Consider the following 72,089-nt stretch of genomic DNA (forward strand, 5'->3'; position numbering starts at 1 on the left):
AGTAGCTGAGCTGGTGGTGATAGCTGGAGGTGCATTCTTGCAGCCAGATGTTCTGGGGCCAGTGTCAGCTCCCATCTTCCTGTTGGGATGATGGCTTAGATTTTTTTTTTTGCAAAGTGGCAGAGAAAGGGGAAAGGTGCATGGAGCAGCACTGAAAACTCAATGTTATTTTATTCTTTTAAGATTTTTTAAAATTTATTTATTCATGAGAGACACACACAGAGAGAAGCAGAGACACAGGCAGAGGGAGAAGCAGGCTCCATGCAGGGAGCCCAACGTGGGACTCGATCCCGATCCTGGGACTCCAGGATCACGCCCTGGGCCGAAGGCAGGTGCCAAACCGCTGAGCCACCCAGGGATCCCTCAGTGCTGTCTTAGTTTGGTCAATAGTGCCATCAAAGGAATTGAGTATTTCGGAAAAAAAGACAGAGTTTGTTCACAATACTAAGAAGACCCTGTCTATTTCTTGACACCAAGTGAGCAACACGAGGTCATAAAATATGGTCAGGTTTAATTTGTTTTAAGATTCAATAAGAGTGGTCTTATGTAAACCACAGTAAGCCCTGGAATGCTTCCTTCTCCGTGGCCTAGATGCAGCTCTGAACCACCTGCAAAAGTGTCGGGGAATTAGCAACGTAGCAGAGGAAGCAAAGTCAGACAACCTCTGTGATTGCTGCATTCCCAGAAACCAGAGGCGCGTCTTAGGACGTCCGCACCTCTGACTTGGCTGACTTGTCAGAGTTGCAGGAGTTGATGCAATGGGTGAGCATTCCAGCCCCAAACCTACCGCCTCCTCTTGCTCCCTGTAATTTCCATAATAGAAGACAACAACGGTTCATTTCACAATCAGTGATAGCAATCACAAAACTAATATCCGTGAGAAAGGTTACACTACCATTAACACAATCCCACACGCAGGTGCATAGATCCATTATTTCATCGAGGGCAGCAAAGTGGTGATAGGCTAACTCCTAATTCTTTATTTATGAACTGGAATTCTACTAAGAAAGAAGAAATTTACTTCCTCAACTATCTAGTTATCCCAAGGTACAACTCTATCCAGAAGGGGAAGTTAAATGCTTGATTATATTCCCTTACGTGCTCATTTCCAGAATAAGGGGTTGGGTCCCTAGCATCTTACAAAGGGAGCACATCAACTTTGTAAATATTATTATGAATGCATGGATTTTTAGCAGATCCTATGTGTTTCAATACATTGCAGACATTATTCTTTTTCTTTCCATCCTTGGATATGGCTTTTCCATCTTTGGCTGGCAGGAACCTTTGCATTTTGGCTGCTGTGTTTTGCCACAGCCCAACGGCCTTCGGTAACTTCCTTGCTTCTAGTGTGACAATACATTAGAAACTCTTCTCGAACATTTCCTGCCCCAATCTGAAATCAAGCAACTTTTCTGAGGCCCCCTGGTTTCAGTGAGAAATGTAGTTGGAGACTGGGGTATGGGTGCTAAGGAACTCTTTGCTTCTGTAAGGGTTATTGGTTCTAAGCCTTCCCAGTGTAAAGTCAGAAAATATTTGCAAGAAAAATACATCAGGAGTTTGTACTAATGTCTCCAATTCAAGCTTAGGGTTACAGGTTTTTATTTAATTTCTTTTTTTTTTTTTTCTGTTTGATTCTCTTTTTTTCTCTGGTCAACTAATTTGGTTCTTAACGACATTAATATAATATTATGTGCTTTATCTTAATTTACCATAAACAGTTTCAGAATAACCCTAGCAACATATTATGAACAATATGATTACTCAAAGCAACTTAAGATTCCTTCACGGTTCTATTTGTCCTTAGGATATATCCCACTGCAGTTATACAGCCAGATAAACGAAGCCAAGTAAAGATCATTTGAAACAATTTCTTCTTGTGGCATTAATACTCAGGTTGATTTATTTAATTTGGTTCTGTTTTTGAATGAAGGAATTGCTGTCTTTACCTGCTGTTTTATGATTTGGTAAAGAATTTTTGCGTGTGCTTCTATATGCATAAAACAAGTTGCATCTTTAATAATCTAGCTTCCAAACCTATTGCTTCCACTCTGTTTCCTACTTATTTTATAATTAACCATTTTTAGTAACTTTCATTTTTGTCCTATTTTTAATGTATTAAATATCAAATAAATACTCCCATTTCTTAGATAAAGGCTGTCATTCACACATTCTGATCTTCACCTCGCATTTTGCACTTAACAATATATCCCAGAGATTTCCCCATAACAGTATAAAAGTCTTTTATCTCTTTTAGCAGCTACGTAATAAATACTCCATTATGTGGATGTAGCATAGTTTATTCAACCCCTCGTGATGAACATTTGGGTTTTTGCCAGTCTTTTTCTACTGTAATTAATGCCACATGAATAGGCTGTTGTGTTCATATTTTGCTGGCTTCCCCTTATCCTAGAAGTGGAATCATTCAGCTACAAGGTATGGATACATAATATTACTGAATTCTCTCCATAGAGGCTGTGCCTTTATGCACTTCCACCAACAATCAGTAAGAAGGCCTATTTCCCCACACCTCTATAATAGCACACTTTCAAGCTTCCAAACCGATTAGGGTACCTGCTAAGAAAGGTCTTTATTAAGGAGCCAAAATTAAAGCCAGCAGTATTCAAGCCTCAACCAATATTGTTAAAGTCTCGGATAGAAACTTCTCAGGCTTATAGATCTGAGAATTGACTTGAAAATCATAGAGAAGTAGAAGAGCTGAAAAGACAGAAGTAGAAGAAGAGAGAGTCTGCTTAGCTTATTGAACACCAGAACCCACAATTACAATAGCTATGCCTGTTACTCATTTTGCTCTAACCTCAACAGTCTGTGGACGAGTATTGTCTCCACTGGATGTTAGGCCACAAACACCAGGATAAACAGTGGCTTGCTCCAGGCAGGGCCATCTAGCTCCTTGCACTCAGTAGAACGTCCTTTCTTTATACTTCCAGATGGCCAAATGGAAGAGTAGAGATAGGTAGAGAGCCATTGGCTTGAAGAGTTGAATAAATGGTCCTTATCTCAGTCCCACAGCTGAGCAGGTATGGAATCCACAGCGTGTCACTCGCCTTTCTGGGTATCAGTTCCCTGTGCTGCAAAATCAGGGGATTGAGAAAGAGATTTATCAGTTGCCTTCCAGGGCTCTGATCTACACTCATGAGACTAAAGAATTCTGCACTGGAGCTATGGCACTAGGATCAGAAAGGCTGAGGGAAGCCCTGCTTCCACATTAGGCCAAACTCAAATCAGAAGAACCCAAGACACTCCCATGGTGGATATTATTTCCAAAGGCATCAAAACTCGGGGGACCTGGTACCCAGGTTAGTTAGAAGGGAGGAGTAGGCAAAGGGAGTATGTATTTAGTATTCAATATATTTAAAAAAACAATTAGCCAAGGTCCTATGTATGCTGGGCATTTAGTAGGGGATTTCCATTTATCACGGTGCCTTATCATCACTGCAAACCTGGTTTTCAAAGGAAGAAAAAGGGTCTCAGAGAGGTTAAGTGACTTGTCCCAGATCACACAGCCAGAGCAGGGCTGGGCTTATAGTCTAACTATTTATTCTGTGTGTCTATGGGTTCAATATAGCTGGAGAAAATAACGTGTCGTAGAAGACAGAGAACCTCTATGACATGGGTCAAACACTATTGAGCTAAATCTTGCACAAAGCAAGAATTATGCGCTTGCTAGAGAATTTCCAGTTTTCTTTGAATTATCTCCTAGGAAAGCTGTATCTGACAAGGAATTCAAAAGCCATAACAACAATCTCATCAATCTATTCCCTAAAGCTAGAAGACGTTCATTTGTTATCAAGCTCCTGGTCAAGCAAAAGAGGTCCCGAAAAGAGAAATTGACACTGAACTGGCCAAGAATAGTGCTGTGAGCATGACACTAGGGGATTTACAGATACTACTTAATCTTCATAACAACCCTGTAAGATAAGATTAGTCTTCCCATTCTACAGGGAAAGCACCTGAGACTCAGAGATACAGATCAATTTCCCAAGTTCCCACATTTAGTAGTGGTAGGACCACAATTTTACCAAGGTTCTCTTATTGCAATGCCCACTCTCAATTCCCGAAGTTGTAGTAAGCCAGTGCTCCAGGACCAAAGGAACCCTGAGTAGGCACAGATGTTCCATCTTAAAGAAAAGATGACACCATCAACCCTGCAACTAGCACAGAGCGGCCAATTTCCTGCCCCTGACTTCCAGTCTTCCTCTACGTTCAAGTTGGGAGTGACTGCCAAGATCTCAACACCAGGATAAAGAAGAGAAACACACCCAGCACGATAATAAAGCGAAAGCTCAAAGCAAATGGGGACATGGATATATGGCAGTGATGCTCACACTTGAGCTGCATCAGAATCCCCTAGAGGGCTTGTGATACCCCAGGTTGTTAGCCCACCCCCAGAACCTCTGATTTCGAGCAAGTTCTCTGGCTACGCTGATGCTGCGGGTGCAGGGACCACACTTGAGGACCAGTGGCCCGTGCCATCTGGCCCGAATGTTTCCAACCCCTGCCTGTGGTACATGGGACACATCTACACTCATCTGCACCTGGCACATATGTCTGCACCTGGCACATATCTGCACCTGCACACCATATACCTGCATCACGCACATGAACTTCACACAGGCACCACGTGTGCACGCACACTCACACACACCCCAGGAACATATGAAACACCTGCACTATTCATAAGTAATACACACTGGCATCAGGTATGCAAACATCACATGTCCACACCACACGCTCAGCACGCACACATCCTCATGCAAACACAAGCCGCACCACAACTTGCACCACACAGCCGCACCATGAATCTCTAACCCATGAAACCCTTATAACTAACCATATGCAGAAAGCCACTCACCTACACACCATGCACCTGCACTGTCCATCCGCAACACACACACTTTGCACCTCTGCTACACATACATCACAGCTGCACCGCACACATTCATGCATGCACACACACATCCCACGTGCATGAATGCACTGTCCATTTGTACCACACCCACCGTTTTGCAGATTCCAAACTGCCTGCAGCTACCACCTTGCTCTTGAGACACCTCTCCTACCTCCTCCTCTTTTCCCATGCCTTGTGTCCTCATCCCACTTTCCTTCACGGCTCATTCAAATCCCAATCCCAAAGCGTCCATCCAAAAGGTCCCCAATGTCATAGATATCTCTCGATTTTCTTCCCCATCTCCCATCTGACTTACCTACCCTTCATGAAACAAGTTTTTATGAATCCTACTTTGAATTCGGGTGCAAATATTTTCCACTCAACCTAAATAAATGAAGCAAGCAGTTCCAGATCACTTCCTATGCAAGCATTGGGATGAGCATGTTGGGAGGAAAAGTGATGCTGAAGAGAACCTTGGCCTTCATTCATTCATTCATTTATTCAGTACATAATGCTGTGTGTTCGGCGGGAAACATGTGCAAGACAGACATGCCCCTGGAGTCTCACACTTTATAATCCAGTGATGTTGACCCTTCCTCAGGCCCCTGACAGGGAGTAAAGCAGGGCATCCTGTGCTAACCTAAAGGATGATGGAAAGGATTCTAGTGCCAGAAGCCAGTCTGGGCAGGACGTATTTAGAACTTCCTAACACGGGATCCCTGGGTGGTGCAGTGGTTTGGCGCCTGCCTTTGGCTCAGGGCGCGATCCTAGAGACCCGGGATCGAATCCCACGTCGGGCTCCCGGTGCATGGAGCCTGCTTCTCCCTTTGCCTGTGTCTCTGCCTCTCTCTCTCTCTCTCTCTGTGTGTGTGACTATCATAAATAAATAAAAAAGAAAAAAGAACTTCCTAACACTCTCCAAATGCCCCAAAGTGGGCAGCAGACTCCTCCTGCCTCCTCTAAGGTGAATTCTGGACCCCACTAAATCCAGATTGTTGTCCACAGATAGGGGAACCATCTAGACTAGCAGGTGAAAATTTAAATTATTGTGGTATTAGCAATAATAATAACAGAAAAAGTAAAAAAATAGTCCTCTTTTCATGAGGACCTATTAAATACTATACTTTTTTTAATTTTTAAAATTTTTTTTAAATTTTTTTATTGGTGGCGGCGGTGGGGGGGCGGGGAGGTGACCGAGGCAGAAAGAGAGAGAGAATCCCAAGCAGGCTCCATGCCCAGGTGGCACAGTCTCGGGACCCTGATATCATGACCGGAGCTGAAACCAAGGGTCAGATGCTTAACCAACTGAGTCACCCAGGTGCCCCTCTATACAATACATCCTAACTGCTAATTCTTACCCCAGGTTTTATCACCCCCAAAACATTAGCCTTGGGGTCTTGGAAATAAGAAGCAGAGTTTGCATCCTGGTGGCTGACTATAGCAGCTGCTTCTTTTGCACTCGCCCTGACGGTGGGATCTTTGGACAGCATTGATGCCAGTCTCGGAGATGGCAACCGTCGCTGTCCCCTCCCTGCTCTGGGTCCACCATCCGCACACCGCGAGCAGAATCATCCGGACAAAGGCCTTCAGGCAGACACATCTGAGAGGAGCAGATGAAATGACTGTTATTTTCTTTTTTTAATTTGAAACGAAACCATAACTTCGAGAAAACAAGTGTTGAAAAAGATGGACCTGATAAACCATGAATCACATGGTGATTTGTTTTGAACTTCCTGTTTTCACTGAGCCACACACATTGGTGAGGCTGGTTCTTCGGTGGGTAGCAAGGCTGTCAGGCCCGATTTAATGTCTCGGTGATGCACACTTGCCCGGACATGTGTCCTCGAGCTGAATTTGAGGGCAGGGAGGGCAAGTAGTCCCTGGGCCAGAAGCTGCTTCCCAGGTCACCCCCCACTTGCCCCGTCTGCTGACCTCCGAGGAAATTCAGCCCCGCAGCCAGCATCTGCGGTCTCATCAGCCAGGCTGCAGTAAGAGGTACTTAACGCGCACAGCTCGGTTTGCAAGGTTAGAAGGAATCAATAGGAGATGTGTTTAATGCGGTATCACTATCAGTCTCATCGTACTTTTAAAACTGGCATATCCACAGTGGTATAGAATCGTCATCTGGGTGCAGAGAATGGGCTTGGCGTGGCCTCAGATAGATATCACGGCCCCCGACAGACACACAAAACCTGCCGAGTGGCCTCTGGAGGTCCGCTCCTGCTATCAGCGTGTTTTTCTCTTTCTCCTTTTCTCCCTTTCACTCTCTTCTATTCTTTCTCTTCCTCGCTCCCCCCTTCCTTCCCTCACTTCCCCTCCCCTTGTTCCTTCTTGCATCCTCAACTTTTAGTTTCGGGTGTTTGATTGGCAGGACTTCAGCAAACTACCAAAGAAAGCCCGGGAGATGTCCCCTGTGGTCCCCCAGCACATATATCGACTGTGAAATCCAGGCCTGGAAAATCTTTTGTGGGGGGGGCATTGCTGGTTGGAATCCACCCACTCACCGCAAAGCAGGCTTTTCCATAAGATTCAGGGAAATTATTTTGAAAGAGAAACCTGTCTGGACAGAGCATAATTAAACACAGCACATTGTTCTTTTGTCAAGAAGACCACAAAGTAAAATTTTTGTCATACGTAATATATCATACTGTGGAAAAATTAGAGGTAGTAAAGTCAAAATGTGTGTCATGTGTTTATGGGGCCCTCGGGGCCCTGCTGGTTTCCATAATGAGGCATGTAGGGGGAAGTATAGTCTGTAAAGAACAAAGTGTCAGGAGAGAAGAAAGAAATCAGAACTCAGTTAACCGCGCTCTACCAGCAGTTGCCCAAGCAACCTGAGGGAGAGTCACCTCTACAAGAACTTCCCAATAAAATTCTTCTTATTTTGGTTCACGAGTAACTCAGCTGTGCGATATGGCCCTATCCCCCTGGTGCAGCCGGTGAGACAAGAGATCAGTGACTCCATTGGTTGGGGTGAAACTGGACTGAGAATTAACCATAGTTACAGTGTTCAAACCAAATGGATGAACTGGACAAGAAATGGCTGTATTAGTGCCTTGGAGCTGCTGTAACAAGTACCCAAAACTAGAGAGCTTAACGGGCCGAAATGTACTGTCTCACAGCATTGGAGGCTGGAGGTCTAAGACCAGAGCGTCAACAGGGTTGGGTCCTTCTGAGCAATGCAGGGAAGAACCTGTTTCAGGCCCCTCTCCCAGCTTCCGGTAGTCTCCAATGTTTCTTGACTCATAGATGGTGTTCTCCCTGTGTTTTTACATCATCTTCCCTTCATGTTTTCTGTCTCTGTGTCCAAATATCCTCCTTTTTTTATTTTTCTTTATAAGGATAGTAATCACAGTGGATTAGACCCACCCTAATGACCTAACTGGATCATCTGCAAGGACTCCACTGCCAAGTAAGGCCACAGTCACAGACACTGAGGACTAGGGCTTCAACGTTGTGAGGACACAATTCAATCCAGGACAAGAGCCATTTGTCTTCATACCCACATGCTCACCACCTGTTAGCCCACACTGAGATGGAAACGCATACTATGTGTCCATTTAGACATTCAAACCAAATTCACACCATAATTCATTCAATTCTTTTTTTAAATAAAGATTTTATTTATTTATTAATTTGAAAGAGAGAGAGAGCACAAAGGCAGAAGCAGAGTGAGAAGCAGACTCCCTGCTGAGCAGGGAGCCTGATGTGGGGTTGGATCCCACACGACCTTGAGATCATGACCTGAGCTGAAGACTGAGCCACCCACGCACTCCCATTCAATTCTCTTTAGTAGTGCCCTAATTACCTCTGAATTGAGAGACTTATGGGCCAAAATGGAAAACAAAATTTCCCATATTTGACCACCTCGAGAGTGAGCTTTTCCAAGGACACAGGACAAAAATGCGACCCAGGCCACTTGGAAAAGACTGAGGTCCCGACATGTTCAAAACAGCAGCATCATTTAACATTTTCTGGAGTCAACTGCTTTTCCAATGGTCATTATAAATCTGTAAAAAACATAAAACAGCATGATCTTTGTGTCTGGTGGAGCAGATGCTCTCACTATAATCGTGCACAGTATGAAAGAGTCCCGACTTCCTCTCCAGAAGCTCAATATACAGATATTGTTATGTCTGCTAGTTCTAAGTCACCAGGTGTTTCATATACAATGTTGAGGTCCTTTCGGAGAAAGCTCACATCCATGACCTGATGTCTCCAGGAATGAGTGCTCTCGTGTTCCTCAGGAAAGGTTTACTGTTTGCTCACCTTGTTGGTGCCTCTCCTGGGAACTCAGTATTCCTCTTTCTCTCAGACCCAGTGGGCCCCCAGCCTTCTCAATCCCGGGAGCCAACAGTCCCATTGGTTCTGCCAAAGTGACTCCAAGTCTGAGGAGCAAAGGAGGACTGTGGGTGCCAGAACCATCATCAAGCACCTCCACACACAATGTCTAAACTGAAAACCAACCTCCTAAGTGGGGTGCTATCCCCATTCTCAAACAGGGTTGGTGAAGCTGAGCAACAGTGAGCAGCCTGCTGAGGCCCAGCCACTGAGTCATCTGGCCTAGTGGATGCTCCGTGAATTCTGAAACCAACTTGCTCCATGTTGTAAGATTCCTCACTGTGCTTCTCTTTGATGTGGCTTGCACGAATGAAAGGGCCTCAGTGTTATCTCATTCTTGAGTACAATATTAGAGATAATCTTACCAATGTCATCTGACTTTCATGACAAAGTTCTAGGGCACTCTTCCTTTGATACACACACAAAATAATTGTTGCTGGGAATTGATGCATGATGGCAAAATGACGTTAAACTTAATCAGAAATTGAGATACCAAGCATTTGACTTTATTTAAATAGGATTTGAAAGACCCTTTGAGTGAATGTCCCACTCATTAAGTGGGTCTTTAAAAAAAAATTATATATTCAATTCTTAGAGAGAGAAAGAAAACACGCAAGTAGCGGGAAGCACAGAGGGAGAAAACCTCCAGCAGACTCTGCCCTGAGCATGGAGCTCAACACAGGGCTCAATCCCATGACCTATGAGATCATGACCTGATCCAAAACCAAGAATTAGATGCTCAAATGACTCAGCCACCCAGGTGCCCCTCATTAAATGGATCTTTTACTGAGCAACTATTGCATGCCAAGAAAGATACTGAACTCCAGGAACCCACCAGCAACCTGAAAGACCTTCTAACCTAATGGGGGATGGAAAGAGGAAAATGAGATTCTTTATGCTGGGCAAGAAGGGCTATATTTGGAAGGCATGAGTGACACCAGGCAAGGAGAGTGCATGAGTGAGGAAGCAAGTTAAAGCGTGGATGGGGAACTAATTAGATCTGTATTCCTGAGAGATCACTCTGGCTGCCATGTCAAAGACCCATGTCAGAGGCCAGTAGGCAGTGGTCATAGTTACTCTGGCCTGAGATGAGGGTGTCCTGAGCCTGAGAAGCAGAAGAGAGTGAAGACATCCCCAACTTAACTATTCCCTTCCAGTATCTGACACCAATGAATGGTCCTTATGTGAATGGCTAATAATGATGAGCTAATCTCATGCCTAAGGACCACCAGGGCATACACTCTGGATTAAGTATGCTGGAAAATAGACCTTTACAAGGAATCTATGAGGGCATGTTCTTACTAAATCCTTACCCCCAAAGAATTTCCTAGAAAATAATGTAGAAACACTGCAGTGGATTTTAAATTGGTTAATTCTGTGGTTAAATCCTGAGTAAATCCTGCTTTATTGGGAAATCTTTCAAAACTTTCCGATCCACCACTTTTACATCTGTAAAATGAGGCAACACCATCTACAGCAAAGGGTTGTGAGGATCACAGAAGTAATGCATGCATATTTGTTTCTGATGGCTGCTTACAAAATTTCCGTGCATTTAGTGGCTTAAAACAATGTAAATTTATTCTCTTATAATTCTGAAGGGTAGAAGTCTGTGGTGTCTTTAGGCCAAACCAGGGTTTGGCAGGGTGGTGTTCCTTTCTAAGAAGAGAATGTGTCCCCATGATTTTTCATCTTTCAGAAGCTTCCTTGGCTCATGGCCCCTTCCGCTGTCTTTAAAGCCAGTAATGGTAGGTCTAGTGCTTCTCCAGTGCATCGCTCTGGCCTCCTCTTCTGTCTCTTTCTCTCACTTTTAAGGAAACTTTTGATCACATTTTGACCCACAAGGGATAATCCAGAATAACCTCCCTGTCAAAGTCAGCTGATTAATTCCAACAGCAACCTTTATTCACCTTTGACATGTAAGGTGATATATGCAACAGGTTCTGGTGATTAGGATGTGGGACATTTTGGGGAAGCCATAATTCCACCCACCACAATATATAAACACCTTCTTAGTTCTATCTAGTATTTTCCCACCATAAAGCTTTTTTTTTTTTTCCCTTGGCTGAAAACATAAACAGGTTCATTTTTTAAAAAGTGATTCTAATGCTAATACAGCAAATGAATTTACCTCTTTATGTTGAATGTCTTCACTAATTCTGAGGATTGGAAGAGAAACTTCTCAAAAAAAAAAAAAAAAAGAAACTTCTCTGATACCCGTGTCACAGATGAGCACCTGGGACCTCACATGGCATTTACTGACAAACCCAAAATTGGAATGTGATATCTCACTCTCAGTGAAGTGGTCTCTACATCACATTCTAGCTTCATGAAGGACCTTGTAATTATTGCTGCAAAAAGTGTTGACTCTTCCTCAGTTCTATGGATTAGACTGACCTGCTACATAACACAAGCTGGCTGAAAAAAAAAAAAAATGTGGGTTCCAGGCAAAGTCAGTGGAAGAGAGAGACACTTTGCTGTTGTTGTTAATTTCAAAGATAGAAAAAGAATTTGATCAGCATTCAGAATATTAAAAAAAATTCTGATGGGCGCTTGGGTAGCTCAGTGGGTTAAGTATCCAACTCTTGATTTTGTCTCAGAACATGATCTCAGGGTCATGAGATCCAGCCCCGAGAGTTAGGCTCTGGACTCTCTGTGGATTCTGCTTAAGGTTTCTCCCTCCTTCTCTGCCCTCCCCCCTGCTGTCTCTCTCAAATAAATAAATCTTTCTAAAAAATTCTGAAGCATATACAATAGTACTTCAAATTGTATCATCAAAGTTTTAAAACAATATCCATCAAGTTTTGAAGGGAAGAGATGTTAACCAAGAATCCAATGGCCCCAAAAGTTGTCATTGATTTATTTATTTATTAAATATTTTATATATTCATTCATGAGAAACAGAGAAAGAGAGGTAGAGACACAGGCAGAGGAAGAAGCAGGCTCCCTGCAGGGAGCCCGATGTAGGACTCCATCCCAGGACCCCGGGATCACAACCTGAGCCAAAGGCAGACGCTCAACCACTGAGCTACTCAGGTGCCCCAAAAGTTGTCATTTATATATGAGATAACTTAAATATGTTTCCAAAAGCACACAACCATCTCTGAATATATTTGTTAAAGATGTACTTCAACTTACTGAGAGAGAAACACTGTAACACATTAATAAAATTCTTTAAAAATAACACCACTCTAAAGTTATAAATGAAACCAAGAGAAATTGGGAAGTGGCAATGAATATAACATGCAACAAAAGACTATTTATGTTCTCATTTTACATAGAAGCTCATAATAAACAGTACTTGATTTTTTATGTTGACAGTTTTCATAAATATTGATACGAGCATTTTAACAACTTAAGCATTTTAACAACTTAAATATTGATATGAGCATTTTAACAGCCTAAGGTAAATTATGAGTAGAATTTAAAACAAAATCACTAGAGACAAAAAGCAAAGAAAACATAATCTATTTAAAAAAAAAAAACTTGCTAGGGGAAAGAAAAGATTCTTTACATAAGAATGAAACAAGGCAAGGGAATAAGCACAATTACATCAGGAATAATATATCCTTCTCACCAAAACTACCACAGTGAGAGATACCTTCCCTTAGATAGTGAAATAATCAAATTATACCAAATATCATTGAAAATTGGGAATAGAAAAGAAACATGCACAGAGTCAGACAATTAACAGACTGAGTCACCCAGGAGCCCCTAAATTTTCTGATTCTTAAAGAAAATATGAGATGTAGAAAAGTTGAATGAAGACACAAGTAGAAGAGAATTTTTTTAGCTTCTTTTTTCTTTTTTAATTTAAATTCAATTAGCTGAGGTGCCTGGGTGGCCCAATAGGTTAAGCATCTGACTTCAGCTCAGGTCATGATCTCAGGGTCTTGGGATCAAGTCCTGCATCAAGCTTCTTGTTCAGTGAGGAGTCTGCTTCTCCCTCTCCCTCTGCTGCTCCCCCCGCTCTCTCTCTCTCTCACTCTTTCTCTCTGAAATAAAAAAAATCTTTTAAAAAATAAACTCAATTAGCCAACATATAGTACATCATTCATCTCAGATTTAGTGTTCAACCATTTATCAGTTGCATATAGCACCCAGTGTTCATTACATCAGATGCCTTCCTTAATGCCCATCACCCAGTGACCCCATCCTCCACCTCTCACCCCTCCAGCAACCCTCAGTGTTTCCTAGAGCTGAGAGTCTCTCATGGCTTCTCTCCCTCTCTGATGACTTTCCATTCAGTTTTCCTTTCCTTCCCCTATGATCCTCTGCACTTTTATATTTCACATATGAGTGAAACCATGTGATAATTGTCTTTCTCTGATGGGCTTATTTCAGCATAATACCCTCCAGTTCCATCAACTTCAATGCAAATATAAGTATTCATCCTCTCTGATGGCTAAGTAGCATTCCATAGTATATATATACCACACCTTCTTTATCCATTTATCTGTCGATGGACATTTTGGTTCTTTCCAAGTTCTTTTTTAATTGAGGTATAATTAACATATAACACTATATTTGTTTCAGATGTACAACATAACGATTTAATATTTGTGTAGAAGATTTTGTAATTGTCTAACATTTCTTGCCAAGAAAGATGGAAGCCTTTTCATTTGTTTATGCCAGCCCTCACATAAAAATAAAAATACAGACCCATCTGCCTTATGATTCTAGACAAAAAGTTCTCAGTAAAATATTGGCAATGTCACTTGGAAATGTATTCCACAAACATTGCCCTGTAACCAGGAAGAATTTGTTGTAAGAATGGAAGGATACCGTGCTACAGAAATCCCAAACCACTTCACTGCATTGTTCAGAAGAAAAGGGTCACAGGGCTATGAGCACATTAGAGGACAAGATGTATTTGACAATTGTCAATATCTAATATTGACTTTTTCAGGGTCTTCCAATCAACTAGGAGTAGACATCAATATTCCTTAAGATGATGAAGACCATGATCACCCACTTTCAGCTGCCCAGCTTCAATGCTGAGACACTCGTGATATTCATATTGATGTCAAAAAAGACATGAGACCTCCTGTAGCCACTGTTTTCAAACACAGTTCTGAAAGTCCCAGCAATGCAAACATTTTTTACAAAGACAAATGGCAATGTGTACGTATTGCAAAGAAAGAAACAAGTGATTGGAAATAGCAGAGATAAGAACAAAATTTAACCTGAGGATGGATAAGAAGACCTGAATCAAGTAAGAAAAAAATCATATTCTGGGATGAAAGTATAAAAAGGAAAATTCTCCCCCCAAATAATTAATAGGCATAATTAATATTTTTAATTCTAGTGAGATCTTTGAAAACATGGCAGTGAAAAGCCCAAGGACATATCAAAAAATTAAATACTAATTGACCATCTGTTTTAAAAACTAAGAGACATACATGTTGTTTTTAAAAAGTATATCTATTTCAGGGGCATCTGGATGGCTCTTGGTTTCAGATTAGGTCATGGTCTCAGCGTCCTGGGATGAGCCCCATGGCAGGCTCCACGCTCAGTGGGGAGTCTGAGGATTCTCTCGTTCTCCCTCTGCCCCTCCCTCGGCTTGCTCTGTCTCTCTAAATAAATAAATAAATCTTTAAATACAATTTCATGAATATATGCTATCTATAGTTATATGTAAAAGCATGTATATTATAATATGATAAAAATGACAGAAATGCAAACTATCTGAAAGTACAAGAATATTAAGTACAGAAATTATGGGAAAGCACATAGAGATTTCAAGGCAGGCATCAAACATCATGTAGAAAAATATTATACCACTAGGTCGTGTTCAAATAGTTAGAATGATCCCAAACTTCAAATGTATATGCATATTTTATATATAAATATTTGTGCTGCCACAAAAACTTTTTTTTTTACTTTTCAATTTATTGGGAAAAAAAAACCTGAAAGGTAATATCAGACAAAATTTTATTATGAATATAGATTTTTTTCTAAATAGTATGTTTTCAGATGACTATTACTTTCTATATTTCCCACATTTTTAAAAAGAATACACTATCAAAATAGATGTGTTTTCATAACAGTATTTTGCATGATGTTTTGTGGCAGTAATTCTCATTCTTTTTTTTTTTTTTTTTTTTTTATTTATGATAAGCACACAGTGAGAGAGAGAGAGAGGCAGAGACATAGGTAGAGGGAGAAGCAGGCTCCATGCACCGAGAGCCCGACGTGGGATTCGATCCCGGGTCTCCAGGATCGCGCCCTGGGCCAAAGGCAGGCGCCAAACCGCTGCGCCACCCAGGGATCCCCCTCATTCTTTTTTAATCACAGAAATCTCTGAAAATCTTTTAAAACTTCAGAATTTTCCCTGAGAAAAGTGCATTATATGCAAAGAAGGACTGAATTTTGCATAAAGTTGAAGGTTTTGTAGACCCGTAGAGGTCCATTCAAGGACTCTAGGCAAAGAGCGAACTCTTCAGATCTCAAAGCGATTCCTCATGCATTATCTCAATAGATCCTTACCAGAGTTTTATAATAGAAGAGCTATTACTTTTGTCACTTTAAAGGTGAATACATTAAGTGTCTGGAGTTTAAGAACACATAACTAGCAGGGACAGAAGTGACCAGGCGAGTGGCCATGTCTTCTTGCCTTAGCACTGAGCATTTTGTTACAGCAAGCTTCACTTATTAAAATCCGCAGCAGGATGTCAAGTAAACAAACCAGAGCTTGAGTCTTAATTCACCCCTGAAAGTTTGGAAAACATCCTGACTTCACCATGTTCTGGTTTCTTCATCACTAAAGCAGAGATAACAACACTTCCTCAGCATATCCCCTAGAGTTGTTGGGGAGAAGAAATGTAGAGGAAAGCACTTGCAAACATAATTTATCTTTATTATTATTAATACATAAATGTTTCTATTACGAATCTATTAAAACTCACACCAGCACTGGGGTAAGTGCTGATGGGATCTAGGTGGGAGAGATAAAAAAGGCAAAGCATCTCACTAAAAGGCAATTAAAATGTGCCGTTCTTGTTCAAAAAGTATGTCTCCACGAGTAATTAGCAATCTATTGTGCATTGAGCAATGGTTTGCTGGCCAAGTTCTATTACGTCAGTTGTGTGCGGCTATCCTGTGGAGTGAAGCAACATAATCCAGAGCTCCTTGCTTTCAAAAAAGATGTTTGCTTCCCCAGGTATCTGTCAAAGCTATTGCACTGACTTAATTTTAATAGTGAAAATTTCATATTAATTTCAAAGTCTTTCCAGTGCACCCATCCCAGACTTGCTGAAGACCAAAGAGCAATTGAGACACAGAAAGGGGTCGCGAAGCTGCCATGCGCCAGTTGACTGTTAAATGTCATTTGCTTGTCTTGACACCCTTGATACTGCACTTGCCATGGGGACCGTCCTCCATAAATGCGACTAGGTTGAAGTGTTGAATGAGAAGCTGTCTGAGAGGCTCTGATGGTAAACATCTGGGCATCCTTTCACCTCAACAAGACTCAGTTTCCTAATCTGGATGTCAGGAAGCGTGTTTTAACGTGGAAAATCCCTGAACACTACTAGGCTGGATGAACCAGGAAAACTCACAGAAACATTCTTTATTGAGTTTGAAACTTTCCTGAGCCTGTTCCTCGTGATATCTTTATCATGGATATTCTGTGACATCACCTAATGTACTAACAGTCTGTCCCTAAAACTGAACTCACACCCATTATCGACGCTCCTATTTGATTTTCACTGCTGATGCTTACCTATTTAGTTACCCCTTGTTCACTATTCACCAGGGGATGGGCCATATGGATTGATTATCTATTTTATTTCTTATGTACTCAACAGAAGTGTCATTAAAGCTCACAACTTTATGGGATGATTCTTCCATCCTTAGTCATAACCCTGCTACGACGGCTCCGGAGTGATGGTTATAGAGCCCCTAAGTGTGAGATCACTCCAAGCTGCTCTTCTAACCTCTAAGTGGAGTCAGTCCTCAGGGATGGATAGAATTTCACTGCATTTTCCCATTTCATTTGTATAATGAAATCATTGTTTGGCTTTCATTCTGTACTTTTGCCCTTTTTGGTGTTAAGGTAGACTGTTCAGTAGCCCCCTCCAATTTCTCTAGGAAAACTAAGAACTGTAAATGAACTCTCATCAAATCTCAAGAAATTGGTTTTTTTCCTAAAAAACAATATATCAAATAAATCCCCCCACAGCATTATGCATGGTATTTGCCTGCATGTATTTATATACATAAAGCAGCAAACTGATGTACAAATCCATAATGTGTGATCTTGACTAAATTTAAACAATCACCTGGAAAGGAATCAATTGTCATTATTATTTGGGCCATATTATCCTATTATAGGGTTGTGATCAGATTCAGTCCCAAAGAGTGGTGTGCAACAGAATATCAGTCTTCAAGGCAATCATCTTGGGTACTTGATAAAATAGAGATTACCAAAATGCGCCCTCACACTACCTACTCAGACCCTGAAGGTGAGGCTCAGAATTAAGCATTCTTAGAAAACTTTGAGAAAGCATTGCCATGGAGAATTAGTTTGGCCTCGCTTCTGAATTTCACCTGTATTTTCAACCTTTTAGGGAGAAGTTTATGTTGATTTCAGAGAGTACCTAAAGAGGATGCACTCTCACCTAGACCTCCCCAAGCTAGTTCTAGATGGCAGCTCTGGACCCAGCCTCAGAAATGGAATCTTAAAGGACCAGACCAATGGGAGTCTTCTCTGTGATGGGTCAAAATGGGGATTTTAAGGCAGCTCTATTTAAGATCTACTTTGTGTCCTCTTTTCCACCACCACCCCCAAGCCCCCCACCCCCCGCAATACACACAAAGGAATGTTTCCCTTATTCAAGCACTACCGTATTTTATTTCACTGGAAGGAGTTTGGCCAACATCATCTCCCATAAAATTTAAGGAGATTCTCCACTTTGAGTTATCATTGACTATCATAGAAATTACGGTCTGGTATTATAAAAGTATTGGCTGTGGAGACCAGGAAGTTCCCACATAGAGTCTATGAGTATCTTCTGGATCCCCACATTCCATTGCTCCCCATCTAGCAACTCATTGGAAAGAGAATATAGCATACAAGGAAGGGGATGACTTTTTTTCTGAGTTTAGCAAGAATGATGATGCTCACCTAAGGCAGAAACAAAGGGGGAGACCAGTCATTTTTTCAATCTATAACCAGTCACCTGACCAGTCATTCTTTATTCTTTATTCTTCTCTTTTTTTAAATTCTGTAACAAGAAATAATTTAAACAGCCATATGTGGTGGTGCTTGCTGGAGTCTACTGAGTCTATGCTGATTCATAATGATTATCTCATGCGCATAAGACTTGTTATTAGGATGGTGACATTTATCTTACCCATCTCTTCTTTTTTCACCAGTGACTTGTCATATGACCTTGGGTGAGTAATTTTGACTATCTGTGGTCAATAGCTCCTATTCATTCAGTATAAGAAGAATAATGAGTTATAGCCAGTGGAGACTTTGGCATCATAAGAGGAATTCTCTTTTTGTTTAAGTAACAGCCCCCTATAAAAGTGTTAACCAGTGTGTTTTAAAATAAATTTGAAAAACTACTTAATACCTAGAGAGGAATAGGCAGATGTGTCCATTCCTAAGCAGTGAAATAAACTGATGTCCAGAAAAAAGGAATTTGTTTCTGCTTTGGAACTTATTTCAGTGTCCATGGAAAGGAATAACTAGTAACACTCTTCTCTTTTTCAATATAAATCAATAGAATCTCTTGTATGACAAATAAAAGTTAGAACAGACCTAGGGAAGCATATAGATGTTAGTGTTTTTCTCTAGGGAATGTATACACACAAATTCTCTCTCTCTCTCTCTCTCTCTCTCTCTCTCTCCTACACACACCTACACATACTTAGAAGTTTGGCACTGTGATGGCTCAGGTTTTCTGACTCATTCACAAAAAAAATATAACTGATTTTAGTGCAAGCACGTTCTTAAGAAAATGAAGTCATGTAGCCAGCTATTTTCAAGCAGCAATTGGAACTGAGTATCGTATTTCTCTTTAAGTTTTAGATGTCCTAGTTCAATGGTAAAATGTAAAGACTCAGCAGATTTTTCTTTCACATTTCATGACAGATACCTGGTCGTTGATGAATTTTGGTCAGCCTTTCCTTACCAGCTCACTCAAAGATCTAAATGTTGTTTGGGAACATGTTCATGGGAACAGGTTCTCTTGTGATGTAAAAGGTAGAATGCTGGGTGCTTGAAACATCCATTAGCAGATATAAAATGGTGACTGGGTAAGGGCAGGCTGAAAGAAGAGCGCTCACAAATGGTTGTTTATGGAATAAACAGATGTGAAGATTTGGTGATCAACCTGTTGATTTGTAACCGAAGTTCCTACAATGTTAAATGGAGGGCAATAAGAAGGAAGGTCATTGAGTAATTACAGAATGTTCATTTAATATAAATACTACCATGATAAGCAAGAAGTTGAATTAACAAACAGAAAAATGCAGAAATATCATATTAAGTAGAAACGTCAATATGTAAATCAATGGATCAAAGGACAAAAGTCAGACATAAATCAACATATTTATGAAAACTTAGTTTTGGGCAAAGATGGTCATTCAAATTAATGGGGAAATACATATTATCCAATAAATAGTGTTAGGGCAGCTAAGTAGCTCCCTAAAAAAGTATATTCCTCTCCCATACTTACAACCAATATAAAGTCCAGAAGGATGAATGAAAATTAAATCATAAAAGCATTAGGAGAAAGCATAGAAAAATATTATAGTCTCAAAATGGAAAGTCTTTCTAACTAGGATATAAAACCTAAAAGACAATAAAATATTGGTCAATCCAGTGATGGAAAAGCATCTTTTTATATAACATGTTTTTATATACCCTTCTCCCCCATTTGAACATCACAAACAAAATCAAAATACAAGGAACACACAGGGAAAATATTTACAAATCTTAATGTAAAGAACTAATTAATATGTGAAGAGTTTTTAAAATCAGTATTAAGAACTTCATTGAGAATTTGTAGATGCTGGTAGAAATTTATAGAAAATAAAACAGAATAACTTTTAATCATGTACAAAGTTTCTCTACTTCCCTCATACTAAGAGGCAAGTCAAGACTTCAAGAAAATATTGTATTTCACCCATCAGGTTAGCAAAGATCAAACCTTGATGACACACTGTGTTGTGGGAAAATGAGCACTGCCACCCATTGCTGATTGGAGTGTAAATTGGTAAACCTCCATGAAAGTCAGTCAAAATGTAGGATGCACAGACTGTTTGACCCAGCAATTCCATTCCATGCATTTCTCACACACAGAGAATTTAAAGCTCCTGTACTCCAAAGTCAAGAAAGAAAAACAATGACTGTTCAGTGACCATAGCCCCAAGGCACAAACAAGTCGCCACTCCAACCTTTTTCAAAGCCATCGCAAGGGATCAGTGAAAATCAGATTTCATAACCCCACTTCTTAGAGCCATAGCAACAGGCTTACCCAACCTGCCAGCCTTCCACAGCTAGGGGTCATCTAATCCCTCAGCACTTCCACCTCAGCATCCACCAGTCCCTGGATTTGGTGCTTCCGCACTCTATATCAAATCAGCTGTGCTTTTTGTTTTGATAGAAGGTGCCCTCCATTTACTCTTCCCCCCTGTGTAATACATGATCGAGTCAGGTTGTTTTACTTTAGATATTCAATAGTAGCCTTTTACTATCAATCCAAATACTCACCCAAATGAGAAACAACACATGCATAAGGAGACTCAACAAATCACTGCTTAATATAGAAACAGATCATAAACAATGCAAATAATTTAAAGGGTCTGGTAAATTAGAAAACCAGAAACACCAGATGTCTCCTTGGAAGGGAAATAGTTGTCATGGGCCAATGGACAGAGGAAGAGATACATACATTTCATTTAATCGCTTTGAGTGCTTTTTCAAGTTTGCATGTCTTACACTGTTACAGGATAAGTTATTTAAAGTCAGAATTTTAGATTGGATGTGTAATATGAAAAGAAAGTATATTAAATTGATAGCAAACCAATAACAACTGTTATTTGGAAATAATTGGAGGAAAGTTTTTCAAATGCCCTATTCTCTAAATATTCCATGATTTTGTGATATAATTTATAATTTTCAATCAAAACTATTTGTAAATGGTATGCTAGGGATCACACAAAAATACAACAATCATTGCATTGTCACTTGGCACAGAACAGAAAAAAATGGGGGTGACATAAATAGAACCACACTAATTAGGAGAAAACAGGAATTAGAGAAGTCTAAGTACACCACAGGAGCAAAAGTGACAGAACAAAATCTTCCTGTGAGAGCAAGTCTTCAAGGAAAAGCCCAAAGACTTAGCACAGACTCCCAGCTCCAGATCCAATACTCCTTGATACATTATAGCTGAGAAGCACAACCCAAAACTTAAAGTTTTCAACCTACATGCATTAGTTGTCTATTTTTTTAAGTAAACTTAACAAAGAGAAGAGACGCATTTTGATTAATGTTAAAGGGTACTAGTCTCCCTTCTGCATACACTACAAATAATGAGAAGGATCCAGCAGCGTCCACCTAGGGAAGATGGTATCCACCTGCAGAACCACTACCCATCAGAAAGAACATCCTCCGACATCAGACTCAATGAGACCATCAAGTATTTTAAAAGAAACATCTGAATTTCCTTACCACTAGACAATGAGATCTCAGAATTCAGAAGCCACCTTTAGCTTTTTTTCTTTCACCAGATAAGTCTGTAAAGGGGAGAAAAGTGAGACAAATGAAAAACCATGTTGCTTAAAGCCTTTCCTGACCTGTGGACTAGGGAATAAAGGAGCATATGAAAACATCCAAACTATCAGAGAACTATTTTCATCAATCATTGAATATTGATTAAATATTACATATTACTCAGACAGGGATGATTGATTAGTGAGGCTACTTGAGGAGTTTCAGGTAACCGTTAATGCTAAGGAAACTCATAGGTATGTTTTATTATTCTATTTCTTAAGACAATTTTTCCTAGTCTCCCTCTGCCGTTTTCATTTCTGGCCTTGAAATATTTAACTTGGGTTACATTGGTTGCAGAAAAAGTAACACTCCAGACCTATAAGCTTTCTTTCACGGTTATTTTAATTCATGTCTTCACTCAAAAAATCTTGACAAGCAGGACATTTGAATGATCCAATAATTGAAGTGAAAAAAGAATTAAACTTCCTCCTGAAAAAAAATAGTTGTAACTTTTAACACAAGGAAGAGGTAGATTTTTCTAATTTGCTCATATTTCTTTTCATGCTATGAAAAAATCTCTTAAATAATTACTTTTATCTGGACTTGTTCATCGAGTTTTAGAATAATATCAGTCTCTTACCATTTATCGTTCTTAAAGTTTTCTTCAAGTGCCATCATCAGGCAATCTGGCAATATCTATTACAATTAAAAATGCATGTGCCACAATTCCATTTCTGGGAATTTGTAAAAGTGCAAAGGTGCTCATTGCGGTGCTGCTTTTAGGAACCAAGAACTGGGAAACACGTTCATATCCATGGATAAAAGAGTGGTGGATAAATAAAAATTAAAAAAAAAAAAAAAGGGGGATCCCTGGGTGGCGCAGCAGTTTGGCGCCTGCCTTTGGCCCGGGGCGCGATCCTGGAGACCCGGGATCGAATCCCACGTCGGGCTCCCGGTGCATGGAGCCTGCTTCTCCCTCTGCCTGTGTCTCTGCCTCTCTCTCTCTGTGACTATCATAAATAAATAAAAATTTAAAAAAAAAAAAAAAAAAGAGTGGTGGAGTAGGGTTATGGGACAGTCTACCCCACAGAATGTTAAGCACTCCTTAGAAGTAATCCAAGAGCATTATACCAGATGATTTGAAAGAAATGTCTCAGTGACTTCTGATTAGGAACAGCAAGATGAAGAAAAGTGTGCAAAATGATTCCTTGTGTGGAAAAAAAAAAAAGTTGGAAAACTAAGCCTTTGTATCAGTGGTTTCCAATCAGGACTGATTTCTGCAATGGGACATACGACAACGTCTGGAGAAACTTTTTGGTTGTCAACACTGAGGAAAGGATGCTGCTGGCATCTAGTGGGTGTAGGCCAGGGAGCTGCTCAATACCCTTCAGCGTATCAGACAGCTACACCGCAAAGGTGCACCCTCCTGTGTGTGCAGATTCTACCATTTCATATTTGCATTATTTAAGTATAGAAAACATAGGCAAACATACATACTACGTGGTCAGGGTAGCTCATTTCAGGAGAGCTGGGACCAGGGACCAGGGTGAGGTGCCAATGAGGGTGCAGGGGAACCACAAGTGTCCTTGATAAGACCTGGATCACAAGAGTGTCTCTTTTCTTATGCTTCTACCAAAAGAAGAGAAGGTGCCACCTCCAAGTCATCTCTGCCATGTTGATTACTGTTCCTTGATGCGACTGAATAAAGGTATCACTTCAAAACATCACTGAAACTACACTCTTCACAGATGAAAGAAAAATAAACCCAGCTGATTAGAAAATCCCAACTTAAAGGTCATTGAGACTGGGCAAATGATAAATTTGTCAGCAGGGCCTCTGACAAATCACTGTGCCATATCACTTGGATTTCCATGAATAATCTCATCAGTCCCGATTAATTTGAATTAACCACATCCTCTTCATATCAATAGTTTGGTTTTTTTTTTAATTACACTATGGGGAATTCATTTAAAATAGAGCAGGAACACCAAAGACAAGTGACAAGTGACTCATTCCCTTTGTATCGATGTGAGTTTGGTGGTGTTGGCTGTTCTTTCCCTGTGGTTAACATCTTAACTTCTATCCTGTTAGCAAATACACAGCAAACAAGGTATGCTGTACAATGCCACAGGTGAATCACACTGTGTCAATGCCTCTCTGAATTAAGAAGCAGTACTTCTTGTCATTTCTCCTAAACTCTTCAAGTATTTCAAAATTTGCAGATTTTTGCAAGTGCATAAAGCCGTGGTGCACTTTGGGTAAGCCTTTGTCTGATGAAAGCCCTTCTGCCGTCCATGTGGGGGCCGCTGTGTCACTATGTGTCATGAAAGGGCCCAGAGCACACCATGACGTCAAGGCTGCTGCAGCAGATACAGCAAAGACCCGAGAAAAATACCCATTTCTGCCACATGTCACGTGCCAGGTCCCTGCACACGCAGAAAGCACCAGGGAGGTGAGTGGGCCATGTGAGGGGAGGCAAACTGGCCCTTGCTGCAAGAGTTCCCCTGATCTTCCAGGCATTTTTTAAAAGCATTTATGTATTTATTCATGAGAGAGAGAGAGGGAGAGAGAGAGAGAAAGGCAGAGACACAGGCAGAAGGAGAAGCCCGATGTGGGGCTCGATCTCAGAACCCTGGGATCATGACCAGAGCCAAAGGCAGATGCTCAACCCCTGAGGCACCCAGGCATCCCATCCTCCAGGCATTTCTTCCAAGACCCCCAGTGGGTGCCTGAAACTTCAGATAGTACCAAACCATAAGCATGTTATGTTTTTTTTCCTATAGGTACCTGTGATAAAGTTTAATTTACAAATTAGGCACAGAAAAGATGAGCAACAATCAGTAATAATAAAATAGGACAATTACGACAATATCCTATGATAAAAGTTACGTGGGTATGGTCACTCTCCCAATATCTCACTGCACTGTCCTCACCCTGCCTGTGCTGATGATAAAGGACCTACGTGATGAGATGAAGGAGGTGGCTGAGGTAGGCTCTGTGACCCAGCTTAGGCTACCACTGACTTTCCAAGACATGTCCGAAGGAGGGTCATCTGCTTCCAGATGGGTTGACCTTGAGTAACCGAAACCAGGGAAAACCAAGCCAGGAGAAGAGAGGGACTATTGTATTCATCTGAAAAAAAAAAAAACATCTTTTTGCATTCCTGTTTCTAATTCTTCCCAGACTCTTGAGCCTTGATTCCATTTCATACTGCTCCTCCCTTGGCGTCTGTGCAGCCAGACCCCATCCCTCCTGCTCCTTCCTTGGTTGCGCGGTGCTGCTGCTTCTACCTTCTGCACCTGTCCTGCCTTCTCTCTCATATCCAGGACCATTTCTGTGCACTATTTGTTCTCTAATGTCCCCTGAAAATGGTCACTCCTCTGACTAGATTATTCAACTGTTGTCCCTGCCCTGCCTTACATCTACCCCACATGGCGTCTACCTTACATGGCCCTGCATGGTGTGCAGTGTCTGCCCTACGTGGCCCTGCATGGCATGCAGAGTGCCTCCTGTCCCAAAGATCTGTGAATAGAACAAGCTGAGCCTCTTCTATAGATTTTTTGTTCCTGAGTTGTATTTTCCTGGGCCTCTCCTCTGTCTCCTCATGAGGCCACACCTCATCCAACATCCCATTAGAAAGTACCACACACACACACACACACACACACACACACACACTGCATCTCTGATACACATAAAATGTGGAGAAGTCCAAAGGTATTTGTGAGCTGAAGATAAGGACCTAATAGAGGCATCTTCTTGTGGCTTTCACATTTCCTAAGGAAATTCAAATTCCTCCCTGCCTCTACTTCCTTCCGTAGCATTCTGTTCAGATAACTCTCTAAGGGGTCACCTGTGACATGATTCTTGCTCACTCTTCTGAATGGTTCCTTCACTTTATGCAAATTGCCCCCTAAATGTCACCACCTCTGAGAAGCCTCCCATGATATGCCTGGCCCTGTTTCCTGGCTGTCCAGCTCCCATCATACTTTCTTCTAGTACACGACATTGTTTTCTTCATAGTACGTGGACCATCTGATAAACACTATTAATGTGTACTGGGTTATGTGATCCCTGTCTCCCTCCCCATCCTCCCATGGACAGGCGTGGGGCACAGGACAAGGCATAGGGAAATGCCAAGTATAGTTTATGGAATTCTTGAGTTAGTCCATTTTCTGTAAAGATGGGAAAGAAAGGCCCAGAGCGATGGGCATGGTCCACCCAAAGCTACTCAGAGAATTGTAATCATAGAACATTTTGTATGAGTCCAGAAATCCCTGCCTTTAAGTATGACTTCAGATTGTTTTGTTTTGTTTTTCAGAAAAAAAAAAAATTAAAGTAAATGATGGAGACTGTCTTTCCCCAAGGGACGCCCAGAAAAGCAACTGTATATCCTACAAAGAACATAAATATTGCTTAGTTATGAACCAGAGTTTCAAGTAATTCTCAGGATTACTGAGCCTTGACCTTCGTCTTCCCATGGTGAATGAAGAGCCACAGGGGCTGTTGCCTACACCACTTCCACAAGGGCCCTGCGTGTTCCCCCTGAAAGCCACCAGTGCTTCTCCTGCTCTGCTTCATTGCCTGGGCTTCCGACAGAACTCATACATAAAAATTAGGCTCAGGTTTACCACCTCACCCCAGCTCCCTGGGACAATTAACCTCCACACCTTCTTCTATGTTTTTTTTTTTTTCTTTTTCTATTCTTTCTTTGGTTCTTTCTTCCTCACCTCATCCCAACAAACTTAGGCAGTCAATGTTGGTTTCCCAATTTTAACGATTAGGAAAACTGAGTCTCAGGGAGATTTAGTAACTTGCCCACTGACAATACAGCTCACTGAGACAGCACAACCCCAAAGTCCAGTACATCTCTTCATCTCATAGCAAATCCTTACGATCCTTTTTTGATTGACATGAGATACACAATGGGGAGGGGATGTAGGGAGAATAGAAGAGGGTAGGACAGCAGGGAAGAGGTAAGAGCATGGGCTTAGTAGGTGTTCTCTGTGAATCAGTACAAACTTTGGGCATATTACTCATCCATACTAAGCCTTAATTTCTCATTCAAAAAATTGAGAGAAAATGATATTGTCCTCATAAGACTGATGTAGGATTAAATGAGACAATGTAGGAAAAGTGTATTAGCCATGCGTCTAATCAATAACGTGGTAAGTAAATACATTATCCAAGAAACTGCACAGAGAGATGTGAGTGTGTACACCTGCTGGTGTGTGTAAGGAAGGATACACAGGCCTGGGGTCCACCATGAGCCTCTGTGGGCAAAAGCTTTTATGGTGTAGAGAGGCAGGAACCCTGAGTTGACTTGACCCTAGAGAAACAGACTCACTAACCAGTGCTGTAATCCTGGGTTTTTTCCAAAGGGCCAATCCCCAACCACTGACAAGCTGGAAAACCTGAAAAAGCCATGCTCCCAAGAACAGCTGGGAAGGGGGGTGGGCAGCAGCCTGTGATAGCAGGGGCTGGCAACCCAGAGCCCTTCTGTAAGCAGGAAGGTGATGTGGGTAATCACAGTGAGACATGAGCATCTTCTACTGCTTTTCTTAAAATGTTATTTCCTTTTTCCAGTGAGTAGAGTTGACCCATTTAGCAAATAAAAAAAAAAGAATATGAAGTATGGCCAGTTAAAATTTAACTTTAGGTCAACAATGGGTATATTTGTACCGTAAGTACATCATATGACGCATTTGGTGATTCTTGCTTTGAGCAACGGTGGTTTCTACATACCCTTTCTCTAGTGTAACCATCACAGATGTGACTATGTTTGACACTCTTGGTGCCTGTGTCAGGAGAATGACTGATCAGAGATGGCCCTTAAAACACTGAATCAGGGGCACCTGAGTGGCTCAGTCCCTTAAGCATCCGACTCTTGATTTTGGCTCAGGTCATGATCTCAGGGTCATGAGATTGAGTCTCTGCAGTGGGTGTGGAGCTTGTTTAAGATTCTCTCCTTCTCCCTCTGCTCTTCTCCCAGCTTCTCTAAAAAAAATTTAAAAAACAAAATAAAACAAAACAAAAAACATCAAATCAAAGAAAGGAAAAAAAAAAAAAAAAGAAAAAAGAAAGAAAGGTTCAGGATCCCTACTGGGAAACCAAAACTTTGCTACTACCATTCTCCAATTACCCTTCAGTGTCAATGAAAATCTCTCATTTTGTGACTATCTCCAAAAAACATATTTTAAAATTTGTTTTGGGGTACCTGGGTGGCTCAGTGGTTGAGTGTCTGCCTTCCACTCAGGTCGTGATCTTGGGGTCCTGGGATTGAGTCCCATATCAGGCTCCCTTCTCCCTCTGCCTATATCTCTGCCTCTCTCTGTGTCTCTCATGAGTAAATAAATAAAATCTTTTAAAAATAAATAAATAACTAAATAAAATTTGTTTTAATTCTCAAAATACCTATTCCTTTCATTAAAATACCAGCCATTAGGAAGGCTACGTTTCTTTCTTCCAAATAAATAAAATAAACAACACTTCAATTTATGTTTTTAATCACTCCATCCCCAAATGAGATAACTACTATCAACCCTGGTGGAAATTTTCCACAAAGTCAGTGCCGCTTTAGTTCAAGCTATCAAAAGTTGCCATATTGTCTACAAGGAATTACAAATATTTAAGCTTTTATAAACACAACGATTTCTTTAAAAGTTTGGAAACCTCAGATTTTCATTAAAGACTATTTCAAAAGGTTTCACATAAGTGTTTATGAATCAGATTCTCTGTAAAAGAGCAAAAGGACAACTTAAACTTATCTGATGAGGGAAAAACTATTTCAAGACTCCAAGAATCTTGAGGTACAACAGGAGGACAATGAGAGACTCTGTCCTATTTTTGAGTCATGTCCATCTCTTTATTTTACACATGTATGAATTTCACATGATCGGCTTGCGCTCTACTCAGGGCAGGAGCAGATGGTTATCAATGCATATGACCCCGGTACTGACCCTGCCACAGACAGACCTTTCCTTGAACAGAAACACATTTAATAATTGTTACCCAAGAAGTCTGTGCTTATGATCCAGCAAACTTGTAAAAAGATGGCTTACAAGGTGACTTGTGTAAAGAATCCTTTGAGGTGTTTTAGAATCAATGCTCCAAGAGCCTCTTCTGCTGTGCTGATTCCATGGGCAAGGAAAGGCCTGGGAGCCTGCATTGCAACTGTCTGACCCCATCTGACTTGAGTGCCTGGTGTTTCTCTGAACACACTTCACACATCCTGAAAACTGCATTGTAAGCTCTATAAAGCCCCAGATCTATAAAGATGCAAGCAAGGCTATAGGGATAGCATCAGGGATGGCCTACAGATTTCTGATGTCAACAGGACTCCCCTTCAGGGCACAGAGAAGAGGTAAACAAAACAAAACAAAACAAAAACAAAAACAAAACAAAAAACAAAAACAAAACAAAACAAAAAAAACAAGCAAACAGACTTCAAGATGCCCAGGGTACACTGAGCTGCCAAGTTCTTTCTCATCCTTCCCTATTTCCTAGGTGTGGTAGTAAATTCAGAAAAACCAAGCTTGAGGGGTGTCTGCCTAGCACCTGTTGGTTAAGAGTCTAACTCTTGATTTCAGCTCAGGTCATGATCTCAGGGTCATTAGACTGATCTCCACATCAGATTCGGTGCTGAGTGCGCAGAGTCTGCCTGAGATTCTCTCTCCCTCTCCCTCTGCTCCTCCCCTACTCACAGGGACACTCTCTAAATAAATAAATAAATAATCTTAAAAAACAAAGACAAAACAAAGCCAAGCCTGAGAAGCCAAGCTTCAAAAATACTGCCTCTGCCACAGGGCCCAGAGGAATGTGCACGGGAGAAAGACCTGCATGTGGCCTGGCCAGCTTCTGACCTGGCCCTTTGGCAGCCAGTGCTGGCACTACCCTTGGGGAGGAGAGACAGCGTTAATGTCGCAAAACCCCCCTTTGCTTTTGAACACCGTCTTTTTATCTCAAACACCTCCCACAATAGCAGTTTTTGTGCCACTCCTCTCTTGTAGCTTAGAGAAGTGACCTAAAATAGGAAATAAAATTTTCCATTCGTTACTTACTAAAGATGTGAGCTGCCTCTGTCTTTAAATGGCCACAACATCTTGACAGGGTTACCTGGAGTCCCCTCAGTACAACTTCCTCTAGGACACAAACCATGTTATAATGCAAATCATAAACGGTCACCAAGGACAATAAAAGTCCCCTCTTCCTACAATTAGCAAAATTGAGATAAGACGTCAGAGCTCAGGACAGCATAGCTTGGTGACAGGAACTCAGCCTGGGAGGCTGAGGGCTTGAGTTTGAATCCTGGTTCAGCCCCTCCCACCCTGCCCCAAACTTGCCCCTCCACTCCCAGCTGACTATTGTCAGGCTTCTGTTTCTTTATCATTAAATCAAAGAAAATTCCACTACAGGAACTGGGGAGGGAGGACAGGGAAAGTGCTAGGGATGCTATGAGGTTTAAATGACTCAACTGATATCAAGTGCTTAGTATCAGGTATGTAACAAATGCTCAACAAATATTAATCACCATCACCAGAAAAAGAGAATGTTCATAAAGTATCAATTCCACGGGCAATCATAATAGTCTTTTTGCACATCATTAAGTAAGAAACAGCTCTTGCCAACTATTACGGTCTTGTCCAATCACCAGAGTGCCGTCCATCTCCCTGTCTTCCCTAGAGCGTGAGCACATATGCAGTGTCTGAACTGAGACTCTGTTCTCCCTGCACTTTTTATTTTTTTATTTTTTTTTAAGATTTTATTTATTTATGAGAGACATAGAGAGGCAGAGACACAGGCAGAGGGAGAAGCAGGCTCCATGCAGGGAGCCCGACGTGGGACTCGATCCTGGGTCTCCAGGATCACACCCTGGCCCGAAGGCAGGCTCTAAACCTCTGAGCCACCCAGGGATCCCCTCCCTACACTTTTTAAACTTGAGTCCATTGGGCCACCTGGGTGGCTCAGTCTGTGAAGTGCCTGCCTTCAGCTCAGGTTGTCATCCCAGGGTCCTGGGATCGAGTCCTGCGTCAGGCTCCCTGCTCAGTGAGGAGTCTGTTTCTCCCTCTCCCTCTGCACCTCCCCCTGCTCTTGCACACGCTCTCTCTCTCTCTCTCTCTCCCTCTCAAATAAACAAAATAAAATCTTAAAAAAAATCACCTGAATCTGTTAATTAACCAGTCTTTGCTACAAATTTAAGAGCAATTTCTTCCCCTGCAATGAAACAAGGATTCATTCGTTTGTCCCTTTGCCTGTCTGTCTTCTTCTCTGCATCTCCTACCCTCTCTCCTCCATTCTTTGGCTCTCTCCATCTCTGTGTGTGTGTGTATGTGTGTGTGTGTGTGTGTGTGTGTTTGTGCATCTCTCTCACACACCCATATGCAGACACACATACACGCTCACACACCATCTTAAGACAGAAGTACAACATCATGGAAAAAAATACCCAACTGGCCAATTTTCTCATATAAACATTCTTGCCTTATTTCCTATGTGTCCTCCCCCCACCATGTGAACAGAATTGAGAAACTATACAACCCCTATCAAGTAAATGACTCAAAACATGCTAACCTCAGCCCATCCTTAAAATTCTCTCATTCCTTCCTTCTCCCATCTCCCCACTCAGCTATGTAGCAGACACACATAAGGCTGAATGTTCCAGAAAATAAACAAGCAAATAGATTTACCTAGAGAGGCAATGTTTTCCGAGCATCCCAACTGTTATTAAGTACTTCGGGGTCAACATTCAGTAAGACAATAATCACCACTTACATGGCTCTTTCAGTTCATTGCCCTCACGGACAAAGAAGGAAAGTCGGAAAGCCCCAAATCCTTTCAGTGGGGCCGTACTTGGAAGCTTTAAACCTCCAGATGGAACCTCAAAGGCCCATGTGATGGAATAAAGAGAAATACTGCAAGAGAAATCTTTTATATTTTTCCCACCTTTAGTGCAATGTTATTGGCATAGAGCACATGTGACAATGTGATGCACGTATATAACGTGAAACCAAAATAAGGCTGGTTAACACCTCCATCCCCTCACATGATTATCGGTTTTGCTATGTGATGGCAACACATGAGCTCCACTCTCTGAACAGCTTTCAAGTATGTAAATCAGAGTCATGTAAAGATCCTAAGAGCAGAGAGGTCTAGCTTAGGCCCCGTGTGGAATTTTTTAGGGGGAGAAGGCAGCTGGGAAAGAGAAAGTAGAAGAGAGACTGAGATCATGCAGTCTTCTTCTGATGAGTCAAAAACATTTCCTAGAAACCAGGATGGGAAGTCAGTGTTCACAGGCTCTTGCATTTCACAACTTTTGAAGCTGTGCAGGTGGTTAAAACGGACTTTTTACTTCTTTTTTTTTTTTTAAGATTTATTTACATATTTTAGAGAGAAAGAGTATGTGAGTAGGGGGAGGGGCAAAGAGAGAAGGGGAGAGAGAGAGGGAGAGAAAGAGAGAGATGGAATCTCAAGCAGACTCCCCGCTGAGGGTAGAGCCAGACTCAGGGCTCTATCTTATGACCCTGAGATCCTGATGTCAGTCGAAATCAAGAGCCAGATGCTTAGCTGACTGAGCCAACTGGTGCCCCCGGACTTTTTACTTTTTTTTTTTTTTAAGAGTTTATTTATTTATTCATGAGAGACACACAGGAGAGAGACAGAGAGAGAGGCAGAGACACAGGCAGAGGGAGAAGCAGGCTCCATGCAGGGAGCCCGACGTGGGACTCGATCCCCGGGCTCCAGGATCAGGCCCTGGTCTGAAGGTAGCGCTAAACCACTGAGCCACCCATTTTGCCCTAGACTTTTTACTTCTTAAACAAATCTAGCTGGCCTCTAGATTTGCAAGAGGACAGAGGCCTCTTCTCTGGGTCAGGGTAGCTGTCTCCCCAAAAGTTCATGGCTTTGTCTCCTATAAGAGCTGCAAGATGACCAGGCTCCTTGGGAATGTAAAGGATCTCAGAATGCAGGATAATCTCTGTTTAATCAAATTCTCCTTAAGCACTGCTGTTTTAGCATGGTAATTCCTAAAATTTCAGAGGAGGAAAAAAAAAAAAAACTGAAATTTTTAATTTCATGCAGAAGAAATTAACCACAGAAGTTTCTACTTTCCAATATTCTATTTCACTACTCTGATGCAAGAATTCCAGCGGACATCATTTTTTTTTTTTTTTACTTTTCTACTTCGAAGCTTTCAAAAAGAAACAACCCGAATAAAACGGTTTGCCTAGTAAATCAGAGCCATATTCATATCTATAAATTCAAGCCTGCAATCCAGTGCAAATTAAGACTGTCCTGAAGTGTTTATTAAAAAGAATGGTGTGTGATGGAAGCTTCACACAATGTATTTATTCTAGCAAGAATCTGAATTAAAAATGAAGAACATGACTGAAAGGAATAAAATGCAACATAAGGAGAGATTTATTTCTACACTGCGTCCCGAAAGCGATTTCCTTTTGGAAACTTCCAGAAATGTAATAGCTTTATTAATGAATGGATTAACCTAATAGTTTATTAATCTCTATTGCAGGATTCACTGCACAGAAAATACTAAAGTGGAACCAGATCTCTGCTTCACTTAGTTGCCCTAACTGAATAGCTGGTGATCAAAAGCCTTCTTGTGTGTTCACAGCTCAGAAACCTTCCCTGCTTATTGCAAAGCCCTAAAACCAGCTACAGGTGCCAGTGGGTCAATAGGAATGCCAAGGATTAGCTTTTCCTATCCAGGCAGGGCTTGTCTTCAGTTGTTTTTATTTCTGAAATGAAGAGCATTTCCCAAGCTCTTTGAGGAAGCTGGGCCGCTCAGTGATTTAAGTGACATGTGACGAGTAGCTGCGTTCTCGATCTTAGTCACCATATTAGCATCGGGGATGTGACAATAGCTGTACTGTCCTAAATGCATACTTCCCAAAGCACTGGTCTTGTCTGCTGCTTTCTGAAGGGGAAGTGCCCCATGCAGATCTTTCTTGGTCAGGACATGGGCAGGGGCGCCCCTCTTGTCCTGCTGTGTGTCATTACAGTAAACATCCCCCTTTGGCCTGATTTCTCCCTCTCCTTGTACGATTCTTCATGCTTTTCAGGCTCTTAAAAATAAAATCTCAATTCATTACTTTCTTGTCTTCTTCTATTTACTACTTTAAACAGGAAATCAATGTTACTTGAATAAGCAGAACTTTCGTATAAACAAAACTGGTAACCGTACCCCCCTCCAAAACAAAATTACAAAATTACCCAACCTAATTAGTCAAGAATGAAAGCCAAGATTGCCTTGTGATGTGTGGACGGTTTATCACCCCATAAAAACCAACAGGAATTGGTGCTCTGAAAAGAAGACTTTAGACAAATACATCAATTTTAAGAGTAAACGGATTGTTTTCCCCCCAACAAAATGAGAAAGGGTTGGTAAAACAGAGCAAGAAAATGTTGGACAGATAACAGATGGGGTGGGGTTATTCTGTTTCAGACTTTACCCAAGAGAAAGAGACGGGAGAGTTGCCTAATCCTGGTATCACATTTCCGGCTATGACAGGAAGAGATAGATCATAACAGATAAAAATGGAAAATGTTGTGAAAAAAAAAATCAAATACTTCTAAGAAAGACACAGTGCAAGATCCAGCTGCGGTAAATTTTAAAGGAAACGAGCGTTGCAACCGGCTGAAGCTCAAGTTGCCTGGTTAAATACTTTTTGATGACAGAGCCATGGGGACACGCAGGAGTGGCCTCATGCCACCTGAGAACCCCAGAGCTCAGGACACCACTCCTCCACCTCACAACGCTCTCCCCACAATCCAGCACGCCTCTCTGCAGCGTGATACCCAACACCCCCTGGAGGAGGTCTAAAATTTTCAGTTTCTAGATACTCTTTCTGAAACAGAAATTCAGTTCTTTCTTACCTGACCCTGAGGAGAAAGGTGCAAGTTTCTGCCATGTTCATTTCTCTTCTCCAGACTTAAAAATAGCTGGGCTTACTTACTCTACTTCCCATGAAATAGCTACAGCCCTTTAGAACTCTACCCATACAATAACCTTCCAAACAGTACAGGATCCTCCCAGGAGATGATAAGGCCTCCAGCAAATATTTCCCAGTGTTCTCCATTTCTTCCCATGGAGTTGTGTCAACCAAAAGTGCAAGTGTCCCCTAGTAAAGGAATAAATGATAAAGTGATTATCTACCTCATGACCCCCTTTCCACTGGACTATTTGTGGAGAGCCCCTGCCTGTCTCGTTCACAGCTGACCTGTGGTTAAAAGTTGAATGTGCAAGGGCATCTGGGTGGCTTAGTGGTAGAGTGTCTGCCTTCAGCTCAGGTAGTGATCCCAGGGTCCTGGGATGGAGTCCAGCATCGGGGTCCCTGCATGGAGCCTGCTTCTCCCTCTGCCTGTGTCTCTGCCTTTCTCTGTGTGTCTCTCATGAATAAATAGATAAAATCTTAAAAAAAAAAAAAAAGCTGAATGTGCATTCTTGAAAGACCAGATCACTGAATGAATGAATGAACTGAATGAATGAATGAATGAATGGAAAAACACTACTCAAGGCAAGAATTCATCTTTCCTCACAACCCCAGACTTTCCCATCTATTTTTGTTAACATGGAACATAACACTTCCCAGCAAAGTAGACATTTGGTCCTGAGGACTGGGGGACCCTGGGGGAGGGAGTCTGGTGTTCTTGGAAAAACATGATAGTGGTAAGAGGAAAAGGAAGTGCATCTGCACCGAGGGAACTAAGCCTAAGTGAAACATGTCTGACTGCTCACATGGACTCCAAAAACAAATACAGAAATATTTATTGCCCAAGTTGTTCGGCAGATTTAGGACAAGCAGACTTGTTTGGGCCCCCTTTTATAAATAGAGTTAAGTACAATATGCTTCTTTAAAAATATTTTTTTAATCATAAAGAATCTTGAGATCGTCTGGCAGGGGGGAAGATAATAAAAATATGTGACATTCCCTGGAAATTAGCCTTTCCATTGACAAAAGATTCGCATCAAAACATTCTGGAATAAAATATTAGTATTTACTTTAAAAGTATAAGCAGCAAGTCTAGACTAGAGCTGGATTTAAGCTGAAGGAAGCTCTCAGTTCTGGTCCTTGGACTGAGGCAAGGATGTTCTTTCTCTGCCACTGACACCCTGGACCACTCAGAGCACCTGAGAGTCAGCAGCCACTCCACACCTGTAATTCAGACACCAGGCCACGCTGTGCCCTGCCAGGATCATGGCCTCCCTCAGACTCACATCACAAGTGAAAAGAAAACAAAACCGTGTGCCATTGACAGTAATAGCGGCTTACATGTTGCAAAGCACTTTACAGTGTAAACAACCTTCCATATATATTATTTGACTTAGTAACGCTGAAAATCCTATGAGATAGATGTGCCTAATATTAGTAACCCTTGTTTAAAAGATGAAGAAAATGAATCTAAGCTTCTGCCCAATGACATGTGGCAGCCAAAAGGCTAGAAGCTGGGACATTTGAACCTCAGAAGACTGAGTTTTAGATGATAGCTTCCGCCTTGCTCTTTACTCAAGAGAGATGCCAAAATGCCTTAGGTTCAAAGTCTGAAAGTCAGCATTTACCTTGTCCACAATTTATTTACATGGTGAAAAGCCAATTGAAACAAAGCAGTAGACAGGGAGGTGGTACTTGGTGTCTAGGCAACTCAGTCTTCTTACCCATAAAATGGGGCTAACTCTAGAACCCACGTGACCTGTGAGGTTTACACAGCTGTAGAGTGCTGACTGCTGCACCCAGAAGGCAGTCAGCACTCAGTAGATGTTAGCTGTCGTTAAAAATGAAGTGACCCCCCCAAATTACAATAGGAAACATTTATTTTGCTTCTCTTTCTACATAGGATAGCTGACCTGAGATAAATCCCAAATCAAAAAGATGAATTGGTTATGTCAAGAAGTCACCTTATTGATGTAGATCATGGGAGTGTTTCCCCTAAATTACAAAATAATTAAATTAAATTAAAATTAAAGAGATAGTCCCTGCTGAATGGAAAGTCACATGCTTGGAACAAAACCATAAAGGCTTCCCCCGACATCGTAATATCTGATGCTTTCTGGGGTTGGATTCAGAGATACTCTGACCTGGTTTTCATCCCATGTCACCATCCACTGCTGATGTTCCTTTCTACTTCCTTTTATATTCAGGAGTGATATTAAAGGCAGCTGCTTCTTTCTTCTTTTCTGAGAAATACCGCAGTACAGAAACATGTTTAAATTGGTTTAACCCGTAATTTCCCAAACTCCTATAAACATAAACTTTCTTTTCTGTGTGTATTAGTATCCTGCAAACACATTCCAGGAAATATTCTCCTAGAGCAGTGAAAGTCAGGACTCTCTTGGACACCATACAAAGTTAACACCATTAGAGGAGGTTTTATCACCTGTGTGTTGAACCCAGAGAATAACCTTTTAGCTGGCTGAGTGAACCCTAAGACCGTGGGAAAGTTCTAATCCCAACCTTCAACCAGAATTTACTCAATACTTCTGGACATGGCTAGTTCTGGCAATGGAGCAGACAAAGCTATCATAGAAATCCTAACGCTATAAAGCAAAAACTCTGGATAAAATAATAATAAGTTAAATATAAAATGGAATATGCAAGAAAGAAAAAAAAAGTTTCCAGAAATGAAGAAGGAACTGAAAGCAGTGTCTGTAAGCACTGGAACTGAAACCATAACTGGCCTGGTGACAGAATGTGAGAAAAAGGTTTTGGAGGAGGGAGATTCTAATGACTTGGAAATTGCACCTACCAGGACTTAGAAACCAGATTTGTGGCCCACTCAAAGTGGGATGTTGACACTGAAATATTTGCATATGTCAGAATTTTCAAATAACCCTACCTGGTTAGTCTAGATTACAATGAAGATTTTTCTATAGTCAGAGATTTTCTGGGAGCTAGAGGGTGGGTACAGGGGGAGAGATCCCCATGTAAAACAAACTGTAAAGCAGCATGATTGGGGCACCTGGGTGGCTCAGTGGTTGAGCATCTGCGTTTGGCTCAGGTGTGATCCCAAGGATCACGTCCCACATCAGGCTCCCTGTGAGAAGCCTGCTTCTCCCTCTGCCTATGTCTCTGCCTCTCTCTGTGTGTCTCATGAATAAATAAACAAAATCTTTAAAAAATAATAAAGCAACATGATTCAGAGAATTCATTGTCCTGCCTCTGTGATACACAGATCTTCAGAATGAGAATTACATAAAGTTTGCCTTAGCCTAGTGGATTGCTGGAATACCCAGCAGAAGCAAATGCAAAATTACTTCAGAGGGACCTTCCTTAACCCAGACCACAAGGGATATAAATCTCACTGAAAATCAGGGCACAGTAAAGAATTTTAAAATATACCAACAAGTGCTCCATTCTAAACAAAGCAGAAAACTCAAAAACAGGAATGTTGGATACCTAGAGACATCAGAAAAAAAATCTTAGAGGAAGGGTAAATATATGATATCAAAATAGATACGAAAGACAGAATAAAACTCAATGGTTAAAAACATGATTCTATGCATCAAAGAAAAATTTTAAATTTTCATAATAACCAAATAGGGGGCACCTGGGTGGCTCAGTTGGTTAACCATCTGACTCTTGATTTTGGCTCAGGTCATGATCTCACATAAGTGAGTTTGAGCCTCACATCAGGCTGTCTGCCTGCAAGGACCCTGCTTGAGATTTTCTCTCTCCCTCTCCCTCCACCCACCCCCACTTATGCTTTTTCTCACTCTAAAAATAAATAAATAAATAAATAAATAAATAAATAAATAAATAAATATAAATAGAATAACCAAATAGAAGTTCTGGAAATAATACAATAAGACATAAATTAAAATCCAATAGATGGGTTAATCAATGAATTTGACAAAGCTGAATAAAGAATTAGTGAACTGAAAGTCAATGCTGAGGAGATTATATAACAAGAAACACAAATAGATAAGGGATAGAGAAAAAGTAAGCTAGAGATATGGTAGGTATATTAAGAACAGTGAGAATCTAGTAGGAATTCCAGAAAGATCAAATAGAATAAGGTAGATGTCATATCTGAGGAGACAATGGTGAAGAATTTTTCAGAATTGATGAGAGATAGGTGTCCTTAGATTAAATAAACCCAGTCCAAATGAAAAGGTTATCCACATTTAGACTAATCAAAATGAAACTGGAAAACATCAAGAACAAAGAGAGTATATTTAAATAAACAGACAATACCTCTACAAACTAAAAGCAGTTAGATTGTGAAGAACTTCTGATCAACAACAATAAAGGCAAGAAGAGAATGGAATAATGTCTTTAAGTGGCTGAGAGATATTTTCAGACAAACAAAAAGAAACTTTGAGGGAATTTATACTTCTAAATCTTTACTCAAAGAACTATTAAAACATACCTTGTATAGAGAAGGAAATTGAGTTCAGAAGGATGGGAGAGTATAATAAAACAATAAAAATGAATGAAGACATTTGCAAACATACAGATATCTCTAATAAACAATGGCTATAAGTAAAATAGCAACACTGACTGGTTTTTATTTATTTAAAAGCAAGAAAAAGTAGAATATTGTACCACAACATCAGAGACTATTGGGGGTCATTGCAGTTAAAACCTTCTAAGGCCCTTATATTTGGGGAAAGAAGTGTAGAGATGCAAATAAATGTAGACTTCTTTATGTCAAGTTTAGTTGTTAAAAAATATGTGTGACTCCTAAAAATGGAAATAAAACACATGCTTTCCAAAGCAGGAAATGAAGTAATTGGAGGGAGGAGAAGAGGGGTGTCAGGAAATTTTTTTTAAAAAGTCAATCAGGAACGCCTGGGTGGCTGAGTGGTTTGACGCCTGCCTTCAGCCTGGTGCAGGATCCTTGAGACCCATGATCGAGTCCCACGTGGGGCTCCCTGCATGGAGCCTGCTTCTCTCTCTGCCTGTGTCTCTGCCTCTTTCTGCACCTTTCATGAATAAATAAATAAAATCTTTAAAAATAAAATTTTTTAAAAAGTTCGCTAGAAATAAAGCAAGCATAATTTTAAAAATAATGATAAGGAAAAGTATAATATATGCCACAAATTTCAACATTTGTCCATATGAAAAAAGAGTAAATTGGACCCCTACCTTATTCTATAGATAGAAATATGTCTTCTATAAATCAAAGTTTTAAATATAAGAAGAATATATATATAATGTCATATAGGGCACATGACTAACATTGTAGGATAGAATAACAATGTCTTAGAAAAGCAACAAGAGAACATAAACCAAAAGGGAAAAGATTGATAAAGTTGACTCTATCATAATTAAAACTACTATGTATCAAAAACACTATTAAAGATTGTAGACAACAGGCAAAGACTTGGGAGGGAGTATTACTGCTGTCTATGCCTGAAGGGCTTTTCCAAAGACAGCTGCCATGAAATATCCTATCCCAAATGCCCTATATACAATGATGTTGACTATTGTCCCAGAGTGGCAGAGTTTGCAACCCCTCCTCCTATTTTATTTAAAGATTTAATTTATTTATTCATGAGAGACACACAGAGAGAAGCAGAGACACAGGCAGAGGGAGAAGCAGGCTCCCTGTGGGGAGCCTAATGTGGAACTCGATCCTGGAACTTCAGGATCACGCCCTGAGTCAAAGGCATATGCTCAACCACTGAGCCATCAAGGTATCCCGCAACCCCTCACCTTAAACTTGGGTGAGACTTTGTGTCTGCCTTGACCAATAGAGTACACTGGAAATGAGGCTAAATCAACTCTGAGGCAAGGTCATTAAAAAAAAAAAAAAAAAATCAAGCACTTCCACTCTGAAGTCCTCTGAAGCTTGCACTTGGAACCTCATTGCTGTGTGTCCAGGAAGCCCAGGCCACATGAGGAGGCTCTGGATAGATGTCCCCATGAACATTCCAGCTGATATCCCAATGAACAACCAGCAGTATCCACTATAGATGAGTGAATGACCTTTAGTTGACTCCAGCCCCAGCCACCATCTGAACTGCAACCACATGAAAGACACCAGGTGGACAGCACCAGCCCAGTCAGTCCACAAAACCATGAGAGATAATAATAAAGTTCCTGATGGTGCTGTAAGTTACTAAGTTTAGGGCAATTTGTTATGTGGCAACATGTAACTGACACACTATCCAAAATCAAAAAGAAACAGACAACCAAAAAGGAAAATGGAAAAATATTATGAACAAGCAATGGATATAAAAGGAAACCTGGATAGACAGCAAACACACAAGAAAGATGCTCACTCATCCTCATATATATACCAGAAATCAGGTGTATACAAATTAAAATAGTGTAAAAACATTTTATGCCCATCTTTTTGTCAAAGATGTAAAATTCTTTCAATACCAAATGTGGAGAGAAAAAACTCATAGGAATGCAGGCTCAGGGGGTAGACTGTTAAGTATCTGATTCTACACACATTGTATGGCCCTGGACAAATAATATAAAACTTATGTGCCTCATTCTTCTCATCTGCAAAATGGGTTTTTGCCTAGGATTTTTGTGAGAGTTGGATGAGTTGATACATGTAATTTGAAAAACAATGCCTCCTAGGGGAAGCAGTGAATCAATGTTTATGATGATGGCAATGAGAGGAAACCAGAAATCTTGGGTAGTTCTAGTTAAATCTGTAGTGCCATGATTTAGAGAGCCATTTGTTAATTCTCCTGTTAACTTGCAAATGGCAATACTATTCAACTGATGTATTCCACTTGCAGGTACATGACATACAGAAGTGCCAGTGCATGTGCATTAGAAGACAAATGCACATATTTTTATTATGGCCTCATTTTCTAATTGCAAAAAGTGGACACCACCTGGGAGTGCGCAGAGTGATTCAGAAGAGTATAGTAATAGGAACCGGTCCAGCACCTAAGCCATGGAACTTCCAACTTTGAGGATAACACTCTATTACCAGGACAGAAAATTCAGTCTGATCCATAAGAGGATATGGGCTGAAACAGAATGAAACATGTATGATGCTTATTCTGCCAGAAATATCATCTATTGTCAGAAGGAAGAGTATGGGGTATGATGGCAGCAGAGCCCTCAAGACCAAGTATAGGAAACAGAGCTAACAGAAGAGGCTGACACAAGGTTGTTGGTGATAGGACAGTTGGCCCTATCCTACACTGCTTTTGCATCCACCCTGCCCTGGCCTTGGACACACATACATTTGTACAAATGTACAGTGTACATACATTTTTACAGAAAGACAGACAAACCATGCATATAAATCATCATGGAGTCGCACTTAGAAGCTCTAGCTTTATACATATCCTCTACTCCAGAGCACAAGGGGAAGGAGCCCTAGCCAGGGTGATGGGTCCAGAGTTAGTTCTGATTTCATCGGTAACTAGCAGTGCCATTCCTTAGTCTCTCTGAGTCTCAGTTTCCTTATTGTAAAAAAAAAAAAAAAAAAAAAGGAAAATAAAGGGGGAAAATTGAGCAAGATCTTAAAGCATTGAGGGCATAGCAGCAAAAGAATTGGATGTGAAGTAAAAAGTCTGGAGTCAAAATCCAAGCCACACCACTTAAGTAGTTGAGCTTCCTTGGACAGAATTACAGGAAGCAGAATCTTATTGAACCAGCATCTATGTCTATAAATTGGGACTCATCATATCTCCTTTTAAGGCACGTCATGAAACTCAAATGACACAAGTACTGTTAACTTACAAACTCTAAGCTCAGAAGCAAAATTTACTATTCTACTTGTGAAAGAATCCTTGGATCTCCATGATCTAGTAATTCTGTATAGTATAGCCTGGATATCAGAAAAATCAACAGATCTAGAGATGATTTAACACGACCCTAGATCTCCCATTACAAAATTTACATAGCCCATTTTTTGTTGTTTGCATAATAAATCCCGGTATTAGTCATTGGTCTTTGAAGACAAGCTATTAAAGCAATAGAATTCTTAATTAATTTAGTGCAGAGTTTATCAGTTCTGTGTACCCAGCTTACTCAGAGCCCACTACATCACTCGAGTGTGGGGTTGGATAAAGTCAGCTCCCATGGAATAAACCTTATCTCATGCTTTGCAGTTTCCAGAAGCAATTCCTCCTAAGTTGGAGATTTGTTATCTGCTGGCTCCTTCGTAATGCATTTCCTGGAATAGGTCATGAGTAGTTGAGTCAAAAGCTTCTACAGAATTAGCTCAGTTCTGATACAAAAGGGTCACTACGCTACCATGAGACTCACAAGTATCTTAGTACATATGTCAGTTAAATCTCAAATATCCAAAAAGAGCAAACATTATAATAAAAAGAACACTTTTAAAGCATTCTCTACGTTTAAAACAACTATAGAGCCAAAGGCATGATATATGGTTGGTAATATCGAAAAGAAAACTATTATTCCCATGCGATTGTTTTGCATTGTGCATGTTTCCTTCCAGTCTCCATCCATATGCAAATCTAGCCTTACATTGTAGATTTAGAATGTAAAATACCTAAGAGCTTTTGCAGATCCACACACTCCGTTTTACAAAGAAAAAATGATATCCCACCACTTTCTTATTACAAGGAATTTGAAGCGGGGGAAGACCCTCAATCCATTGTAAACACTTGCACAACCTCCCCATGTGTGAAAATGCCTGTGCCCCCATCTATTACTCTGTCCCCTTTCCTCCGTCTTCTTTGACGCTTCACAGCAGGAAAAGTCTGTAATGAAAAAGTTAACCTAGGATTCTTAGGGGAGAGTATTTCCCATTTCTAGTTTGGCCAGGAATCAATAAAAGGCAGAAAAAAAAAAAGAAATTAAAAAAAATAATAAAAGGCAGAGTATGATATGTTCCTCACTGTGTCTGCCCAACATCACCCAGCCCAGGCCTTCCTCCACCCTCTCTCTGGCCTCCATGCTTCCCAGAGGAACATATCTCCCTCTCTCCCAAAACCCAGAGGGCATCAGGACAATTCCCTCATTTGCTTTTCCCTCCACCTCCACACTGCTCTTAATGACCTCTCCTCCTCCAGAACACATACCATGTTAGTAGATAACCTCTTCACCTGGGCCCTTTCTCTTACCTCTTTCATCTCCTTTGGGCCTTTCCCCAGAAGTTAGTCCCTCTTGCCTGTATCTCTACTCTCTGTCTGATGCTGCTACTGGCTCCTTATCTTCAGCTGATAAGCACAGTTGCTCTTCTTCACATTCTACATGTATTTTTACATGTATGACATATGCATGTGTATGTGTATGTGTATCTTCACCCCCTTGAGCTATCTTCTTTTCTTCTCCTTGCTTCCACATTTTTCAACAATAACCAGATCCCCTTCCCTCGTGTTTTACCGAGGTGACCCTCTAAGGGACCACCAATAACGTGACTCTAGCCAAATCTCAAGATCTATTTTCAGTCATCGTTTGCCTAAATTGCAAAACCATTGCTTCCTGCTCTTCACCAGCTCCTGCTCTTGCAAATCTCTTCTTCTTTGGTTTCTTAAACTCAAAACACTCTAACCCATCCTCTAACTGATCATCACTTTCTTTGGCTCATTTCTCTCCTCATTTCCATTTTTAAAGTTTTCAAGAGCCTTTCCTGGTCTCCTCTTTTCTCTATTCTTTTCCTTTGAAAGTACTATTCAAGTTCATGGCTTCTGCTATGGCTTTCCTACACATAATGCTTATATTTATTTCCAAAGTCTTGAACCCTCTCCCAAGGTCAAGGGCAGATATTCAACTGGTGTCTCCACTATTCACTAGCATTGCAGGTTTAACCAGTTCCAAACTTGATTCCTTTTCCCTAACCAACCCCTGCTTTTAATGCCCATCGTCCTTTCAGTAATAACATCTTGGCCTCCTGGTCACCCAGGGCTAAAACCTTAGAGAAATCTTGTATACTTTCCCTTTTGGCCGCTATACCCAAAAACAAATGTCAAATCTGGATTCTACCAAAAGATTATGCGTTTTCTTCCTGACACTTAACGTAACTTGCCATTCCTAGTCTGTTCTGCTCTAATCACATTTCAAATGACTCTCAGACTAACATTGGGCACACAAATCATGTTTCTTTACTAAAAATGGTCAGTGACACTCCCAGCTATCTACAGGATCAAATCCAATCTCCTTAATTCAGCAAAGACTTCCATGACTTTCCTTTCAACTACATCGTCTCATCATATTTCCCATAACCTCCTTCATTACCATCAAGCTCTTCTTCCTTGTGGCCTTGGATGTTCCTCCATTACCATGATTCCAACAGAGTCCTTCTGCTGGAGAGGCACATGCTCCATTTCCACATGTATAAATCCCTCATCTTTAAAGGTCAGCTCAAATAATTCCTGTCCCTTCAAAGTGTTTCCCAGTCCTCTGAGCTGGTTGTAACCCCCTTCCTTCCCATCCTACATCATTCTTCCACTGCCATTACTACATAACTTGACCCCACTGTATTTTATATTCATGAATGCATCTGTGTTTTCCCTGGGCAGAATTAAAGGTTCTATAAACAAAGATTACACTTGGTTTATGTATAGGGGCCCCTTGCAGTGCCCCAGCACTGTGCCTGGCACTTAGTAGGTGCTCTGTAATTGTGCACATATTTGTATCAGTCTATGCAGTGGTGGCTAAGAGTCAGGCTTCCAAGTCAAAACCAGAGTCATGGGATTCTGGTCAAATTCACTCATGCTCTATAAGCTTCATTCTATACATCTGTAAAATGCAAATAATAGCATTTTATCTATCTTGGGGCTGGTATGAGAATTAAATGGGGGAAAATGCATATAAAAACCCTTAATTCCACACTTGGCACATGGTATATCATACTATTCATGTTTATCACAAAACTATGGAAATAGTTACTCCACTTATTTGAATATAAATTGGTATTGCCTTTTCTAGACAACTAAGTTGCAGGTATTAACAGCTTCAAAGAATGTACATAACATGTGACCCTGCCATTGCATTTCTGGGAATTTAAGTTAAAGAAATCATGAAGTTTAATGCAAAGATAATCATGAGATAGAAATGTGCATAATGCCTAAAACAGTTTAATTTCTAACAGGAGGACATTGGTAAAGCAAATTATGACCCATTCATAAGACAAGACACAAGAAAGCTGTTACATTTGCCTCAGGAGAAAATGTTCACAATATATTGCAAAAAGCAAAGCATGGGGCAAAGACATTTGTATTATAAAAGCCTCTTCTTTGGTAAAAAAGAACACACGTAACTAGGATTTGTGTGAGTGTGCAAATATGTGTGGATATAGAAGAACACAAAAATTTCAAAAGAGAAACTGCCTCATGTCAAGTGATTTTTTTTTCCTATGTTTTATTTTTTCTTCTGTTTTTTTTGAAGATTTATTCATTTATTCATGAGAGACACACAGAGAGAAGCAGAGACAATTGGTAGAGGGAGAAGCAGGCTCTCTGGGGGAATCCCAATGTGTGACTCCATTATAGGACCCCACAATCATAGACTGAGCCAAAGGCAAATGCTCAACCACTGAGCCACCCAGATGCCCCCTTTTTCTCCTTTTCAAACTTTCTGTTTTATACTTTGAACATATATATTTTTGGCAGCCAGATACAAATTTTATTAACTACTCATATCCTCTTGCCCTTCAAGTCCTGCTTGGGAATTAATACTAAACATTCTTTTGAATGGCTCATCTCTCTGGGCCTTGCTTAATTTGGATTGAGGGCAAAACAAAATTTAGGATGATTAATCCAAACCAATGGGAACTAAGCAAACATCATGGGATGAAGCACTTGACAGCACTCTTTGAAGCTCAAATTTAGGAAGTTAGGACATTTTGTGTCCATGCCAGGATTCTAGAGTGTGTTGAAGGCAGGCATTTCCTCTTGGTTGTTCTATTGGATGCTGGTTGTCCTAGGTGGTTCCAAACAACAACAACAACAACAACAACACAGCAACACTTTTGATGCAAAGCACCCCAGGCATCTCAATGGAAAGAGATCTGGACTCCACCATACTGAGAACATTCCAAGTCATGTCCAAAAGTGGAGACTTCTTTGAACTTTCCACAATTTCAAGAGGTCAGCGTAAGAGGAGAATGGAGAGAGAGGACGGCAAGTTGACACTTTTATAAAACATGTATTACTATTGGTTATCAAATCAAATTGATTAGCAGGACTTCAATTAAAACATAAGAAGATCCTGAAACTAATTAGTTACTTGAATTACTTGTTATATATGTACAGGTCACACTACTTTTGAAATATGAAATATTTTAAAACCCTGAAATAAGAAGCAATGTGTATCTGGGCACACAATGTGTGTCAGTTATCATCTTTTTTTTTTTAAGATTTATTTATTTATTCATGAGAGACACAGAGAGAGAGGCAGAGACATAGGCAGAGAGAGAAACAAATTCCATGCAGGGAGCCTGATGTAAGACTTGATCCCCAGATCCTGGGATCAAGCCCTGAGCAGACACTCAACCGCTGAGCCACCCAGGTGTCCCGCAGTTATCATCTTGAATGTGAAAATAAGTTAGCCAACAAGTGGCCTGGAAGATGGTGACATTTCGTGCTCGCTCCCCACCACTATGCAACAGATAGAAATGTTCCTCCTCTTGCAGGATCTCTGCAGGAAGGAAAACTGAACCCAAAGCAACAAGTTGAATAAGCAGCTATGAAAACGCAAGCACAACTATTAGGCTAAATGCAATTCAGGGACCTGGACAGTAATGGATAATCACTGCATCCTGTATCCTGTCTCTAGCGATGGTTAATGCATGAGAAGTATGAGGGGAAAAACCCAAACCATACCACTTGCGATAATGTAATTCTGATGTGAGAACTGATATGCTTTCCTGACCTCAGTGATGAACGTATGTCATTTGTCAAGCATTAGATTTAATTCCTCTCATTTATTTACGGATCCAGGCTTCCTGGCTGAGATGGTCCCTTCTCAACACATAGCAAAAGCAAGCAGATGACCAGCTTTTAGAAAAAAGCAACTTCAAAACCCAGGTTGGAGATGTCTCCCATTTGGCACCATCACCAATGGCTGATGCCCTGATGTTGCCATAGTGACATGTGGCAGGGTAGCCTTGCTTTTAAAAAGCATCCCTCTGCTTGGCTTCCTCTGTGGAGGTCAGGGAAAAGGAAGTAGTTGGGACCACAGTGGACAGGTAGGCACCTGGGGTCTTATCAAAGACTTGAAGAACAGACACCTACTGCCCAAGACCCTCAAAGGCAAAGGGAAGCGAGGCCGCAAGCAGGGAGCACTGACATCATGTTCTGTGCATGCATTTCTCGTTCCTCTTGAGCATTGGAAAATGAGAAAGGGGCATGTGGATTGAACCCCTGAAAGATCGACTTTTAAGTGCTTTTTCCCCTGGAGGACATAAGATGGAGAGGAAGAGAGATGTGCTCTTGCGTTGGGGGCAGGGGCCGGGTAGTTAGCCTCGAGGAGGCATTTAAAAGATGATTACTCGTCCCTGAGATCTGAGTGATGTTAGGAAAACAGGACGGCCCAAGGGCCAGGGGAACACAGGACCCCAAACCAGATCTACATGTGGGACCATCCCAGATGTCAGAGGAAGGCGTCAGGGACACTTAGTTAAAAAATCAAACCAGGATTCTCAAATTGTTTTTCCACTTAAACTTTATCCTCTGTTTCAACTGTAAAATGCATGCATTTTAATTACACTAAAACTAATAGGGAACATTTCTACAGCTAAAAGCTTAAATTCTTTTGTCTTAGTTATTTTAGCTCCAGATACAACTAAAATAACTTCAGTTTTAAGTGACTTTGAAAAGATGTACTCATGATTGATCTTAAGGTTGGCCTTTTATTTGGGGAAACATCAATATCTCTATTTTGAATGAACTTTACAGCTGCCCCACACAATGTAACTAACATACAGTAGGCATTGGGTGCTTGTTTCTAGAAGGAATCAATGGATGATCATGAAAGACGATGGTTATCAAGGACAAAGTCTGTAAATTTGAGCTCTTCTGCAGACACAAAACAGACGACCTATATATGTAAGTCATTCCTCATGAACAATTTCCCAGGGAATGCTGTGTTTCTTTGACATAGTAAAATCAGCTGTCCTGGTACTTTAAATTCTTTCCATGGGAAAGGAGAAGAGGAAAAGAAGAAAACCAAAGAGCAGATATTACCGGAAGTGAAACTGCATTGTCCATGAAGTTTAGCTGATTGGGGAAGGATGTCTTTAATCTCGTAATAAATTGTTATGTTGTACTGTTGATGAAGACATGGTATTTATGCCTTGCACCTGCTGAATTTTCGACATCATTGGTTTCCTAAGAGGACATCACATCCTGGGAAGGTAGAGGGGCTGATGAGAGCACACACCATTAGAGGCAGCACCCGGTAGCACTGGCCCTCCCAGCAGCTGGCGTCATTATGGGATGAAATGGCCCCTAATTGTGCTATTGATTTTTTCCCCTCTTTAATGGATTATTCTCCCAATACACTTCCAGTTGAGCCACTACCACATCCCACATACCACAGACATGTTGCCAGGGATGTGCGTCAAACAGTGCATTAGAAGCACATGGATGCTCTTCTCTGTGAGTTACTTAGCAGGTAGAGAAGCCCAGGAGAAGGGATCCCTGTGGCCTTGAAGTAAACATGCACACTCCAAATATGAGCACTGAGTTATAACCCAGCAGCCTAAGAGATGAAAGAGGTCAGCGTAGCCCGTCTGCTGCATGGCACTCTGATAGTGACTGTGGGTTTTATCACAGTGGACTGTAAATACCCCTGCCTCTCTCTGGACTGATTCCCATGGCCTCTGGCTGGGAGCAGGCTGCTTTCCCACCTGTGCATCCCAGTCAACCTGCCCTGGACCTCAGAGCAGAAGTCAATATCAGATTTCATGGGAGAACTCTCTGGCCATGGGGGTCAACTTTCTTCCTTTGTTCTTCTCATATTTGGAGTTAAATTTCCAACTGGAATGTGAACCTCCATGTACATGAGCCCATCTTTCTCTCCTGAACTCCCTCATGGTTCCTAAAGGAAGAATTAATTCCAGTCTTAGGTTCCTCAGAAATGGGAGTACTTAGTGAAGAATGTGGCTTCTGTGATGTGAATCAGACTGGACCATGTTCAGCTCCAGACCCCACCACTGGCAAACTATGACTCTAGTCTAGATGCTCAATCTCCCTTTACTTCAATCTCTTTATCTTAAAAAATGGAATTAATCATTATATCTATTTTTCAAGATTGATGTGAAGAATCAATGAACTGATTCACGTAAAGTCCTTAAAACCGTGCCTGTGAAATCACGGAGGCCCAATAGATAGAGCTATTGTCATTATTGTCTCATCTGGGACATGGGAGGAAAGGGGTATCAAATGGAGATGGAAGGATTCTTTGGAACTTGGGAAGCAATAGTTGAGTGATTTTGAAGGATAGTGTAACACAATAGTTGAGTGAGAAATAACTCAATCCTTTTGGAGACTATCTGAAGCACATTCCAGAATGTTCATGACTTGTCCTTCTGAAGGACAAGAGACTGGGGGCATTTATCATCTGATTCTCAATCCCTAGCTGTTGAAGTGAACCTAGAAGGTATATCTCTCCCACATTTCTAGGCAGTTCTGTGAGGCATAATGGCACTCCTGGCTTCAGAGAAAGCCCTGAAGGAGGAAAGCCCAGAGATATGAAAGGTTGCCCTTAAGGTGGAACCCTGTCAGTGTGCCTGGGAGCTGTCCATCCCAGCTGCAGCTGAAGTCAAATGGGGACCAATGATGCATGTCACAGGACACCAGAAGCACTTGTTACATCATCGGATCTGTTGATGAGCCACATTACCCCTGTCAGTGCAACAGTTTTCACTGTTACTGCCTCCCTCAAAACCCATCAGCTACTCTAATGTGTCCTGAGTAAAGCCCAAATTCCTCAGCCAGAATATCAAGGGCCTCAACATTCCAGAAGAATTCTTACCCTAACAGCCTTAGCTTTCTTATTCACACACATGAACTCTGCTCTAAACAGGACAATCTCACAGCTCTACAGACACTTTCTTCATATCTTGCTCCAACTCATCTCAACTGAAAAAACCTTTTACATCTTACCCAACCTTTCAGAACTGGCACCAAGCCTTCACCCAACATCATCTACCCAGATCTCTCTACTTCATGAGATCTTAACCATGCTTTCATGTGTATTTTTCCCAGTAATATTCATAGTCTTTCAAGAGATTGAATTTTGTCACTTATGACTTTTTTATTCCTTACAGTATCTGTGATTGTGCATTAAATATTGTTGAAATGAATATTTGAATAACCAGAAAGATACATTTCTCAGTAGTTGTGTTTTTCTGGTTAACTTCTGGCTTAATTTTGGAGAGTGAGTGTGTCAGTTTCCCAAAGTGGGTTATTATAAAGATGGGAAAGTGATCTCACCCAGAGAGAGAAGCCAAAAATACAGCTGGTCCATGCAACTGGGAAACTCTCAGAAAGAGTCTCCAATTCTCAGCAGCCCCATGGTCTTCTTTCTCTACTTCTGTTTATCATTTTTTTTCCTCTCTGCCTGTGTTGTCTCTTCATTGAGCTCAATGTAGTCACCAGTTCTGAGTCTGTTAGTTGCAACAGCCATCACCAGTTGGAGAAAGTCTCTATGTCTCTGTTGAAATTTTTGTGAGAGAAGCTGATTTCTCCAAAGCCTGCTGATGGACCGCAAGCTGATTGGTTGACATTGGGTCAGTGTTCAGTTCTGCTCCAATCATCTATGGCAAACATGGTGGTATAATAGAACCTAACATGGCCTCCTGCACCTACCCCTTTAGCAGGGTGATGGGAAGAAGTTCTTAGAAAATAGACCTGTGAGTAGAGAAGACAATGAAACATGTCTCCAGATATAAAGATGAATTTGTCAGCACATTGGATAAGGTATAAACAGAATAGAACTCACAAAATATATACAAGAGGCATAATTAGACAATATAGTTGCTTGGATTTGGAAAATACTGGTCCTGGAAGAGCAGAAGGTTTAGGAACATTTATAAACACACCATGCTCTACCATTCCTGTCCTTCTGTAACTGTGGGATGCCTTTCATATATCACCTGCCATCCTACTCAATTCTTTCATCAAAGACTAGAACCAACTGGAAACAGTGCTGATCCCCTAGGCAAAAATGGTGGATCCCACAGCAACATGCATTCATTTGTTCCTCATTCATTTACTCATTCACTTAATCCTTTCTGGAGTTCCTTGTTTGTGTCAAGCCTTGTTGTATGTGCTGAGGATCCAGCCATGAATAAAAGCAAAGCTCTTGTTCACATACAGTTTCCATTCCGTCTGGGGAAGACCATCAGGAAATGCTAACCACATAGATGTCTGGTCAACCAGGGAGTGCGTATTAAGACAAGTAAAACAGGGATCCCTGGGTGGCGCAGCGGTTTGGCGCCTGCCTTTGGCCCAGGGCGTGATCCTGGAGACCCGGGATCGAATCCCACATCAGGATCCCGGTGCATGGAGCCTGCTTCTCCCTCTGCCTGTGTCTCTGCCTCTCTCTCTCTCTCTCTGTGACTATCATAATAAATAAATAAATAAATAAAATAAAATAAAATAAAATAAAAAAAAAGACAAGTAAAACAGGATAAGAAAACAGAGACAAGAAGTGGCTATTTAGACAGAGTAGTCAGGAAAAATCTTTCTGAAGAAGTGATAGTTGAGCAGAGATTTATGGTGCAAAAATATAAGCCAGGTGATGATCCAGGAGAATGCGTGCCAGGCAGAGAAAACAGCAAGAATGAAAAGTTTAGGTTGCCATGCTTTATACCTAAAAAGTGTAGAAAGAAAGTCAGTTTATATAGGACCTCGTTTATATACACACTTCCCCAGTGCCATCTTCTATATCAGTATCTGGCTCACATTATGATTAAGGCCAGCTTCATGGATTTACAACCTGTGCACAGGGCCCTGCATTCAGAATAGTGCCCCACTTGGATGAATGCTATATGGTCACCATTTTGAAACACTTAATTTCTGGCACCTGGGGTAGCTCAGTGGTGAAGCATCTGCCTTGATCTCAGGTCATGATCCCAGAGTTCTGGGATCAAGCCTCACATCAGGCCATCTACTCAGTGGGGAGCCTGCTTCTCCTTTTCCCTCTGCTTGACATTCTCCCTGCTTGTGCCTTTTGTCTGTCTCTATCTCTCTGTCAAATAAATAAATAAAATCTTTTTAAAAAGAAGGAAATACTTAATTTCTGAAAAAGGAGCCCCACATTTTCATTTTGTCCTGGGGCCTACAAATTGTGTAGCTCATTGCTATGACCTGAATGTTTGCATCCTCACAAATTTCATATGTTGAAATGCTAATGCCCAATGTGATGGTATTTGGAAGTGAGGCTTTGGGAGGTACTTAGCTCATGAGGATAGAGCCTTCATGAAAGACAAGTGCTCTTATAAACGAGATCCCAGAGAGCTCCCTAGCTGCTTCCCCCATATGAGGATACATGAAGTCTTCTACACAACAGGTATCCTTTACCTGACCATGCTGACACCTCTTCTTGAGCTTCCAGCCCATAGAACTGTGAGAAATAAATTTCTGTTGTTTATAAACTACCTGGTCTATCATATTTTGCTATATCTACATGAATGGTATAAGATACCAATTTTGATTATAATTATTTATAAAGATGTCAGGCTATTTTTTTTTTCAGTTTAAGTTCCTGAAAACAGGGAATGTGTCTCATTTATATTTATAAATTTTCATTTGTAATTATTAATTTCAACTACTCAGAAAATCAAGTACAATTCATTGCCTAAAAGCAGTGAACTGAAGGGAACAAAACTTGTTCAAACATTTAGAACAAATAACTCTTTAAAGAGAAAAGTCACCTTATATTCCACATGAGTGCAATAGTGTTTGAAAGATGAACATGGAGCCTCCATTAATATTTTTTATAAAGCTAAGAAATTCAGAACAGAGGCCAACCTTTAGAATAATGAAGAATAAATAACAGGCCTAATCATGAATACAGATAGAACAAAAAGCGGAAGTGACTTTTTTAGTTCAAATATTTTTTTTAGTTCAAATATAATTTTTAGTCATTTTTTAAGTTCAAATGTACTCTTTCCTCAAAGTTCACCACCACTACTCCCTAATCCTATTGTGCCCACTGTAGAAAATGCTGAAAGTTCTCCTTTAGAATTAATTTCACAATAAATTCAAGTAAAGCTGATCTCCACAGGTCATTGAGCTGGACAATCAGGAGGAAAAAAAGAGGGAAGAATCATTTACACTTGTGTTTTTGAGTCAGACCATTCTCTGGATTTGTCCCCCTCACATTTTGACCCTTAGGCTTCCAATGTTTCTAGAAATCGTCCCTACACTATTCCACAGCTACCCCCAAAACACATGGAATCCATCAGTCTCAAATGTTGATCAGTACAAATGAGTTTTTCTCCATTGAAACTTCCTATTTTAAAAAATGTATAAAGGAAAACTCTGTCTCTGTCTCTCTCTTTCTCTGTCTCTCTATCACTGTCTCTCTCTCTTTGCCTCTCTCTCTGTCATGGTCTTTCTCTCTCTCTCTCTCTCGCTCTCTCACTTTCTCTCTCTCTCTTTCTCTCATGTACACTATTTGACTTGCTCCCATTGAGCTAAACAGGAAACTAAGTCTCACCAGGATTATTAATTCTCCTTAACATCAATGAAAGGGACACCTGAGTTGCTCAGTGCTTGAGCATCTGCCTTCGTCTCGGGGCATGATCCTGAGGTGTTGGGATTGAGTCCTGCATGGGGCCCCCAATAGGGAGCCTGCTTCTCCCTCTGCTAATGTCTCTGTGTCTCTCATAAATAAATAAATAAAATATTTTTTAAAAAATTAAATGAAAGCAGTAGTGAGTAAATTCAGGATGGAACTAGACCCTCCATTTTTAGTGACTGCAGTGATTCTTTCATTTTTTAAAAAAGATTTTATTTACTTATTCATAAAAGACACAGAGACAGAGGCAGAGACATTGGTAGAGGAAGAATCAGGCTCCCTGCAGTGATCCTGATGCCAGACTCAATCCCAGGATCTGAGGATCATGCCATGAACCAAAGGCAGACACTCAACCACTAAGGCACCCAAGTGCCCCTACAGTGATTCTTAAGGAAATATTTCAACAGTCTTATTAAGCTGCTGAGATTTTCATGGTTTATAGCTTTCTGACTCCAACTTCTCCTATGAGTTTGGATCTTCTAGCTTTGGTTCAGGTAACATGATGTGCTTAACTTCTACCACTTTCCCTTCATTTCTCCCTTCAAAATGAAAACCAAGAAATAGTAAACCAATAACAAGATATAATGTTCCTTTCTCTCACAACAAACTATCTTACAATCACTGCTTCCTGCTTAAGTTCTATATCCACATGCCCAATTTTTGTTGAATCTGTCTTTGTAGAATAACTTATGGCACCTGAGAAGAACTACATGCATGCACTCACCCTACTCTCCAGGCACATTCTCTAAACACATGCCCACTCTCTACCTCTGTCTCTGTCTTTGAAATCTGGCCGAGAATTTCCTAGCAAGGTGCCACACAACTCATGGGCTGCCCATGAGTTCCCAGCTTCTTCTCCTATAACCTACATGAGATTTAAATTTCCCAAATGGTGCTGTTATTGCAATGAATCCTAGACCTTCCAGCTCTTTCCTGTCTCTGAAGAGATTTTGAATGACAGTAGTGTAAGCCTCTGAATTGCTACTATTTGAAGACAGGATCTAAAGCATGGAATAGCAGACTCCTTGAGCATTCACATTTCTCGGAGCATGGATTGGCTCAGGCCAGGTCTTCTTCTTTTTTTTTTTTTTTTAAGATTTATTTATTTATTCATGAGAGACACAGAGAGAGACAGAGACAGAGACAGAGACACAGTCAGAGGGCAAAGCAGGCTCCATGCAGGGAGCCCAACGTGGGACTTGATCCCAGGTCTCCAGGATCATGCCCCGGGCTGAAAGCAACCCTAAACTGCTGAGCCACCTAGGCTGCTGCCCTGGCCAGGTCTTCTGTGTGATAATGGGCTTCTACTGCACTGACTTCCTTAGGCTATGCTTGTCCCTCATGAGGTAATAGGCATGTGACAGGCCTTGTTTCATGTGGTTTACCCTGTCTTTATGAAGTGAGAACAGGCATGTGTGAGCAGGGGGCCCATGCCCCAGGAAGAAAACCAAGACTTACAAATGAGAGCTGGGGTCACAAGGAGTCTGTGTCGGCACAGTGCAAGCAAGGTGATGACTGACCTGAGTGATCAACACAGACATGGTCTCCAGGGGAGGCAGAGTGGTTGCCCCAGACTGAGGCTTATTACTTGGCCAATATAATAGCTCAATCTCCCTGTGGCCAAGTATGTGCAAGTCCTCATCCTATTCAGTAAATAACTGGAGTCATATGTGAAAAAGGCATCAAAAGAGAGAGAGAGAGAGAGAGAGAGGCATTCAAATTTCTAAGCCCACCCACCATTAGGCCCTAGTGGGCAAGATGCATTTGTACTAGGTGCCAACAGGAAACTAGATTGTTGAACTCTGGTTGAAAAGCGAATTTTTGGGGGCAGCCCTTCCCTTTCTCGTAACTCCTACCACAGTGTCATCCAGTAGAAACAGGATGCAAGCTGTGAATGCAAGCCATATTTGCAATTTTAAAACTTTTAGTAGACATGTGTTATGGGATGAATTTTATCTTCCCAAAATTTATAAGCCCTAAGCTCCCTACTTCAGGATATGTCTATATTTGGAGATAGAGCCTTTTAAGAGGTAATTATGTAAAAATGAGGCTGTTAGCTGCCTGGTGTTCTTATAAAAAGGGAGAATCTGAGCATGCTAAGAGACACTAGGGATGCTCAAGCACCAAGAAAAGACCATATGAGAACACAAGGAGAAGGCGACTATCTGCAAGCTAATGAAGGAGGCCTCAGGAGAAACCAGACACACTGGCATCTTCATCTTGTGAGAAAATAAATTTCTGTTGCTTAAGCCACCCAGTCTGTGGCATTTTGTTACAGTGGCCCCTGGTATGCTAATATAGATTTTGGTAGCAGGAAGTAGGGTGTTTCTGTGACAAACACATGAACAGGAGGAAGTGGCTTTGGACCTGGCTAATGGGTCGAGGCTGCAAGAGTTTTGAAATATAGGTTGCCTTGAAGAAACTGTTGGTGGAAATATGGATCTTAAAGATACTTCTGGTGAGACTCAGATGTAAATGTGAAACCCGTTCTTGGGTGCTGGAGGAAAGATCATCCTTGTTATAAAGTGGCAAAGAACGTGGCTGGACTGTGTTCCAGTGTTTTGTGGAAGGTGGAATTTGCAAATGATGAACTTGGATATTTAGTTGAGATTCCTAAGTAAAGTGTTGAAGGTGTGTCCTGGATTCTTCTCACTACTTATGATAAAGTACAAAAAAAGAGGGATATATTGAAGAGAGAATTATTAAGAAAAACCAGGACTAGGAGGATTGGAAAATTCTCAGCTTATCCATATCACAAAAAAATGAGTTTGTGTGTTCTGGAGAATGCTGAGGATGTGGCTGGGCAAGCATTTGATAAAGAGATTATAGCTATGACTCAGGCACACAATCAGCCATCTCAGCAGGAGAGGGATCAGAGATGGGATTATACCAGAAGAAACATTACCCACTTGGCCAAAAGGGGATAGAGATGGGACAAAATGAAGGAAGGTGGGAGGACTTCTGTGATTCTAGGGACAGAACAATAGAGCTATCTAGCTATGAACATGTGTTATCATTTAAGAAAAGGCAGGAATGACCCTGAAGATGATCCAGAAAGAGATTGGCAGGTTGTTCCTATCACTGTGGACCTCATCATTACAGGACCCCAGGGGTGAGGCTATGTCCTCAGTTTCAGAGAGCCATATGCCCCCCTGCCACCAGGCCTCATGGGTGAGTCTGCCCACCCCTTAATCCCAGGCTTCTAGCCTCCAGAACTGTAAGAAAATAAATTTATGTTGTTGGCATTTTGTTTGTTTGTGGCGTTTTGTTAGGTCAGCCTTAGCAAATGAATATATCACAGTAAAAAAGGGAAAAAAGAAATAGTTGAAATTAATTTTAACAATACATCCTTGACCCCCTATACCCAGACTTATTATCATTTTAACATTGTCATCAATATGAAAATTATCAATCAGATATTTTCCATTCTTTTTTTTTTCCTTTGGTACAAAGTCTTTGAAATCCTTAACAACATACCTCAGTTTGAACTTGTCCCATTTCAAGAGTCCAGTAGTTGCTGTGGCCACACAACTAGCACAGCCAGAGGCCTCAAAATGATCCATCACTAATTGTCCCATTTGCACTTATTTTTGGCAATAAATTTTATAAATGATTGATGAGTATAAGTAGACACCAGGGTTTCTTTCTAGATTTCTGCCTCACCTGTGGACAGCAAGAACAGTTACTGTAAAGAACTTCTATCCAAATATGGAAATTGGAAGGAAGTCAGGAAAGCTGGTAAAACTGATGATCCAGCCAAATTCTGCATCTTAAAGAATGTGTTCGACTTGTGTGCAAGACCAACAGAAGCAGTTCAGTCAAAATTGCCCTTCATGGGTACCTCAAGAATCCATACTGCTTCATGCCCATTTCTGCTGTTTCCCCCCAAACTGGAATAATGTTTTCTTCTGTTTACTGTCAAATCTATCCACTCCCAGCTCAGATCCAGTGTCCCCTGTCCTTCATCACCCTCACCACTCCCCGACCTGCTCCTCTCAGCACATAGTCTGGGTGTGCCACTGCCCTGCTTTTGACTCTCAGGATAAAACTGAAAATTCTCCTATGCCCTCCAGGCTCTTACCTGTTGCTCATAGAGTTGAGAGTCTTTCAGTCTCAAAAGAAAAAAAGAAAAAATCTTTCATTCTCATGACATCCTGCATCTTTCTTACCCAACCCACCTGCCCAGAACTGCAAGTCTCAGCTAAAATGGTGCTTCCTTCAAGAAGCCTTCTTGGTCACCTCCACACTGGACTAATTTCTCCCACTAGGCAATCCCCACATCTGCTTCTTCTCCCACTTTGAGCCTCTCAGCCCACTTCTTGTGTCAACAGAACCAAACTGGACTTTCTTTTCCCTTTCCATAGCCTGCCCAGGATGGGGTTACATCTAGAAAAGAAAATAAACCTATTGCCCAAATAGGCTTGAAAACAGAAGTTGCAGTAAGTGGTACAATTCAAGATTTCTTTTCTCTGCTTTTTATTCCCAGCCCTTCCTCCTATAGCTGGGGCACAAAAGTACAAGAGCCTCCATTGCTAGGGGTCCCAAATACACCAGGTTCAGCCACTCATTGCTGACAAAATCCTAAAAGCAAAGAGAGAAGTAGTGGTGAAACAAGGAAGGAATTTATTTTGAGACCAACATTAGGAAGACAGCTTAAAGGTTTAAAGGTGATCTCCAAAGTGCTGAAAATACTTCCAGGTTTATATAAGGAAAATGTGGGACAAGGGTTAGTGGGTGTGTGCATGTGGGCCGTGAAGGTCAAGTTGATCATTGTCATGATCACTGTCATAGGTCGAGTCTTGCTGGCTCAAGGCAATCGTTATTGCCTGGGGTGAAGGGATGGTTCTGGTTCCCTTCAGGAAATGCTTTACCTACAGGGTCTTTTGCCTGAGTTAAAAGAAAAGCTGGAAAGAAGAATTTAACCAATTAGAACATTTGGGATCCAAATGGAGGTCATGGAAGTCCTCTTTCACTTCCAGCTTGGAAAAAAGATTCATCACCCTCTGCCAGAATTCTCTAAAGAACTCTGCTGCTAACTCGAGTCCTGTTGGTCTTTGGAAAGTTCTCCATTCCTTTCCCATCGCTGCCCTTCCCTTCCAGAGACATTCAGCCTGGCCTCTCTGTTTCTTCCAGTTCTGTTTTGTCCCAGGCAGGCCCATAAAAGTATAAGCTGGGAGTGGAGTGGAGACAGCGATCAACTACTTGTGTGTCATTACCTGTAATGTAATGGCTATCTTTTTTTTTTTTTTTTTTTAATGGCTATCTTTTTAGAAAGTATAAGCTCTGCAAGGCCAAGGACCAAGTGTGATGATTTTACCAAAGGAGGCACTGATACATATTTCTTGATGTAAAATCTACTGTCTTAGAAAACTAAAGTATACACTATAGTTTTATTAACTAGTCACCATGTGGTACACTAAATCACCAGAATTTATTCATCTTACAGCTAAAAGTCTATACCCTTTCACCAACATCTCCCCATTTCCTCCACTCACCAGCACCTGATAACTACTCTTCTACTCTCTATTTCTATAAGTTCAACTTTTTTAGATTCCACATAGAGGTGAGATTATGCAGTATTTGCCTTTCTGTGTCTGGCTTATTTTACTCCGCATAATATTCTCCAGGTTCATCCACATTGTTGCAAATGGCAGGGCTTCCTTCTTTTATAAGACTGAATGAAGACTGTGTATATACCCTATTCCACATTTACTTTGTCCAGTGATTTATCTACAGACACTTAGGTTGTTTCCCTGCCTTGGCTATTGTGAGTAATGCTGCAATGAACATGGGAGTGCAGATATCTCCTTGAGATAGCGATTTTATTTCCGTTGGATATATACCCAGAAATGGGATCGCTGATCGTATGGTAGTTCTCTTCATGTGTTAGTTTCTCATCTCTCCATTAGAGTTAAAAAATCCAGGAGTAAGAATCTCAGGTTAAACTTCTCTGTCTCTCTCCCAGCACCTAAAATAATTCAATATTTTAGATGCTGGGATCCCTGGGTGGCGCAGCGGTTTGGCGCCTGCCTTTGGCCCAGGGCGCGATCCTGGAGACCCGGGATCGGATCCCACATCAGGCTCCCGGTGCATGGAGCCTGCTTCTCCCTCTGCCTGTGTCTCTGCCTCTCTCTCTCTCTCTCTGTGACTATCATAAATAAATAAAAATTAAAAAAAAAATATTTTAGATGCTGAAAAGTATCAGAATATGCCACCCCAAAATATGCCACTTTGGCATAAGAATTATTTTGAGCTGAAGGCAATTAAGAAGCAGATAGAAGAAAAGTTCTCTGCCTTTCCCCTGGCTGCTTAAAAGCAAATAGGCAAATTTAAATTTATAAAGATGTCTCTACCCACCCACCAGGAAAAATAGAAATTAATTGATCACTGGAGACAACTCTGGACCCATATCAGCCCAGAGATGTCAGGAGTAGAGTCTACACAGCAAACCTTATCAAAACTAACCCTCACCTGCCATTAGTTTCCCCAAATATTTACCTCCTCACAATTTGCCAGCCCTAAATACTCAAAATCCTTTTCCTTTGTCCTGTCACTTGTCTGAAGGTTGAATGGTCTTTTGGTTAAGATGCTTTATAAGCCCGAATTTTAACCACCCCTTTGAGTTACTCCTCACTGGGTACTCCTGTGTGTGTGCACTGCACGTGCTAATAAACTTCTGTTTCTTTTTCTTCTAGTCATCTGTCTTTTGTTAGTCTAATATACAGGGCTCTGGCCAATGAGCCTAAGATAGGTAGAGAAAAAAGACTTTCTTCCTCTCCCACATACTCAATAGACTATAAATAAGCAAAATTATAAAGATATTGATCATGATGATTTTTCTATTTTCTCATTCATTATATATATATATATATATATATATATATATATATATATATATATATGCAGAGAGACAAAGGGGAGGCAGAGGAAGAGGGCAAGGGAGAATCTTGAGGGGGCTCTACACCCAGCATGGAGCCCAATGCAGGGCTTGGTGCCATGACCTCAAGATCATGACCTGAGCTGGAATCAAGAGTTGGATGCTTCCCCAACTGAGCCACCCAGTTCCTCCTCTCATCTTGATTCCACAACAAGATATAAGCAAAAAAGAAGGGAAAGGAAAGAACTAGGGCTCACAAATGAAATGGTGGCTACTTGATTTGAATTTCTTCAATACATTAAAGTGACACTTTAACCAAAATCAAAGCATATCAAAGGTGACTGCAGAGAAATCCAGATTATGTGAGGTTTGTGCAATGCCTACTACTCACAACCTAAAGCCCCAGAACACTGCCCCCAGCATACCCATCAAAAGACCAATGTACTGGCCATCTCCCACCTACCATTTTTTTTAAACTAGTAGACTTTATTTTCTAAAGCAATATTAGGTTTATGGAAAAATTGAACATAAAATATAAACAATTCCCACGGAATCACTCCCACACTTCAAATTTCCCCTGTGGCATCTTGGATTCAGAGTTACATTTGTTATGATTAAACAATATTGATACACTTTTATTAACTAATATAAATTATGAAGTTTATAATTTATATTAGGGCTGACTCCTCATGTTGTACATTCTATGGGTTTTGACAAATGCATGAAATCATTTGTGTCACCATGACAGTATCCAATCACTCCTTTCCCCAACCACCAATCCCTCTCAATAACTGCTCTCTTTGCTATCCCCATAGTTTTGCCTCTTCTAGGATGTCATAGAGTTGGAATCACACAGTACTTTTAGCCTTTTGAGACTGGCTTCCATATTTCCTTGGCAATATGCATTCAACGTCTCCCCTCCTGTCTTTTTCTAGCTTGATAATTCATTTCTTTGTATTGTTGAATACTATTCTGTTATATGGATATAATGGAATTTGTTTATCCATTCACCTATTGAAAGACAAGTTTCCTAGTTTTGGTAACTATGCATAAAGCTTCCATAAATATTTGTGTGCAGGTTTTTATGCAGACGTAGGTTCCCAGCTCATTTGGATAAATACCACGGAGCACCAACAGCAGAATCACCTGGTAAAACTATATTTAGCTTCATATGAAATGCCAAATGGCAACAAAACATTTTTCTGATTGCCATGATCACTTTACATCCTCTTTTTGGAGCAATGATGTTTGAGAGTTAATCTGCCCCACATCAGTCTTGGTATAGCCACAAAAACAAAGGGGAAGGGGAAAAGGAGGAGCACCTGAACAAGAAAGAAGTGCATATAAAAGTGTGAGTTTCTTGCTTAGCCAGCTTAGAGGGAGAGCTTCCTGTTTTCTCCCCTGTTACAGACCACACATTGCTGCTCTCATGCCACAGACAAATGGCAGCAGCTGCCAGCGGTGCTGAGCAGTCCTAAGCGTGGCCTGGGGCTTCTGAGTTAGTGACACGTTAGGTAAAATCGACTGCTCCAGGGCCAGCCAGAGGGGTACAGGTACTGCGCAGCCCTCTGGTCACAACATGAGCAAAGCAAGAAGAATCCTTCCTCTTCGTCTTAGTTGACATACATGTAACAGGCGAGTCTGAGCACATGTCTATAAATCACCACAGCACAGGGAGCCAGGTGTCATGGTCAATGCCAAAACCCTGAAATCTCACCAAAGCAGCAGATTCTGAAAGCTCCTTCCCTACAGGGTCTCCAGCCCACCCCACGCAGAGCATGTGTCTTTCCTGAGCGAGGAGGACTGAGCTGCACCTGGATTTGGGGCCACTTGCCACGTAATCTTAGAAACTTTGCTGGCTTCTCTGTCTCCCCTTGCCTCCCACCTCCACCATCTGCAGCCAACCTTAAACGGGAATAACATCGAAAACCATGTGAGCCACTCAGACAAAACACAATTTATAATCTCTTAATCACTACCGGGCTAGACAAGCTTCTTCCAACACAAAGTTCCCACACATCCTCCATTCCTTTTATTTAACTCCCACGAAGCCACAAAGTCCCTCCATGGAGACATTGCAAAACCTCTGTAGCAAGGGGATGGAGCTTCCAGCCATTTGCATGTCTTCATGGGAGTTTTGGTACAAAAATACAGTTTAAAATTGTTGGGAAGGCTCCTTCCAAAAGGACTGGGTGACACTGCCCATGTAAGGTCTCAGTCCAAGACCAGTTTGCAGGTGGCACCTCTGCACAGGGTATGTTCATTCTAGAAACCTGGGAACCTGGACCAAGGACCTGCAGCTGGCTCCAGCTACAGCAAAATGCATGTCAATTCAGAGACAAAATGCAAGAACTGTGCATTCCAGTTTTCTTTTCTCTTGCAAAGGAATTGCCCTAGGGTTCCCCTTAAGCTTATGATAAACTAAAAAGTTAGTTTTGTATTTTAAGTCCAAAGAAGCCTATCCTTTATATCGGTTAGAATTAAAATACACTCCTCCTCCCTTTTTTCACCTGGAAGAGTTCCCCTGAATTTAAAAACAGGACTTCACTTTTTTAGAAGTCACAACAGGGCTTTTTGATGGCAAGCCACTGTCTCCTGCTCTCAGATAGAATCTTTGCAACAAGCCTGGCAGGCACGCACATCCACACCAACTGCCCCGCAGTTTTTTTTTCTTTTTTCTTTTTCTTTCTTTCTTTTTTTTTTTTAATTTTTTATTTTATTTTATTTTATTTTTGCCTAGAGCAAGTATTGAAGTATAGAGCCTTCAGATGTACTCTGGATTCCATTACAAAGAAAATCATGAATAATGCATCAGCGCCTCCAGCTTTTATTTAATCTCAATTGGTGGGAGAAAGAAGTGCAGTTACTGTGTCCAGCTGTCCTCCCCGCCCTGGAGGCTGGGAACCCGGGACTGAGGGACCCATGAGACCCACAGGCACAGTGTGCCTGACTGAACCTTTCAGTGCAGCAACCCCGTGCAATGCTCTGGACCCTGGATCCAACTCCCTGTGGACTCCTCTCCACTTAGGGAGGCTGCAAAACCCAATTGGGAGCTGGCACAGCACATGTGCCCAAGAGTTGTAACCTCCTTCCTCTGTTTTTATAAAACCATGCCTATTCTAATAAAATGAACAACCTATCCCACAAAATAAAAGAAAATTATAATAAAAGTCCACCTAGTCTGTTAAAATGAATGGATTCTGTGTCTCATAGGCAAAGTCATTTTGTACTTCTGCACACTAAGCATGACATATAGGCAAATTGTCATCACCGTCCACCAAGGGTAAATCGTAATGATGGATAGCTTTTAAATATAAGACACTGCAATGCTTTTTCATTTCTGGCAGCCTAGCTGGTACATTTATGCTATGAATGTTATGTTAAATAACATGTATATGTTGGTACACGAGAGTAAAATTGCCATATAAAGAAGTTTTCATGCATGAATACACCCATACAACTTCACAGTTTAATGTAAGTACAAAGTGTAGAAAGTCTACATACGCTTAGTAAATAAATATGGAATCAGAAGTAAATATGGAACCAGAAGCTTTAGGTAAGAAAAGATTTTGCAAATAATCAGGAATGTAAATTTAGCTGCACTTCGGGGGCACATTGCTTCTTTTCCATGGTGCCGATTTTTCATGTTCCGTGGCACGAAATGCTGGATGCACATGCACGCACACGCCTGCAATTATTTTCAACCCTATTAGAGTCTGGTTCTTTGTATTTTGATCACTAACTGAAGCACTTGAGTTTCTTTGCGGACCAAAACAAAGGCTTAGCACTTTGAGAGTTGTTTTATTTTTACAACCTTGGCAAAGCAAGTGTCATTGATTAAATGTCTGAATTCCAGGAGAGATAAACTTGGCAGATTCTGGCTTCCCGAGGATGCTGGACTGGCCCCAGCTAAAGTAGAGATTCCAAGGGATGCTTTTTATTTTAATGCATGCTAATAGATGTCCTGTGGCTTGTCACTGGGTCTGGGGGTGGCAGGGGGGGCACGCGTTACATATGCGGATGTGGCAAAGCAGCAGGGACAGGGCCTCTTGAAGGCAGGAATCTGAGCGCTGTCCCATTCATTATCATCTCTCGTGGCAAGCCACATTTGCCCACATCAGGACTTAATAACTGTTGTCCTAGCCTGTCCCAAAGTTACGATTCACTTCCTTCGTTAGCTTTGTTTAAAAATAATGGACCCGATTTCCATTTCAGCCCAAGATCACTTTGGGATGCTTTTACTGTTTTGACATCGGTATGAACAGCTGGATCCAAGGAGATACAGGCCCTCTATGGTTTCAACTGCAGTCCGCACTTGGTTCTGATTAATTTATTAACCCACAAAATCCCTTGGGAAGAGGGGCTAGCGTGGGGAAACACCTGAATTCTTTTGTTTTAACATTTCAGCATTGCTCTTCATAAAAACTGCTGAGCCTTCAATCTCCCTATCTCCCTTGCCAGCAAAGGAAAGTATGTTTTTAAGTGTTTGGAAATAAGGGAGAGTAAATGTGTTTTAAATGTATTTCAGGCAAACACACACGCACATGTGCACACACACTTGCCCGTTATTGTTCTCTGCTTGTGTCCAGAGGCTAGACATTCAGCTTGCTCTCTGAGGGAGTAACTCATCGCCAGTGGAACCCCCCCTTTGAGGCAAGATACCTATAGCTGGGGGAAGGGGGTCTCCTCTTGCTCTTTGAGAACCCCCACACCCCTGCCCCTGCATCTCTGGGGAGAAAGTGTTCGTGTCAGTTTTATGAGATGTTGAAACCTTCCCAGTACAAATTCTGCCCGCATTTTTTTTTGTTTATTGGGGTTTTTTTCGGGAAGGCTTTTGTAATCGTTTAATAATAAAAGTGAAGTGGGTGCAACCCTTAGTTAATAAAGACCGTGTCTTGTGGCAAAAGTGAAGCCTTGAGCTTCAACCAGAGCTCTCTATTCACCCGAGGCCTCTCCACCCAACATCAAAGTGCCCGAGTGCTTGGTTTAATCTCCCATTCCACTAAAAAACTCAAGCGGGCAGAGAGAGCCCCGTTCGCCCCAGCCACCGAAGGACCAAATTACTATATTTCTAGCAACAACCACCTTCCTTGGGAATCCATAATTTTCAGCTTATGGTAAATCTTCAATAATTTAGATTTCCCGGGGGCAAGTCAATATGAAATTAGAAGGTAATTATATAGCGTTTCACATAAAGGCCACATTATTATTGTTACAGAAGTGCATTTTTTTTTTTTTTTTGGAGAAATGTTAACCATATGTGTCCCAACTCAGTTCCCAACAAAGGTCCTTCCGCAAAAAAGATGAGGTACTCTTACGGCAGCCATATGATATAAATAGATTCTTTTAAGAGGTGGAGAAACTAAGGAAGCTGACCATTTCCTGGAAGTGTGCTTGATTTTGTTTTCCTAGCTTTCATCTTTGCTCAGGTGACACAAACTATGCATTAGTCACTTTCGGAAAGAACAGTATTTTTATTGTAAAGTGGAAAATGGGACAGAAAGCAGCATTTCCCATTTGGTTCTTTTTCTCTTTTTTCAGTATCCCCCCTAATTCTTAAAAATAAATAAAATGATGTTTTTATGACTAGTAGCCCCCCATATCTTAAAAATAAATAAAATGATGTTTTTATGACTAGTAGCCCCCCTATATCTTAAAAATAAATAAAATGATGTTTTTATGACTAGTAGCCCCCTTATATCTTAAAAATAAATAAAATCATGTTTTATGACAATGATTGTGCAAAACTGATACATAAAGATGTTTAAAAAAACACAGTCATATTTCCAGCCAGAATGGATTCTTCAAGAAAAAATTCAAATAGAAAACCACACTCCCATCTCCTTTCCGTTCAACAATATTTGGTCTAACAACGGATGATGGGTTGCCTTCAGGGTAAAAACCTAACCTGCATGTTTGAGCTTGAAGGACATTAAGTTTCACAGTGTGTAAATAATAAGGGGTGTCTGGGTCTCGTGACACAGGCAGTCTGGCTCAGGAAGGGACTTTGAAAGCTGCTTGATGCCAACGGAACTCCTCTGCGGAGTAGATCTCCATATGAAGGTGGACACTGAAGTCAAGAGTCGGAATGAAACACAAAAGTCGGGATGCCTATGTGGCTCAGTGGTTGAGTATCTGCTTTCAGCTCAGGTCGTGATCCTGGGGTCCTGGGATCGAGTCCCACATCGGACTCCCTTCGGGGAGCCTGCTTCTCCCTCTGCCTGTCTCTGCCTCTCTCTGTGTGTCTCTCATGAATAGATAAAATAAATCTTAAAAAAAAGAAAAAAAGAAAAAAAAAAAAGAAACATGAAGGTCATGATGGAGAACCAGGGCCATGGCATGGCATGCCAGCCACCTGCCAGTCTCTGCCGTCAGAGTCCAGATGAATGGTGCCCCCCGGAGCTGTGCGGTGTGTAGTCTGTGCAGCTGGGAAGGTCAGTCCTGAGGCCAGCTGACTCATTTTACAAGTTAAGCATGAGACAGATTTCAACTCAATATAAGGAAAATGTTTTGGAAAGAGTCACCTGTCAAAGGTGAAACTGGTGCTCAGGAGGGAGTGGGAGTTTATTTAAAAGGATGTTCAAGCAGAGCCTCCTCTAGCACCTGGCATGGACTTTCAGAAGTTTAAAACTGGCTTCCTCCATGGTATATGCCTTTATGGCTCTTAAAGTTTTTCCCAGCCTGAGAGTCAGGAACCCATCATTCAAACAAAAGTCTTGAGGCTTCTGAACTTGGAATCAAAGCATGGGGACCTTGTACAGTAATGGAAATCCACATAGATATTATAAGAGACCTCTTACTTAAATACAGGGGGGAAAAAGTTGGTGACTCCTCTCTCAACTGCAACAAAAAATAAATAATTGTCACACATGCAATTTTCTCCCTTTTCCCTCTGTGCTTGCGTCATACCCAACTTCCTGTTCACGCCAGTATTTCAGAAATCATTAGTGACTAAGTCACATCCTCCCTTCTAAGAGCAGTTCAAGAGGTCTCAACCAAGACCTAACAGGAGGCAGGAATGGTCTGTGATATGTGTGTGTGTGTGTGTGTGTGTGTGTGTGTGTGTGTGTATAGATGTGCCAAAATGCATGTGTTTTCTCAAACCTGCTTGGCAAAATCAGAAAGAACTCCTAATATCCAGGCATATTAATCTAGTCCCTCATGGGGGGAGCTGCTGCACACCTCCCAAAGTAGCCGTGCAGGGGTGGATCTGCAATAGCTGGCCACATGATGGTCCCCATCTACATTTTCACCAGAGGTCAAGAACTAGAAAAATTTGAGATCCCAAAGAAGTATTTCACAAGATAGAGAACCCAAAGATGCTTTTATCTCAGCTATGGAACTCAAAAGGCAGTGGGTAGCAACTTTGAAAGACCATGGTTTTTGGACTTCGTCCTTCTTAAGTTCAAAGCCAGGTCTGCCACCCTGCAGCTGTGGAACTTTGGCCAAGTCCAGTCAGCGTGAATGAACACCGGCTTCCTCAGCTGCAGACCAAAGACAGCAGCTCCCACGCATGGTGTCGATGTGAGAATGAACAAATTAATCCATAAGAAAGTTCAGCATCTGGCCCCTAGAGGCACATTGATTCAGGTGGTTCTATTTCAAAACAGAAATAGATGTTTTTTCCAAACCCTCCCTCTGGATGTCAGAGCAAACATGGACAAAGGGGCATGTACTTGAGGAGAGAGTATACACTTCCTTGACAAGCCCAGCTGCCTACCAGTGGCTGCTAGCAGACTTCCAGAAACCTGCTAACATTTACAGAATTTGTCCTTGAACCAGCCTCTTGAATTAGGGCTTTTCCATGTTTTGGACAAAGCAGTCAACTTAGCTCTAATGATAATTACGATGTCTGTACTTTCTTGCCAACATCAAGCTGTGGGGTTCATCTGAGACACTCTCTATATGCAAACTTAGGAAATAAACCATTTCTTAGGTAATTCAAGCACAAACAGAATGGAAACCTCGAAGTACCTCTCTTCTCAGTTATCTGATAATTTCAGGCAAAGGGTACACTTCAGCATTAATCGCATCAAATATAACTCTTGCTTCACCTTGCATGTGTACAGGGGTTCATGGCACCCTATGCTATCTAAGGAAAGTCAGAAATGCAAGAGGAAGAAAAGCATAACCCCAAAGAAGCATTTCCTTGTTAACACAACACTGAACTCAAAAGTCAAATGGAGCAGCATTCCTAAGCTCTCCAGGACACAAGATTTCTATAATGTTCTTTCAAGTACCAAATGAGCTCCATTCTCCAGAAGAACAAAGGATGCCAGTAGGGTCTGCAGAATGTGGTGGCCAGCAGTCCTGCCCAAGGGGGCACTGGGAGGCTGCCCACAATGGGGCTGACAGACGAAGTCTGCATCCTTCCAGGAAACAGGGCTTTAGGGAATGATGTCCTAATGCTCTAAATATCAACCGGGCCACGTGACCTCTTCCCTCCCAAACCATTCTGTCCTTCTCTCGCATCCCAGCATGTAGAGAGCAGAAGAGCCAGTTGGGGGAGAAGCAAGGATGTTTGAAGGCAAGGAGGAGAAAACCCACACCCCAATTGATTTTATGAGGCCACGTGGCAAAAATAAAATCGAACCCCTTGAGAATGTTTGAATATGCATGGTAGGCTCCATTCATTCTCCAGGGTAGGAAAAATGCTGGTCCCTAGGGTGCGCAGAAGTGCTGGTTCTGAACTGAACTATGGGGAAACTTCCTGCAAGTGCCCAGCAAGCACTATTTCTCCCTGGACTCCGTATGCCCAACGGTGGTCTCTTCGCCTCCCCCAGGAGGCCAGGAGGTGAACGAAGAGCAATGTCTCTGCTCTGCTGTGTACCAGGTGTGTGGCCGCAGGAACCTTGTAGCATCTACCTAAGTCTTGCTTTTCACATGTGCAAAGTGGGACAATAAAACCCACTTCAGGGGCGCTGCTACCTGCTAATGTGGGTGGGCTTGGCCTCCAAAAGATGTTATGTAGAAGCCAATTTTCATTTAGAGGAGGGTTTTTTTTTTTTCCAAGATCAACTTTATAATTCTCTTTGCTGTTGTTACCCCGACCACCCCATTCTTCAAATAATAGGCTTCCTTGTTCTGCCTCATGATAGAAACTTGAGCATACAGGAAATGTATGAAGAAGAAAACAAAAATCTGTCCTCCTGTAATCCACAAGGAAACATGGGTACAGTTTTCTTCCAGGCCTTTTTCTTAACCATTTTTAACATTTAGGATCACATCATTTATGGAATGTTTATGTTAACTTCTTTGCATGTTATTAAGACAATTTTTCTTGTCACTAATTTTTTATTCTTAATATTTGTGCATTTTGCGTATGTGTGATTATAAAAATAATACACGTAGCCTAGAATCTAGCCAATAACCTCCTTTTTGTTTTATGAGAAGGAAAAGGAATACTTACAATACCCAAACCAACCCATGACTGAGAGGAAGGGCCACTCCCCGGGGGGGAACAATTATCATACTAGAATGGTGGGGAACTTTCTTGATGAAGCCGTATGGCAGGTGTATTAAGGGTTACATAAACGGCTACTAGAGGAGGTCCAGGGTCTGAAAGTCTTTCTTGCCTGTGCTCTGGATGGTGTGTAAATCTGGACTCAGGAGTCACCGAGCCACACCTGCAAAATGAAGGGGAATTTTTGAAGAGCCATGCAGCCTGCCAGGAAGTTGGACTGCTTGGATGAAGCTCACGTGAAGTGCTCCTACCATATCCACTATAGATTCACTTCTGTTACCCATTTATTGAAAGGTATACTTGTGTTTAAGAAAAAAAAGAAAAAAAGAAGGAAAGGAAAGAATATGATTTGACTGGGATTAGATACCTCAAATAGAGACTTTATAAACAGCCCATGGGAGAAAAATGCTCAGAATTTAAAAAATAATCAAATTATTGATTATAATCAAATTATTGTTAAATGGCTACTGGGGAAAAATGGATGGACTTTTCATTGTATTGTTCTATACACATTTTAATAAGATTTGAATCATACACGCACATTTTAGTAAAATTTGAATCACAAAACTTATACAAATCTAGCTTCTGCTTTCTATTTCACTGTATAACAAGCATTTTGTTGTATGATTAAAAATTTCTTGCAAACCCCACTACAATGACAGCAAAATATTCCATCATAGATTTGTACCAGAATTTACGTCATTGTGTTCACGGTTGTTGGATGGCTTGCCAAATATTGCACAATTATAAATATCTCAGTTATGAATAAGTGCCGAAAACTTGCTTCAAGCTTCTTGCTACTTCCAAAGAAGAGACACCTCGTGGGGAATTCTGAGGAAAGGGTGTGAGTTTTGTTTTAAGACTCTTGTTACGAACACAGTAGAAGTTTCAGAAAGATCCTTCCACTTATAATACTTGTACAATGGCTGAATGTGTCTACATCCTCACACCCCTGGCTAAAATGGCTTAACCGTAATGGGTCTTTGCTAATTTGATATGTGAAATGTCATTATGATTTCCATTTGCATTTCTTTGATTTTATTTCCTTGATTTTGATTTACAAGTACTTGGGAAACACTGTTTTCACTTCTTTATTTGTATTTCTTCTGTGAATTGTCTTC

The 72,089-nt window shown here is 41.1% G+C and overlaps 1 long non-coding RNA gene across 1 annotated transcript; it reads right to left on the reverse strand.

Moving 5' to 3' along the window:
• Positions 1-264: 264 nt before the first annotated feature.
• Positions 265-35,040, reverse strand: LOC144301902 (uncharacterized). The gene is made up of 3 exons (XR_013368805.1): positions 34,866-35,040; positions 21,936-22,000; positions 265-3,089 (listed from the first exon to the last, which is right to left on the reverse strand). It is a non-coding gene; the product is annotated as an uncharacterized LOC144301902 (long non-coding RNA).
• Between the last annotated feature and the right edge of the window lie 37,049 nt (positions 35,041-72,089).

The sequence above is a fragment of the Canis aureus genome, chromosome 30 (assembly GCF_053574225.1).
Source record: "Canis aureus isolate CA01 chromosome 30, VMU_Caureus_v.1.0, whole genome shotgun sequence".
NCBI classification, from domain to species: Eukaryota; Metazoa; Chordata; class Mammalia; order Carnivora; family Canidae; genus Canis; species Canis aureus.